Genomic DNA, 72,089 nt, shown 5'->3' on the forward strand with positions numbered 1-72,089 from the left:
GTGGCATGGACCACGGCTGGACACATCACCGCGACGTGGACAGCCAGGTCGGAGCACCATGATGCTGGACTTGGACAGCGCTTCGGAGAAAGAAAATTCCAGTCACGTCAGTTTTTCTTTTTGCGTATTTATGACGTATCTAACTTCATTTCACTTTACTGACATTTTAAAAAGTGCTCTGGCCCAGACCTGGTTATTGCGGGTATCTGAGGAATAAGCTATTGAATCTCTTCCTATTTTTCTGTCAGTCTGCCATACACGGCTGGGATGCACAGAACCCAGCGCCTGTTCCCTGTTCCGCAGTGGGGACTCTCTTGGTTCCGACCCAGCCACAGGACACCCTGGCCTTGTGGCTCTCCAGCACCAGAACAAACGACGGAGTGTAGGGGCGCCCCTGAAGGTTGCTTCCCCACATCCCTGAGGCGCCATCCCGCCCCGAACAGCGCCGTCGCGCCGTCGCGCCCCGTGGCGTCACACGTTCTCCCGGAAGTGTCGCTGCGGCGCGGCGGGGGCGTGTCTCCGGCTGTTTCACATGGCGTTCGCCAAGAGACGCGCGAAGTTGGAGTCGGGGCGGTGGTGATCGGCGCTGCGCCATGGAGGTGGTGGAGGCCGCCGCCGCCCAGCTGGAGACGCTCAACTTCAGCGGTGCCGGCGAGGGGCCGGGGGGACCCCCTCCGGACCCCCAGATGCCCAAGGAGGGCGAAGAGCGGGACCCCGGGGCCGGGCCGCCCGGGGAGCCCCTGGAGAAGCCGGACCCCGGGGAGTCGGTGCAGGCGCATCCCGCCGGGGAGCAGCCGGACCCCGGGGAGTCGGTGGAGGAGAAGCTGGACCCCGGGGAGTCGGTGCAGGCGCCTGCCCCCGGGGAGAAGCCGGACCCCGGCGCCGGCGAGCGCTCCGCGGAGCCCGGGCCGCCCGTGGGGACTTCGGATTCGGAGTCGGACTCGGACAGGTCGGGAGCATGGGGGAGCACGGCCGGGGTGCGGGCCCGGCAGGCCCCGGGGTGCGGAGCGGGGCGCCGGTGCACGTGTCCGGGGTTGGGGTTGCTGGCCTCCGCGCCCTGCGCTCACCTGGGACTCCCCCCCTCACTGCCTCCCCCAGCTGGGTAACCTGAAACGTGCTGTGTGTAATACGTGTCTACAGCATGTTTCAAGTGAGTCTGTGCCGGGGCAGGAGTGGGGATTGGGGATGGGGAGTGTCTGATAAATTGTTGCCCTAACTGCCCAATCGGTGGCTTTAACTTTTCGTGTTACACTTTTTAGATGTGAGGCTTATTTTTATGGTTTTTTTGTTTGTTTTCCGAAGTTGAGAGTATGGTCTTGTTTGTTGAACTTGGGTCAGTGGAGATTCGGGAAGCCGATTCTTCTGGAGTGTTTCAAAGTTGACAGCCAATAGAGTCCTCGTGGGGAGTGGGTGTTTATGCAGTGAGCTGAAGCTGGCTTTGCAGAGTAGTTCATGCTCTGCATACTTTTAACATCGCTATTCTGCAGCAAGTGGGAAGCCTCTTTGCCGGGAGAGGAAGTCATGTGGAAAGTTAGGAAGCAACACCTAGCGTGATATCAGCATGGGGGTGTGTCCGTAGGCTACTGAACAAGTGAACAAAATAGACACGGGGTAGGGGCTTTCTCCTTGGGGAGTGTGGAGGGAGAAAGGGTGAACTAGAGGGCAGAGGCTGGACGAGGTAGACTGGGAGGCAGCGGGAGGCCCATCAGAGTGGAGGCGCCAGGTCGGACTCCATAGGCTGAGCCACTCACACTAAGTGGGGAGTAACCTGGGGCCAGTTTAGACAGCCGAGGTGGGGTACTGGGTCCTGATAGGATAACTGAGGGTCTGGCCTCGACCCTGACCCCCTTATTAGGGCATGGTGGTTGCAAAAGTGAAAGGTGACAGCCTTCTGTGAAAGAGGCAGTGTTTTGGTTAGTCTTTGGTTTCTAGTTCCTGGTAATCCTGCTGGTTTGGCATGGTTGTCAGGGAATTCATGGTATAGTTCCGGACATTTACAGTTGTAAAAAAAAAAAAAAGCCCTGTGGGAACTTAACTGTTATCAGTACTTTAGGACTGTTGGTTTGGTGTGTTAGTAAGGAGTTCTAAAGATTTATACATCGTGATACTTGAATTCAGCATGCCTGGTTGAGAACACTGCCATAGACACAATGTTGTTCACACACACCAGGAATAGTAATTCTGTGGCTGTGTGTCCCACACTTGGGTGAACTGCACGGGGTTACAGGAGAAACGATGGTGAGTAGGTGAAGAGCAGTGGGCTGCAAGGGTGAGCATCGTGGCTGGAGCAGGTGGTATTTATGAGCATCGCTCATGTGGAGAAGCAGGTGAGACGGGAGGCCTGAAACAGCCGTATTGGCGGTGAAGACGGGCTGGGGAAGTGGGCCAAGATGCTGTTGACCCCTCTGAAGATGGGACTTTACCCCTGTGGACAGTGTACTTCATCCCATTTAACTTAGTGCAAGTGTGAAGTAGGTGTGGGGCCGTCAGTGGTGACCACAAGGCAGCCAGAGTGGAGAGGCGTCAGGCCTGGAGAGTTAGAAGTTGATCTGCATACAGGTAATTGTAGCAGTGGTTGGAGTTGCTGAGGTGATTCATGAAGCTAGTACAGAGGAGAGCAGCTGGTGCCTGAGGTGGAGCCATTAGAATCACCTGCTAAGGAGGCAGGCGGGGAGAGCCAGGAACAGAGCGCTGCCAAGGCGAGGGGTCCTGGTGGCAGCTTCTGTGACAGCCGGAAGGTCCAGACAGTGGCCGATGTAGTTGGTAACCGAGGTGTTCCCAAGTTGGAGGCTGAGAAGACAGAGTGCTGGCTCTGGTTGATCTGGAGGATGGGGACAGAGGTTAACTTGGCTAGAGCTCACTGTCAATGATTTGTCATTTGCTTGATTATTGAAATATGTGTGAAATTACTGAAACCGCATTTGGATCATAGCAGGGTTTTGAAAATTCTTGGTGAATTGAAGACTAATTACCCATGACTAGTCAGCTTCAGTATGCTGGTTTTGGATTAGTTCAGCAATTATAAACATGTACAGTAAGATAGCCTTGTTGAATAATGTTAATACCACAATATAATACTTAACTGAGTTTTCAACTTTTCTGTTTTACAGTGACTCGGATTCAGATAGTTCAAGCTCTTCTTCCTCGTCTTCATCTTCCTCCTCCTCTTCGTCTTCTGTGTCACTTCCTCTGGTGCTATCAGATGGAGAAGATGACTTACAAGCTGAGAAGGAGAGTAAGAATTTTCCTCTTAAAACAAAAGACGAGTTACTTCTTAATGTGAGTACTTAGATCTGTTAAGTTTTATTTGCGTGTTTGATACCATGTAGTTCAGTTATTTGTCTTACTTGGTCTCGACCTAAGTAGAAATAACATTCTTCAAAAGTAGATATTTCCTTGGGAATACTGTAGTGCTGCAGGGGAAGTGCATGCTGAAATAAAGCCTAACTGTATTCAGTGACATTGAGACAAAGGGAGGTTACTGGCGGGTAAGTGAGGAGAATTGCATAAGAGGCTTGATTAGAGTCATCCCTGGCTGCAAGGATTAGTGACAGCAGTGGCACCAATCTGAAGTTGCACAGTTTCTGGGCATGCGTCCTTGCAGAAGTATTCTTTGGCTGAGCCTAGGAGCTGCCGACCCAGTCTGGCCTCTGGGGGAGCCTCATTGCTCGAGGCGTCCGTGCTCAGGGTCTAAGTCTTCAGGGACTTGGAATCCAGAGCCGCAGGCGGGCACTCCCTGGCAAGGCAGGCTCATCTTACTGATGGGCTTCATGCCCGCCCGTTTCACTTTTGCTTCTGTTATGTTTCCTGCTGCATTGTCCATGCATTGGAAGCCTCTGGGTTTGTGTGCAGGGAGTCATGCTGCGTGCATGTTGAGAACTCGTAGTAGCCCTTTTACACAAAGCCTCCCAGCTCTGACAGTTGTCTGGATGTGTGGTAGGTGGGTGTGGTTTCTTGGCTGCGTCTTCATCACCTTGCTGTATGCACATTCCTCATTACCTACTTAAAAACCAACAAGTGAAAGGCCATGGCAATTTTGCAACTGTATGGACACCATATTGCTCTAACGAGATCTGGATAGCTTACTTGCGAATGCCTGGAGATGTAGTGTTCACGTCGTAGAAGCCATCTGTTCTGGTAACAAGGCCCAGATCAGCATCAGAAAATCCGAACGGCTCTGTGGCTGCAAAGAAGCCGTGAAGCATGTTGTCTGAGAACTGAGTTCGTTTCTGGTCTTGGCCCCTCGAGTCTGAGTTCTCAGTTGTGAGTGATCAACAGTTATAGAGTGCAGGGAATGGGCGTCCTTGTTCCTTTTAGACATTGTAGTACAGTTTCTCATTTGCCGGGTGCTGTGTGAAACATCAGTCTAGTTTTTCCACCACAGTGTGCAGCGGAGAGAGACTGACGTGTAATAAAGCAGAAAGAAACACTTGAAATAATTTGGTGCTATTGTATGACTACGTATTGCTCATATCAGAAACTTCCCTTTTCACTAGCAGTACGTTTTTAACTTCCAAAAACTTAGAACAATGGGTTGATCTGTTGTTTTTTATGCCAGTTCTTAGCAATCACTTAGGAGAATAGAAGAGGCAACTAGACCCTTTACATTTTAGGTTCTTGATTGGAATGGAAATTTATTGGAAGTTGCTAGTGATTTGGAACATTCTGCTAGTAGAGAGATGTTCAGAGTGATGTGTTCTTTGGTTTATGCCAAGTCTCTGACTTAGGGCTCTTAAAGAATGTATTAGGACTGCTTCAGGATTTCAGCTCTCAAGTTCCAAGGAAGAGAGTGGCTCAGTTCTGAAAACCAGGTTACGGCTCTACGTCCTCAGTATCTTCAGGATTCTGTTACTCATTCGGGCTGATGGTTTGGCTTCTTTGAGACTTAGTAGAGAGCTTGGAACAGATCACCAAGGCTGTGGAATGGGTACTCGCGTTGGTTGGTCCTAAGGCCGAGGCCATTGCTTTTTGTGTGGTGTGTAGGGGAGAGTGCAGGTGCCTTTGTGAAAGTGTGTGCTGAGCAGAGTACATGAGCGGCGGTAGGAAGGCTTCAGGAAGAGCCATTTGACAGAAGTGTGAATGTGTGTGTATTTTGAGGAAGGAGAGGGTTGGGTGTGTAATACCATCCTTGTGGAATGAGCCCTCTGTCACAGTACAAAAATGCTTCTAGGATTCCTGGAGGAGATGCTAGCCAGCAGTGGGAGTCATCTTCTAGAGGGAAAAAGGGAAACTGGAAGCGCTTATCATGGGTGGCCATTTTGGACCCGAACAGAGATGACACAACCTCACCAACACAAGGGTTTACTGTGGCCTCATTGGGTTGACGAGCACTGGTGCTCAGGCGGCTGGGGGCCGACCTTGCTGCGCCGTTAGGTGCTCTTGGACGTTCTGCTGCTTCTCTGAACGCCCTCTGCCTTTTTCTTTAAAGGCTGGCTTCTTCTATTTACCTTGTAAGAAAGAAAAAGTCTTTAAGCTTAGTCTGCACATGGATTTATGTGTCCTTGACTCAAAATCTGATGTCTTTTTTACTTTCATTTTCTAAATACACTGACTAGTGTTACATTTCTTTATTCACATTTGGGATTTAGCCTACATTTCTGTTTTGTTTTACTAGAAAAATGGCAAGCCGCTCTTCCTGGGAGGCAGCCCATCATTTGCATTGTTCTTTTAAAATTAAATCTCAGATGCAGTTCATTTTTTGAATTGGATTACAATTATCTTATCATCTGAAGATTTAGTTGCAATGTAATTCAAAAAAATGTGGAGGTTGTAAGGGAAAGACAAGTAGCGGAGGAACTGCTGACCTGTCGAGGCCATGGGGAGCCTTCGGCACTCTTCATTGCTGCGTGGCTTCGTAATGTAGAGTAAACTACTGCCAAGCAGAGTGAACTTGAATGCTAAGAACACTTATATATAACCTACGTGATGACTCTAAGGCAGCATGTGGCTTATAGCTTGGGAACTCCATCAGCTGTAGATTTATTCAGTGCTTCAGTGAATTGGAAAATTAGGTTCTTTCTGAGAAATGTTCTCATCAGTTTTCCCCCTAACTTTTCATTCAAATACATTAAATGTAATTACAAATTTAGAAGCATAAAAATGTTTGAGGTTGTGATATTCTAAAGTCTGACAGAAATGTATTTTATAAATTTAATACCAATTATTTTATCTTCTATGTGCTTCTAGCAAGGGAGGTTGACTTCTGGCCAACAAACTGTGTAAGGCTCCTGAAATCAGTTGGTCTGACCCCGCCAAGGCAACTGCAGCTGGGGTCTGAATTCAGTCTATAGCAACATGAATCTTAAGTATTCTGAAGTATTCTACAAATGCTACAAATGAATATTTAAATATCTCTTACCAAAAAAAAAAAGCTTCCCTACTTTGACTTTTAGGCATGAAAAGTAGGAAGTACTTCAACGGAGATAATAAAGTGTGTTTATGCGTCTGGCAGAGCGGTACCACGCCCGCAGACAGTTCTGGAAAACTCGCTCTCGGCATGGAGCCTGCCTCAGACGGGTAACAAGTCCACGGTGAAGTTAGATTGACTACATTGGATCCGTTCTGATATTTAGCAGTGTAGACACTTTTTAAAGATTTATCTATTTTTATTGGAAAGATAGATTTATAGAGAGAAAGATCTTCCATCTGTTGGTTCACTCCCCAAAAGGCTGCAGTGATCTGAGCTGAGCCAATCCAGAGCCAGGAGCCAGGAGCTTCTTCGTGGTCTCCCATGTCTGTGCACGGTCTCAAGACTTTGGGTGGTCCTCCACTGCTCTCCCAGGCCATGTGGGGAGCTGGATGGGAAGAGGAATTGTGGTATCGATCCCAGATAGTACCGGGTCTGACTCCCCACACCCTCCCGCTCCATTTGTTTCTGCATGAAATCAGAGATTCTTCCCATTTGTAGCATCGGTGTCATTCTTGTATGTAGACTGGTAGCTGGAATTAAGGAAATCTGCCAGATTTGTTTTATTTATTTACTTGATTTATTTGAAAGAGAAAGACAAAGATCAATTACTTTTTTTTCCTTGTTCACTCTCCGAATACCCACAGCGTTTGGGCCTGGGCCGGGCCCCAGGCAGGAGTGCAGGACTCGAGCCCAGGCTCCCTGTAGGTGGTGGGCCCTAGCTGCTGCAGCCATGCCCTGCGCCCACGGTGCATGCTGGCAGGAGCTCGCGTGCAGCGCTGTTTGCACCTGAAGCAGTGCGAGCTCTGGGCGCCCGGAGTGTTGCTTGCTGCCCGTGTTCCTGCCTCTGCACAGATGCTCCGACCCTGCCTTTCCTTCGCTTCCTCATGCCCGGTAGGCCAGAGCTCCTTGGCACAGAACGGAGGCCTGTGTCACTGAACAGAAAATTTCATTGTAACCATCTCAAAATGTTTCATCTTCTAGGAAGCCTCCACTGCAATTCAAGCATTCTGAATGAACTTTTTAATCTCTTTATTTTTCAAGCAGGAATATTGTTCCTGGGTCTGTCTCTTTAATCCTCTTATTGGAAAGTTATATCAGTGATCTAATTGATAAATAGTCGTTCCTGATTATTAAGACTTTGTTACAGGGATAGATGGATGCATTTTAAATGTATTTAAAAGAAATTTTGGAATGTTAGTATTACAAGTGGATGTTAGTATTACAAGCGGGACTGCAACTACCACTCAAAATGTGACTCAGATTTCAAAAGCAAAAGCAGCAGGTGGTGATTGATAACTGTCTAGATGAAGATCCGAAAGCCGAAGTCCTGCAGGCTGACCTGGTGGAGAGGCAGGTTGCTGACTGTCTCCCACGCGAGTTCATTGAGGCTCTTAGGATGGCTCTTGCACAGAATTCTTGATCAAAAATGGCATGTGTGAGAAGCAAAGTATGTTTTAGATGTCTGCTTCTCCATTTTGGTGCAATTATTGCGTGTGTGCTTGCTGGGCCATTTGCAGAGTGTCCTGGCAAATGAAAAAAATGTTTCCTTCTTAGTAATGTGTGTGTCACTGTCTTTCCAATAAAAAAGTCGGAAAGCTGTGTTTAAATTTCCATGGCAGATACGATTAGTGTAATGCAGTCGTCTCACTCCTGACCCACAGAGCGGGGGCTTGGCACTCTCGAGCCTTCCCCAGGAAAAACTTCCTTTGGAGTTAATGCCACTGGGCAAGGGTCAACAGCAGAGAGTTTTATTTAATTTGAATAAAGTCAGTTTTATTCTTAGATTCTTTTCCAACTTTGTTTCTGCTTCCATGCCCGGTTTCCATAGCAACCGAAACAGAGATTGTAGCTGGGTCAGAAAAATGTTTGGGCGTGAAGACCCTTTCTCCTGGAGGGATCAGGCAGTGCCTTCCCAGCTGCTGTAGTCTGGGCCTGCGTTTGATGCCTCACTGGGAGGTGTCGTGGCCTTCGTGTCCTGGAGAGATGAGGGATGTCACCTCCTCTTCACGCAGCCCCCAGGACAGCGGCCTCTGTTCTGTTTAGTCACCAGCTCAGTCGTTACTGAATTACTTTAGAGTTACATTGCTTTCCAATAGAATGTCCCTGCATCCCTTCCTAATTCCTCCCTACCCTCTTTTTTCTGGTCTCTTGCTCAAATACAATTGGAAAAACATGAATTAGACTAAATTCTTAGTCAAATTGTATTTCCGGTCTACAGTGTAGCTGCCCTGAGTCACTGGAGAGGTGGGGAAGTGCTGAGGGAAGTCCATGGAGCCTGTCAAGGATGCCATGCGCTCTAGATGCTTTGATAAGCACCTGAGGAGCTTCTGGACACGCCCAGGGGTGTGCGCACCTTAGATGGAGAGTAAGCCTTGTCGAAGCTGGGTAAGATTAATGCTTTCTCTCTGTTAAAGGAACTACCCTCTGTTGAAGAGCTCACTGTGATTCTGCCTGAAGATATTGAGTTAAAGCCTCTTGGAATGGTTTCAAGCATTATTGAACAATTAGGTATGTAAATAACTTTACTAATAAATATCAATAAAATGGTTTTTATCACACCTGTACTAATAATCTAATAAAGGACTTCAAGGACAGTCAATTTCTTTGAAATATGTGAAGACACTTCATTTTGTAGTCAGGTTTAAAGGGATAAAAGTATTTTTTTAGTCTGTTTTATTTATTTTTAGTCTGTTTTTACTGATACCCAGAGAGGCTCTGGGCTTCTGGCTTTGGATCGGCGCAGCTCCAGCCATGGCGGCCACTTGGGGAGTGAATCAGTGGACGGAAGATCTTCTTTTCTGTCTATTCTCTGTATATCTGACTTTCCAAGAAAAGTAAATAAATCTTAAAAAAAGGGGGGGGAGAAACAGCTTAAATTTACTCTTTAATTGATGATTCCTATTGTGAGACTTTGAATTTTAATTTTTCTCATAGAATTACAACTTTTTGTAAAAAATGTAAATAGCCTGTCTGTCATGTTATTGATGCATCCAGGCCTTGTTATGGGAGGGGGACAGTTGCTGAGGCATATTATCCCAATTTGGATATTATTTATTTTGGTGCTCTTCTGAAATGGCCTGCAGTGCTGGAGGCTGGGGCAGGTGCAGAGCCGGGAGTGGGCGCGGGCGCAGTCACCTGCGACCCTGCAGCATTGGCAGGCAGCTGCTCCCTGAGGCTGGGGCAGGCGGGTGCAGAGCCGGGAGTGGGCGCAGGCGCGGTCACCTGCAACCCTGCAGCATCGGCAGGCAGCTGCTCCCTGAGGCTGCATTCATGCAGAGTGCATGTGGCCATTTGAACGGCTCTGCCTAATGCTTGCCTTTCCAGTGGTGGTTTAAGTTGTGTGGGAATTATGTTCTAAATTCTCATGAGAATTCTACGGTTATCTTCTGATTAAATGTTGACGCTGTCTTGTTTTTCAGTAATAATTGAATCTATGAGTAGCTTACCTCCTGTTAATGAAGAGACTGTAGTTTTTAGAAGCGATCGGCAAGCAGCAGGCAAGGTTGGTGAAGCACGATTCACATCCTACGGTTTCGCTGACTTTCCTTATTTTTCCTCCTACTGGGACGACTCTGCGGGTCCTTCCTCGGTAGGGAACACTGTCGCTGTCAGAGAGAGGGTGACAGGCAGTGAGAGAGGACACGCGTCCTCCGAGGTCGGACATGGACACTGGGTCCTCATGTCCCGGAGCGAGGCAGTTCAGTCACGCAGTCACATGCTCCCTGAAGAGCTCCGCACAGTTGTTTGTCGATTCTATGTGCTAAGTAACTGCTTATTGACTGGAAAACAAGCAAAACCGCCTCCCATCCAGCTCCCTGCTTGCAGACTGGAGAAGCAGCAGAGGACAGCTTAGGTCTTTGGGCTCCTGGCTGGCTTCTGGCTCCTGACTTTGGGTCGGCTCAGCTCCAGCCATTGCAACCATTTGGATCTTTCAAATAGAAATAAATAGTTAAAAAAAGGGGAGGGCATTATATAAAACTACAATGTAATCTTGAGAACATCACTAACATAAGAAGTGGAAACGTCTATACTGGCATTGCTCAGGGGCCATCTAGTCCCACACTGCGTGCACTTACTATCAGACATGTGTTTCTGGGCTCGGCTCATGGCCTAGCGGCTAAAGTCCTGGCTTTGAATGCACCGGGATCCCTGCTTCCCATCCAGCTCCCTGCTTGTGGCCTGGGAAAGCAGTCGAGGACGGCCCAAAGCCTTGGGACCCTGCATCTGCGTGGGAGATCCAGAAGAAGCTCCTGGCTCCTGGGTATAGGGTTGGCTCAGCTCCAGCCATTACAGTCACCTGGGGAGTGAATCATAGGATGAAAGATTTTCCTCTCTGTCTCTCCTCCTCTCTGTATGTCTGACTTTGCAAAAAACTAAAATAAATCTTAAAAAAAATAAAGAAATGTATTTGTTAAAATTAAGTAGTTAAACATTACAGCATTTTCAGTTCTTTCAGAAATACGTAACGTCACATTCAGATTTACTGCTTATTAAATTAGAAAGTTGCTTAATTTTGCAGAAATATTAATGGTGTGAAAGTTACACTTGTTGAAAGAGAGCAGCTTGGTAAGTATTTATTTATTTCGAAGTCAGAGTAGCAGAGTATGAAATAGAGGCCTCTCCGCTTCCCGCCTCGCTGCCCAGGGCCACGCGCCACGCCTGGACCTGGCTGAAGCCTGGACCGGGATCTCAGGCTGACTGCACGTCACGGGAGAGGCAGGGAAGCAGGTGCACCGGCCAGCTAGCTGCCTGACCAGTTCCATCATCAGGAGTGTTGGAGGGAGGGCGACTGGGGCCGGCATTCCTGTGGGCTGCAGCCTTCCGGAGCACTTAGGCCCACCCTCAGCTCAGTCACGTCCTTTCCTGTTTCCACACACGGCATCTTGCTTCTTAAGAGTTACTAGGACAGTTGTTTATGCTTTATAACCTTCCGAATGAACAATGACTTGCGGTTCCTGAAGGTGGAAGATTGGCCTATTGAACTACAGTGCCTGCCCAGGTTTTTTTTTGTTTGTTTTGTTTTGTTTTATCTGTTTGTTTTTTCCTTTAAAGAAAATGTTGCTAACTCTGAATTAAATTGTTTTACACACTAAAGAAAAACCTTAATGTTTCTTCCTTAGATATTTGAGATATTTGGACCTGTTGCACATCCGTTTTACGTGCTAAGATTTAATTCTTCAGATCACATTGAGAGTAAAGGGATTAAAACAAAGGAGACTATGTATTTCGCTCCGTCAATGAAAGACTTCACCCAGTATATATTCACAGAAAAGCTGAAACAGTAAGTATTTTTTTTTACATTGCATTCTTTGCTGATGTTAGGGTAGTTTTTTTCTTTTTTAAGCTTGTCTTCCAAAGCATTACAGCACCTCTGAAAGTTCTGTTTGTTCTGTGACTCTGTAGAAAAGAAGTATATCTAATTGTGGCCTAAAATGTCAGAATTATCTAATTGTGGCCTAAAATGTCAGAATTATCCAATTGTGGCCTAAAATGTCAGAGTGAGCTGGCGGGAGCACGCTCGCGTCAGGTGCATTTTCTGAATTCCGATTCAGAATACTTTGTGTTTTTAATCTGTTACTCTAGTATTAGTATTACTTAAGCCTTATTTTCGGTTTTATGTTGTCTTTGAATTATATTAATGGAGGCCACAATCCAGTAACACTATTTCTCAGTTAAAAATAAATGTAGATGATGCATTGTGTAAATACAGTTTCTCAGGAACTGTAAAGCAGAATCCTCAGAACGGGGCCCGGCTGGGTGGCACAGGGAGCTTCCATGCTAAGTCTCTGAATCTCATTTATTTGAGATGAAAATTTTGATTTGAAATAAGATAAAGGGTCCATAAATGGCCTTATTAAAATGTGTTTTTATTTGAGAGGTAGAATGAGTCTCCCATCTGCCGGCTCACTGGCCGGAACCGTGCTGGACTGTGGCCAGACAGCGGGAACTGGTTCTAGGTCTCCTGTCTGGAAACATGGGGCTAATGACTTGAACTCCCTGGGTCTGAGTTGGCAGGAAGTTGAATCTGAGTCTGGAACCAGGCGTCCTAACTGGAGACTCTGTTGGGAAGGGCTGCAATTTAGCCACTAGGCTCAATGCCTGTCCCTGCTGTTGTACTTATTCTTTGTTATTTCTGTAGGCACTGCAAATTGAAAAGTTGAGTTTGTTTATTTGTAAGCTTGCTCAAATGTACTTCTAGCCTGCATTGCAAAACCGTTGCAGACGCTGGCCGGCACGCTCGCAAGCTGCCGCGTCCTGCTTTTGCAAGGGTTCTCCCATGTTCGTTATTATACCATTGTGTCATACGTGCCAACGTACTCCATGCACCTTCTTTTCCAGGGACAGGGGATCGGATGCCTCCTGGAAGAACGATCAGGAGCCCCCTCCGGATGTGAGTAGAAGGCTGTTAGCCGTGGTTTGCCTTCGAGCGGCGTTCCTACTGCTAGTGGGACAGCTGCCCCTGCCAGCCCCTGCCAGCCCCTGCCTGCCCCTGCCTGCCCCTGCCTGCCCCTGCCTGCCCCTGCCTGGCCCTGCCTGCCGTTTCCTGCCCCTGCCAGCCCCTGCCAGCCTCTGCCAGCCCCTGCCTGCCCCTGCCTGCCCCTGCCTGCCCCTGCCAGCCCCTGCCAGCCCCTGCCTGCCCCTGCCTGCCCCTGCCTGCCGTTTCCTGCCCCTGCCTGCCGTTTTCTGCCCCTGCCAGCCCCTGCCTGCCCCTGCCTGCCCCTGCCTGCCCCTGCCAGCCTCTGCCTGCCCCTGCCAGCCCCTGCCTGCCGTTTCCAGCCCCTGCCAGCCCCTGCCAGCCCCTGCCTGCCCCTGCCTGCCCCTGCCTGGCCCTGCCAGCCCCTGCCTGCCCCTGCCTGCCCCTGCCTGGCCCTGCCAGCCCCTGCCTGCCGTTTCCAGCCCCTGCCAGCCCCTGCCAGCCCCTGCCTCCCCCTGCCTGGCCCTGCCTGCCGTTTCCTGCCCCTGCCAGCCTCTGCCAGCCCCTGCCAGCCCCTGCCTGCCCCTGCCAGCCTCTGCCATTCTACTCTAAATGACTGCTCATACCTTCAATACACGTTGATCATTTTAGGGAAAAATACTTCCAGTAACTTTTTGAAAACAGGTGATGTACTTGAAAGAGCTGCAGAGTCAGGGATAGAGGCGGAGAGAAGAGCTCCTGTGCACCGGGTCCCTCCCGGAGTGGCCAGGCCCAGGCTGACCAAGCCGAAACCAAGAGCCAGGAGTTTCTTTGGAGTTGCTTGTGTGGGTGCAGGGACCCAGGGCCTGGGCCACCCTCTGCTTTCCCACGTACGTTAGTCCCATGTAATATTTTAATAATTACTTTAAATATCAGCTTATTTTCTTTGTAATTTTACTGTTGTAGAATGTCATTATCTTTAAAAATCTTACTCTTTAGTGAATTTACCATAAAGGATGTCGAGATGTTTATTATGGTGTTTTAGTTTAAAAAAAGCTGTTGTATTTTGGAGATACAAATCATAGAATCTGCTAGCCTTTATTATACATTATATTTATGTTCCTTGAAAGTGATCGCTTAATTTTCATGCATCCATGTCAACAAGACGATAGTTCTGTGTTCTCAGGTAACTTGAAAATTATTTGTATTCTAGAGATTTGAAATAAATTCACAAATTCATGAATAATATGAATGCACTTGACGTGTAAATAGGAAATTTTTTTACTTTGGATGAGTTTTCTGTGGAAATTTTGAGCAGGTTTTGTTTTGTTGCTTGCTTGTTTGTTGGTTTGGTTGGGTTTGGTTTTTGCCCCCACCTGCTTCAAAGTTAGTGCAATTAAAAAGTTCCATTAATAAAGTGTAGTCCTATTTTGAGAAGTGTCATTTCATATGGTGTAAAGGAAGACTATTATGCACGAGGTTGTGAGTGGACTGAGCACTCTTCACCTTGCCTTTGGTCAGCAATGATAAAGATGCTGTAAGTTAAATTCTGAGTTACTGTTGCATGAGACAGGCATGAGGCAGGTTGGAGGATTTACACGGCTGTGAGTCGTTTGATCGGTGAGGCATCCTGAGGGTCCACAGTGAAATGAGATAAGGCTTTCCAGTTCTGTCCTGTGCACATATAATTCTTACTAAGAAAGGGATCACTCATTGAGCATTCTAAGTTATCAGAAGTACTGCTGAAATTGCATGTTGTTTTTAAAGTCCTGGACGATTCACAAGGGCCTTGAAGTATCTTGTGAAAGCTGAACATGACATTACAGCGCTGCTGTTTCCGACGTAAGCAGTGGACTTCCTGATTATGGTCATGTTAATTGCTCCATCATCTTAGCTTACCTGCAAAACAGGGTTGGGAGTCCGGGTTCTGTGCAGACAGCTGGTGGAATCAGGATGCCAGTGGCTGTAGTGCTTTTCCAGTGTTTAACTGTTCAGTATTACTGGAAGATGCTAAGGATCAAAGGGGCCACCATTTTATTCAGGTAGTGGCACATTCAGGGTTAGTCTGAGTCCCCAACTGTTGAGTTGGTCAATAAATTGACATAATGTATGTATTTTTCTTTGCAAGGCCTTAGATTTCAGTGATGATGAAAAAGAAAAAGAAGCCAAACAGAGAAAAAAATTACAACTACAAGGCCGGAAAAGACCCAAATCTGATTTTACTGAGCGAGGTAAGTGTGTCTTCATTTACTTTACACAGGCAGAGCACTGATAGAAGTACAGGAAGTGCCGGGGTTCTCTCGGCCTGGCCCCTGGCACCCAGCAGGCGTCTTCCAGTGCACTGCGCATTGCACGGGAGGAAGAAAGTAACAAAAACTAGTTAGTTCTCTGAGGTATTCAGGAGTACAGCTACCGGGCTGTGTGCTAGTTAATAGCTCATGCTTCATTTCTTAAAAAATCGCCAGGCTATTTTGTAGTGTGGCTGTATTGTTTTATATTCACATGCAGAGACTAAGTTTCGCTGTATTTTTGCAGGCATTTGGTGACATACTGTGTTTTATTTTACTGTGCTAATTGCACATAGTTGTGGCATTAATGTTCATTAACTTGCACGGTTTTCTGACTGCAGTAAGATATACTGGTAATGAAAGAAAAGGAATCCTTGAGATTTTTACCATGTTTTCTAATATGTTGAACTTCATTTTATTTTTGTGCCTGTTTCCTTTACTCAAAGGTGAAGATTTTGCTGAAATACATCAGAACTGGCCGGCCTACAGCTCCGCCGCAGAACCTGGGAAAGGACTCCGCGGCCGGGAATTTCCCCGCGGCTCTGCGAGGGCTCACTGTCCGCCAGCTTGGCGCGGGGGGCCCCCGCCTCAGCGGTTCTACAGCCCAGAGCACGCAGTGTGCCCGGAGATGGCAGGGTATGCCACCCCAGCACGAGAGAACCCCGTCATGCCGCACTACCCATTCCCCCCTCCAGTGTACGACATGCAGAACTTCCCACTCCCCCCACCGCCCCCGCCGCCCCTGCCGCCGCCCCCAGCCGTGAACGTGGGCTGGGCTGCCCCAATGCTTAACCTGCCCTACTCCCTGCCCCCGCCCCCACCTCCACCCCCGCCCCCGCCCGCCTCTGGGGATGGGCATTCTCATTTTGGGTCTTACTATTAGATGATAGTATGCATTTCCAAAATAACAAGGACTTTTCATAGTATTTAACAGGATATTTTATTTTTCAAGAGAAGAAAGTAATTATGGAGCTAGATTTTTGGAAAAACTAAAATACTAAATGACTCTGTTTTAGTCTGATATATATCTGTATCTATAAACAGCATAGATAGTACGGGTCGGTGACCTCGATGAGAGAGGCCAGAGTGCTCTCCTGTTGGACACTTCCCAGGGTTGGCAGGAAACCCTGCCCTCAAGCGTCGGATCATGGTCAAGATGCTAGACACATAGGCAATATTAAAGCCTGGATATCCCACATGTATAAAATGTATATTAAACTTAAATGAATTTTGTGTTGACACTTCCAGCCCCTCTGCAAGGTAGCTCATTAGCCAACTGAAAAACTTCCGAATGAAAAAGGCTTCTGGTCCCAAGCATTTCCGGTTAGAGCTACTCAACCAGTAATAAATGTGAGATATGCTAAACACACTGTCTTCTTGTTATAATCTGAAATTGGAAAGCTGAAAGCCTATTGAAAATCTCTAAAATAAACTATTTTTGTGGAACTTGGCACTTGATTTTAATTATACATACACCTTACGAGTGAATTTTAATGATTTTTAAAGCAAATACAAAGTGTTTTGTCTGTACACAGGCCAGCGTCTGTCACTCCTACCACTTCAGTACTCTTCAGAAGCTTTTACTACTTCAGTTTCAGAATAAAGCAGAGAGAGAGATTTGTCCTCCATGAGGTTGCCCGGTGTCTCACAGCACAACTCAGGTGCTTACTTCATATCGACCAACAATTTACAGCTTTTAATGAGATGAACACAAGGGGGTCAGTCCTACTGATTCCAGCTGATGGAGTCAGTCGATAACTGGGCAAGAGCCCAAAGTGAGCTCTTCCAGGGCCAGCCCAGATCCAGTGTCCACTTCAGGAGAAGTAGGGGAAGCAGCCTGATGCCCTGGGGGCCAGCCCTGAGCTCTGTTTCGGTGTGTGAAGCTTCACCGAGTAGGAATTAGAAAAAGATTTTTTCCTCCTAGTCAGTTTGCCTTACTGATTTTCTCAGGTGTGGAAACCTACAAAACTCTAAGCTCTCCTAGACCCTCTAGCTTTCCAAGCTTCATCTCATTTGTTTCCAGGGAATGCAACCTCTGGCCCCTGGAAGACTATCATATCCACCCACCAGCCTGCTTTGATCCTAGTGTCCTTCAACTATCTGCTTTAGAAATGATTTTACTTAGAGCCATTTGCTTCTCTCTTGCACGATATTTGCACACTGGAAGACACATTTCTGTTAATACTCTTTTCTCCTCACCATCACTATTGTTATTGGAAAATTAGTACCATTTGTTTCATGCTATGCTTTTTTTTTTTTTTTTTTTTTGACACAGAATTCACGTTTTGATCCACTTCACCAGATTCTACATTGCTTTTTGGCTCTCTTGGGCAGAATAGCAAAAACTATTTGAAGTTGTGTCTCCTACTTTGCAATGTACCACACCACTGACAACACCAGCCGCAGGGGCAAGTGTTGTTTGAGGTCAAGGCTCTGCAGAGCTCGGCAGGGTAATACCCCGTTCTACAGACTTCGTTTCCCTTTCTCCAGCATAGGTCTTCCACATGGGAGGAAAGACGGTGACGTAATTCCACAATCTCCGTGGAACACAGCCTCTGTTGCCCACATCTTGGTCAACGTGCTGCTCTGTATGAGTTCTTCCCTTACCACCCTATTGTCAGAACTCACCCTTGACGTTTCTGGATTAAACAATGGAGAAGTCTCCTAGGATCTGTTTCATTTCTCACAGGAATCTTGTTGGCCCACGTGTAAAGCAGGAATCCAGAACTCCAGCTGGGTGTCCCTCTTGGGTGGCAGGAACCCAGCTATGTGGGGCCATCACTGTGCCCCCCAGGGCCTGCCTTAACAGGAGGCGGAAATGGAGAGTAGAACCGGGGTCAAGCCCAGGCATACAGATATGGACTGCCAGTGTCCAAAGCAATGTGATAGCTTACACTACGTACCTGTTCCTGGTTTTGGTTTCACTAAGGAACCCCAGTCCAGGGAATAGTCACTGAATCCCATTGTTAAAGTAATCTGGGCAGAGAGGCCTGACAAACAGGAACCAGGAACAAGCTCATTAGGGTATTTGCATCCTTTTGTAACATAACATGCATGTCATATATTAGACTTCACAATGAATGAATACCTAATAAACTAGACAACGCATATCTGCCTGTGCTGTTTTAGTTAAATACATCTTTAGGATAATACTCATGTTCTCTAACATTCCCCCCAATTTTTTTTTATTATATGTGTAAAGCATCATACAGGGAAATATCAATGAAACAATGTCCATGAGATTTGAGATTTCTTGAGTTATCAACTAATACAAAGGAGAAAGACTTCCAATGAAAATATCAGATGAGTGTATTTGGAACAATTAGTTCCTTGGAGTCTGACTTTCATAAGAAATTATGTATAATTTGTGTAATGCAAGGAAAAATAGTCTCCTAACATCTTACATGTTCAACAAGCCTAAGCTTTGAGATGTATGTATGACGGGACACTGCAGCATATTAAAACATCTGGAACATAGCATAGATTTCTGATATTTTGATTTCCATATGTCAAGCATCATCAGATGGAGCAACATTGCTTCCAAAGAGATGAAACGTGATTTTCTAGAGGTGGAAAATACTTCATTCTTTTTATGAATAAAGCATACACATACACATAGTAACTATTTATACAGTACATCTGGAGTTTTAAAGCCTCACAGTAGGGAATAGGAAAAAATGTAAAAAGGCTCCTTGGGAAGAACAATAATAATGAAACTGCTTAGAAGCATTATTTTACATTGTGCTTTTAGTTGATTAAAGATTTTTTTTAAATCCTCTCTGAAGTCCTGGTTAATGGAACAGATGACAGAGAAATAACAGATCTATGGGAGCCAATATATGTAGTTTCTAAAAGGGTTGAACCATCTCAGGACTCACATAAAAACTTGATTGCAAAATGTGCTTACATCTGAGACTGAGAGAGATCACTCATTTGAATTGAAGGTGAGTGAGTCCTACAGGACAAATCGAAACCTGAAACAGAATAGAAATCTCTGCCCTGGAGAGAAAATTGTGCAGTGAGAACACAGTGTGCTTGTACTTACTGAATGAGGGAGTGGGCAAAAGGGCCCGGGAGGCCTGGGCACAAGCTGGTCTGAGTGGGTGGACGCAGAGGTCTCTGCTTCGAGTAGTCAGTTTTCCTAAGAAAAATAAATGTGAAGAAATAGCTCTAAAGTTCATCTTTCCTTGCAAATATGAAGAAAGGATATAACATTCTCCCTAATGGGAAGTAATGAAAATTGAAATAAATGTTGGTTACCAGTTTTGCCTGACTCACCATTGATGAATCAGTCATTAGTTTAGAATCACATTTGTAATTACATCCTCCTGTAATGCTTGGGTATTCAAATTATCTTTTTCCATATTCTTACCTAAATTTCTTAGTGAATGAACAAGACCTTTAAATTGCTTTTCTAACTTAATTTTTTAAATTATTTATTTGCTTTCTTTACTTGGAGGAGTTAGAGAGGGAGAGATTGTCTAATCACAATGGCCAGAGACTTGCTGATCCAAAGCCAGGAGCCAGGAGCCTCCTCAAGGTCTCCCACAATCCTTGGGTCCTCCTCCACTGTTTTCCCAAGCAGTTAGCAGGGAACTGGGTTGGAAGTGGAGCAGCCAGGACATGAACCAGTGCCCAAATGGGATGCTGGTGCTGCAGGGGAAGGTTGGCTTAGGAGGCAACCCTGCTGGCCCCCTAAATTACTCCTTAACTACATTTAATTATTTGTTTATTTCTAACTGAAATTATATTGGTTGCTATTATATTGAGAAGAAAAACAAATGAGCAGAAGGCAGAGAAAAAAATAATTAAACCCCAACAAAAAGGAGAAACACATGAATGATTTTACCATGTGCTTGTCTCTGTCATGACAGCAAATGGAGAGATGGGAAGAAGGTGCAATGGTTAGGGTGCGTCTTGCGACACCAGCATCTCCCATCACAGCTTTTGGTCTAGCTCTGATTCCACTGCTTGCTGATACAGGCTGCTGTTAACAGGAGTCATGTTGATAGTATGACACACAGCTGATCACGTTGATACATATTTCGATGACCTTTAGAGCAAAATGTGAAGACATAAGCATTGCAAAACTGTTTTCTCATTATAGTTTCCACAGTTGAAGTCACTGCTTGAGCTGATTTTCAACAGTAACCAAGTCAGAACTTGAATTTAATGACAAAACTGAACAGCTAATATTTCAGCCCTGAAAAATAAACATGTTACCCATATCTACTAACAGCTTTAGATGGGCAAAAGCCAGGCAGGCACATGAGTGTGTGTGTGTATATATGTATATATAGTTTATAAAATGAAATCTGTTTGACCAACAAGGAGTATATTTTAATTTACCAGGAAAGAGTTAAATTACTTTACTCTTGGGAAAATTTTGATACATTATTTTCTAGGGATGAATTTTTTAAAAAATTACATGAAAATGCAATCCAATGTATATTAATCTTAAATTATTATTCCAAACATAATTTTACAATCACAAAAGATTATCTTCCAAATTTTAAAGATATGAAAGAATATTCATATTCAGTGGTTTAATCCTAAACAACTGCCTTTTTCTAGCTAAGAGTCATAAATGGCCAATTTGCTTAAAAGTGAGAGAGCTGCACAGCAGGCATTGTGTGAAGCTCTATCTAGCTGGATTTTATTCCATGGAATGTTTGTAACAATCCCATTCTATCCGTGTGACTGTAATCTGGATTCCAGATCACAGAGATTATTTTAGCAAATCTGCTGCAGCCCCCAAGCTGCAGATGGGCATTGGCACTGGGCTCGGCTTCAGTCCACAGCATATGGCTCCAATCTTAACCTCTGTCCCACCTGCCTCTGCCAATCTGGAACAGCCCATGCCAGGAACAACATCTAACAGGACTCTGAAAGCTGGTGGCTAAAAGCAAGAGAAGCTGATGAGTTTATGTGACACTGTGAGGATACAGCTTTCAATAGCAAGGACGCAGAAAGGTTCATCTGGAGTATAATAATGCAGTTTCAACCACTGAAACTGCTGAATTCTTTTACTTGTATTTCCTCTCTAGATGTGTAATTTTCCAGTGCGTGAAGAGCTCTGAGCAAATTACCAAGTTGTGGATATAATAATTTACCTGGATTACCTTACACACAACTGGCTTTTGTAGTGATTTCTCCCAAATCAACAAAGAATTTTACAAGAAATTCGGATCAGTACTAAAATTGGGAAGACCACTCTTCCAGCATTCTTACGGAACCACTTGCTCTGACATTCTGCTAAAAGAGATATATATAATTTTTACTGCGTTGTAAATTGCTTTTGTTTGAAAAGGATCTATTTGGAAGGCTGACTTACATTTTAAAAAAATAAATAAAAAGACAGAGATATTATAGCTGTTGAATCACTCCCCAGATGGACTCCCCTGCTGGGATGTGGTCAGGGTGAGGTTGAAGCAATTGGGTCATCTTTCATTGCTTCCCAGGCACTTTCACAAGGACCCAGATGGACATTGCCAGCCCATGAACCGGCATTCGTATGAGTTGCCAGCATCGTAGGTAGCAACTTAACACTGTGTCACAATGCCAGCTCCTAAACTGTTTCTTAGTGATCATTCGTGGTGACACTAGCTAATAAACCAGTGATTCTGAGTCTAGGATGAGCAGGTCCTTTGGAATATAAATGTCTATCCTTGCTACCTTGATATAACAAAGTTGTGTCAGACATACAAACAACAACACCTTTGTCCATTTTTGTTACATTCAGTGAAGCTCGGACTGAATTGCTGTCAAGGAGAGACATTACGCCATCGCTTCAATGCCTGCATCCCCTGTTGGAGTGGCTGAGTTTGAGTTCCAGCTGCTCCACTTTTGATGCAGCTTCCTCCAAGTATACGCTGGGAGGCAGCAGAGATTGTGCAAGAACTTGGGTGCCTGCCATCGCCATGGGAGAGCTGGGCAAGGTTCCCAGCGCCCAGGTCTTCGCAGGCATTTGGGAAGTAACCTATTAGATGGAAATCTATCTATCTATCTTTCTTTCTCTCTCTCTCTCTTTCTTTCTTTCTTTCTCCTTCTTTCTTTCTTTCTTTCTCTCTCTCTCTCTCTCTCACACGCACACACACACACTTGCTCTCTCTCTGTCTCGCTGGTTCTCTTTCAAATAAACAAAAGTAAACAAAAATTAAAACAAAACTGAAATCACATATTTAAAGATTAACAGAAAATACTTCAATGCTAACAGCACTTTTGTGAAGATCTTTACAACATTATCTTCCTTTTTTCTCCCATGGAGTATGCTTGTTTATTTTTAAAATTTTTTTTAAAAAATTTTATTTGTTTGAAAGAGAGTTAGAAGAAAGGAGATAGATAGATAGATAGATAGATAGATAGATAGATAGATAGATAGATAGATGACAGAGATACAGAGAGAACGCTTCATCTGCTGATTCACTCTCCAGATGGCCGCAAAGGTCAGGGCTGAGTCAGCAGCTTCATCCGGGTCTCCTTACATAGGCGTAAGAGGTCCAGCACTTGGGCTATCCTCCTCCATGTTCCCTGTTGCACTAACAGAGAGCTGGACTAGAACTGGAGCATCCAGTACTAGAATTAGTGCCCATATGGGATGCCAGCACTGCTGGTGGCTACACACTGTGACACATCACTAGAACTCAGTAGTCAGTTTTAGTGAAAAATCCACGTTTGGGCACTGGTTCATGTCTTGGCTGCACCATTTCTGATCCAGCTTTTTTCTCGTAGCCTGGGGAAAAAGCTCCCGGTTCCTGGCTTTGAATTGGCTCTGCTCTGGTCACTGCAGCCATTTGGGGAGGAAACCAGTGGATGGAAGATCTTTGTCTCTCCTTCTCTCTGTAAATCTGCCTTCCCAATAAACATAAATAAATCTTAAAAAAAAAAAAAACATAGCTATTAAAAGCATTGAATTTGCTGTCTGTTAATAAAGCTTAAAAATAAAAGCATGTTGTTTCATTTCTACATATTTTGAGATTTTCCAGACATCCTTTTGTTTTCGATTTCTAGTTTAATTTTATTGTGGTCTGAGAGCACACATTTTATAATTTCTTTAATATTTAGTGGATGTTTTATGTCCTAGCAGGTTGTCTTAGTGAATTTCCTCTTTCTTTGCAATCCTTTTTATAAACTGGCCTCATAAACAAGCCCTGAGCTGTAGCAGCTTGTTGAGCTCTGATCATGCCCTTGCCTTACTCCACCCATCGCTAAGCCATGGAGAGTACATCCTTGCAGGCAGGTCTCATTCCCCTGGCTTTCTGCCTGCCTCTGTAGCCAGAGTAGTTTCGTTGACCCCTGCACCTGCCACCCACCCCATCTGAGTAGTGCTGACTCATTACTGGAGACTACAGTGTCGCCGGCTCCTCCAGGCAACCTTACCCCCACCTGCCATTACTCTGCATCTTAGTGTCTCTGTTGTCCCAGTTTGTGTATGTGGGCCTCCTAACTCTCGTTGCAGTGAGCTCTTTGGGCTTTGTTTCATTCAATGTTCAATGCAATGTCTGACTCATAATGGTATTGCAGTAAATGATTTTTAAAAACACTACAAGAATACAAGGAACATCTTTTTCATCTGTTTTTCTTTCTTTGTCATGCTCAAAACATGAAAGGAAGGGTAACTGCGGCAGAAATTAATGAAAACAATAATTGCTTCAAAAGTTATGCTAAATTTCATCTTGCTGATGACACAGGTCTCTCATTCTAGATTAATTTCTGTCATTGGCTTCTTTTCTGTCATAAGCAGCAGAATATGTGATTTTTCAAATGCAAGATATTATCAACTATTATCAATCATGTAGAAAGATAGGAGAAATAAGAGAATAATTTTACTTTTGTTACAGATGAGGAAAAATACACTCTAATTGGAGACCATCAGAATTACACATTCCGAGTTTCAAGAATGCAGTTACATGTCAGTCATTTGATTATTTACTGGATTAGTCCTACTTAGGCACTTATTACTTGCACAAAACTGCCATGAGGACTTGGCACTGATGAGCTTAGGATAAATTTTTTATTTTTTATCTATTTCACAGATTTCAAAATATCAGTCCCTTCTTTTTTATAATTTGCATGGAACCACCGAAGAAAATAAGCATGCCTCGTGTGATTAAACTGTCAAAACAACTTCAAAGATGGAACCAATTTTTTTTTTCCTGTGGACAAGGCCTTTCTGAGGCATGAAGTGGTTTTTGAATAGAAAGAGTAAAATTATATTATTTTTGTCAAGAGGACTTATCGAAATAATTTCAGAAAAAAATTTCACATGGAGGTTCGCAATTTCATTGTTGAGAAGTCAACTGCATGGTTTGCCATCCCTCCTTCCAACACCCACAGTTTATGGAAAAAGAAATAAAAATCACTCGTAACTTGTCTTCAAACAATAGTGAAGTGTAATATTGTATGAGTGCTCACTGGGATTAAAAACAAAATCTTCTTCCAGGTAATACGTTTTTCCTTCCCTTGGTGAATTGTCGAATTTCCTCTTCCAGCACTCTGGAATTGATTTGTAAAATCAGAAGTGACAATGTAACTAGATCTTAGTTCTGTTTACTGTTTCTGTACTAAGAAGCCACCATAGTTACAGGTGAGGTTCCCTGGGGAGCTAACTACAGATAGTGCATGGCATGCATGCAGGAATTCATTATTGAAGGCTCTTAGGATCAGGAAGCATTTAGAAGAAAGAAAGCAGGATAGCGCAGAGGGAACAGTAGTAGCCTTAGAAAAACCTGCCTGGAACCCTGGAGATGGGAGAATTTTCCAATGTTATCCTGAGTCTGAGCAGGAGCGCTGGATCTGTGTCTATTCCAGCCCTTGTTCCCACTGACTAATCATGGATTCAGGGTTGCACCAGGAAAGGAGTCTAACCTTGGATAGAGCAGTCGCCTTAGCCTGAGGGTAGCATGTAACTGCTAGCAACACCTTGTAGCCTGATAACTGGAGGGAGAAAGTGTTAGCAAAGAGGGAAGTGGAGGTGAAGGGGCGGGACTGCAGATTCACTGCACTGGCTGAAGAAACAATACCAGGTGAATGGGGACTGATGCAACCTTGGTTTGCACAGAAAATAGATTCAGCCTTGCGGTTAGAAAGGGGGAACCCAAACAGCTGTGTCCTCAGATGATTTAATAAACAAACTAGAGAGACACTGTTGTGTGTGCAGCTCTCATGTTGTGCAACCTGGTGTGTTTCCTCATTCTGTCATTCCTCGAGCTATGCCATGACACCTGCTGATAAGAGATTTGGGAATATTCTGAATAAGGAAGCCTTACGGGTTTACGTTTCGGGATGATTTTAGAGATAATCTAACATAAGATCTTCGATTATACATGGTTAACTTGCCAATAAGCTGATGGGGGTGATTGCTGAACAAAATGATAGGATTTAGGCTTTAAGAAGACTGTGACGTGAAATTCTTTGGATTGCTGAAGAGAGTAAGAGAATTCTGTGTTCTGAATGTTAAGCGTGGACAGTCTCTTCTCCCTGCTTTGTGTCAAGGAGATTAAAAACCTATGGGGCACTCTGAGTCAGGGAAGCCAGAGCCCTGCCTGCCACATTCCTGGGTGAGAACTGACAGAGGCGAAGCAAAAGCTCTCAACACAGGTTTGGATTATGACTTGCAAATGAGCAATCCTCCAACACAATACCAGTGTTATCCACATAGAGAAGCAAGACGTGTGAGAATGAATATCTGTTAACAACCGATGAGAGCCGCAATTTTACCTGAGTGCTTTTCTTGGCATAGTTTCAAGTATGACACTGCTTTGTTATGTAACTGGTGTGAACAGCTCCACTGCCGTGGGGGGACTGATGCTCTTGCCGTGTGTTGTCTCAGTCCTCTGGTTGTCCTCCCGATGCCCTCCTGTCCATGGTCAGCAGTCCTCCTCCCCACATCCATCTCGAGTTGATGAGTGGCTCTGTGGTGCTGTGGGCTGCCTTTATTTCTGCTCCCATCAGCTGCTGCATCCGCTGTGAGGAACAATGCACAAAATGTGACGGATGTTTGCTGATTGTGATGGTGATAAGTTTGCTCATCTAAATGCTTGCCCAAAGTTATGAATTTTCAGATTTTTTTTTTTTTAGTTTGCATCCTCAGGCAGAGAAATTGTTGAAGTTTTGATTGAATTTTGATGTACCATGCATAACCTCTGCTGGAGTCTTCTCTCCCTAGGAATAACCACACCCAACCATGGACCTGAATTCCTTTTAATTCCTTCTTGACAACAGATCATCTTTATGTTGTTGTTTCCATTTCAGAGAGTTAGAGAGAACATGCCCATCCATGATTCACCCCTTGTTTGTCTGCATAAGCTGAAGGGGTCAAGCTGAAGTTGCCCCCTGGGAACTCAGTCAGGGGCCTCCGTGTGTGTGGCAGAGACCCGGCCTCAGGACCGTCACGTGCTGCCTTAGCAGGGTCACCTTAGCAGGACTGAAGACTCAACCCTGGACACTGTGATGGAGCGTGTGTTCTAAGTGGTCTTACCCATCCCACCTGCCCCAGCTGATAAGCTTAAAGTATTAGTTTCTAATGCTGTTGCCCCTGAAAGGTAAGAGCGTGGGAACCCTGAGCCAGTTCTATCAGGGATTCCTTGGTTCTTCATGACAATTCCTCACAACACTTGATCAAGGGAGAAGCTGCTTTTTTTCTCACTGCTGAGTGAACTGTTCTGCCGTCTGCTGTGAACTACTTTGGCAGTAGACTTTTATTCATCAAAGACTTAGAGAGAAATGAATGCTTGCAGGTGACTTGCTTTCAAGAAAAAAAGTACCTTCTGGGGGAGAAAAGGAGTATCTCCCTAGTGACTTTGAAATAGTTGCTTAATAATTAAACTAGTTGTTTGAACAGATGTTGTTTATTTTATCATCTCAACTATATTCTTATGCCTAACAGTGAAAAGCAGAATTTCAAGAGGGAAAGAGCAGCCTTGGAAACCTTTGAATATTGTAGTCATGACAGACACCATCACATTTAAGATATAAACTGCTACTTTTCTTGAAGAATGCATTATTTGAATCTGCAAGTACGTATTCATCTTGTACTGCTGGTCATCCCATTGCTGTAAATTCTGTGGCATAACACCACACTCAACCATTGCTTTATTGCCCGGTTGATCAAATTCCTGGTGAGCTTGCCTGATTCTCTGCTTGTACTGTCTTGCACAGCACCCCACTCAAACATGGGCTTTGTGTGTGTGTGTGTGTTTCCATCTCTCTCTCTCTAGCTCTGACTTCCAAATAAATAACTTAAAAAACAGAACTAAAATGCACAAACCTTTCCTATTTGTAGATTCTTCCTGCTTATATTCAATATACTGTGGAAAGACAACACCATCAAGAGGAGATGCTTGGCACATTCCTTGACACTTGGGAGACTCTCATTCCCATGTTAGAATCCGTAGGTTCAAGTCCTGGCTCCACTTCAATTCCAGACTCCTGCTAAGGTGTACCCTGAGAGGCAGCAGGTGGTGGCTCAAGGAAACAAATCCTTGCTGTGCATGTGGCAAATCCAGATTGAGTTTTCACTTCCCGACTTCAGACTGGCCCAGCTCTAGCTGCTCCAGGCATTCGGCGAGTGAACTAGTGGGTGATGGAATCTCTCTCTTTTTGAGTGTGTGTGTGTCTGTGACTTTAAACTAAAACGAAAAGATTTTTTTAAAAAGCTGCTTCTTTACTTGTCATTCCCTGAATACAGTGTGACAACTATTTATACGCCATTTACGTTCTATTAAATATTTTATTATATTACTGATATCTAATACTTAAATCATATTGGAATTTTATTTCTTGTGATTGCTAAAGAGCTCATACTTCTCTTTGCATATTTATTGGCTATTTAAAATCCTCTTTGGATATGAGGCTGTTCAAATCCCTTGCTAAAGGAAGAGAAGTGTATTGTCAGTTTCTTATAGTTTCTGATAGCTCATAATACATTCTGGAAATGATTCCTTTTGGTTCCATGTATTACAAATTGTTCCCACTTTGTGACTTGCATTCATATGTGCTTAATAATGCGGCTGATAAGCTGAAAATACTGATTTTGCTATAGCCATTTGTCCCTTTTTTTCTTGGTGATTAGTAATTTTCAGGTTTAAGCCAGTATCCAGTTAGCTCGTGGAAGTCTGTCTAACTTTCTCCAATGTATCTTCACCCTGGACAACGGCCAGAGGTTACTTTAGGGAAGGCTGGCAGGAAAATTCACCCTATCAGCTTTCAGTTGAGAAGAAGATTCTTTCTCAAGGAAAAACTGACTCCAGCCCCTCCTCTCCAATCGGGAGGGATGGGAGGGTCATATCTGGCTAACGCCCTGGTTTGTTTGAGGAGCTTCGTCTCTATACGAAGGCAAATTAGGTCAGATGATCCACTCTCAGGCCATCAAAATAGACTTTCCTTTCTATGCGAGTGAAGTGACATTTCCCTCTTTATATTTCATTAAAAATATTAAAAAATCTTATAAAGAACAATTGAGTTTCCAATAAACATCCACGTCTTTTACTTTTAAAAAGGTCTCTAGGCCAAAGACTACTTCAGATTTGAGACGACAGCAGATTTGTCTCATGTCCGGCCCAGAAATAAAACACTTTTTAAATGTAATAAATTTATAGATATTAGTAGATTCTTTGAAATCTAGTTGAATATCTAAGGTTAACAGCAAACCAAAGCTTCATGGATAGTAAAAGATTAGTTTATGCATGATTACAAAAGTCACAGAAAAGGAAGTTCCTAAATGACTTTTTGTGGTGATCTGTCTAGATAAGGTTACATCACAGTCATAAATGGATACTTACAGTCTTGCCAATAATAAACCAACAGAAGTTAAAGTTGGTAATCACTTAAGTCCCTCTAGGCTGATGACTCTTTGTTGCAACTCTTTCCATCTTAATAATTTTAGGATGATCCTCTAATTAACTTTCCTACCTCACAATATTCAAGAGGCAAAGAGATTTTCTTATAATGGAAGAGCATTGTTAATACCCTTTACCTAGCAGGGGTTCAGCACTTTTTAAAAAATCTGGTTACATTTGTATATGTGAAGAGACTGAAAAATAGACAAGGTAGCTGAGTTCCTCAAGCTGACTTTCTAGCTAGCAATACATTAAGGACTGTAAATGTCTCCATTGACTTAAGTCATCATTCTCCATGGTAGGTGATAGTCCATGGTATTTTTTGTGACTATCTGAAACCTACCTTATAGATAGGAACTTGGGAAACATTTCCGTAGAAATTTCAAGGTCTCTGAGTTTTCTTTAGTAATTTAAACTATTATAAAAGAGGGAAATGCCCATAACAAGCTTTGACTGGTAAGCACACCTTTGACCAAATTCAGTTGTGGATCTGTGGACGCATCCATTTTCCACGTTATCTATAATAAACATTCAGAAATTCATCGAACTGTCTGACGAGAAGCTGTTGTTTCCTCCCTCACCTGCTCCCGGGACTCTTTTTTAAAATGGTTGGCTTTGGGATTTTAAAATATCTAAGTAAAATATTGTAAAGTTCCTTCATAATATGTTTCTTGTCATTTTCATGCAATTCACAAATACTCAAATAAATCTAGCACACTATACCATTATACTCTGCCCCGTGTGAAGTAAGACTGCATGAAGAATCTGGATAACACTTAACATTTTTTCTTTGTTTTATTATCATTTTTGAAATTGTCTTCAAAAGAGAAGAAATTCAAGAACTCTGGACTTTCCTGTTCTGGGAAAAGTTCTTATATAAAAGCAAATAATATCATTTTTTTCTATATTTTTTTGCTCTTTAAAAGAATTCATGTTTTTCTAGTCCATGAAAATTTATTGTATGTGAGAAAATAAAATTGTTTCCCCACACAATGAAATGTTTTCTTTCCTAACATCATTAATGTACATTGGTTGGTCCTACCCTCCAATTTTGTTGTGTTTCTTCTTTTGTTTTCTTCTTTAAAACTTTCCTTGTTGTGAGCATGAAGGGAATTTGCCATTAATGAAAGACATAAGGGAAACAGCTGATCCCACTTATCATTTTTGTTGTGCTGTCAGGACAAAATATCACTTGTTACTGTGAGAAGAATATGTAACTCTTTGTATTGACAGGGCTCTCGTGGCTGATGGTGGGTGCTCCGTGAGCGGCTTTCTCATCAGAGAACACTTCTGGTTACACAAAGGTGCAGATGCTCAGCCTACATCTGTGTACTTCAAACACACTGAAAGCATAAAGTCAGGCTAAGAGCTCTCGTTGCTGAATGAAAGATGCTAGTGCAGATGAGCCGGCTTTAAATGTGGCAGAAGTTCTGGAAAACATTCGGATCCAAATGGCAATGATAACAGTTTCTCACAGAATGTGCAGCACCGGGAAGGCGAAGAATTTCAATATATGCTGTATCATCTCAACAGTCATCAGAAAAGTATCCTCTGGAACTAAGAAAGCCCTTGACGTCAAAGAATGGGACCAAGTGTCACCGTGGCTTTAATTTCTTTTGACTGAATTATGCGATTTGCCTTGCCTATGAGCAACCATTTCTAGACAAAATCTTAGTGACATTGTTTCCTTTGCCTCAACAGTCTCTTTTTGCCTTCACTGGCAAGGGTGCCTCAAAACCGTCACAGAAACGTGGAATTAAGTGATGTACACTGAGGTACAGAAAAATTGAAATCCTTGTGTAGTTTTTCACAACACAGCTTTTCCATAAAGATATCTCTTCTTCATGATCGTAGACTTTTTTTTTACCTAAATAAGGTTATATTTGAAGCCAATATTTGATTAATTTTTGAAGCATTCTTGTATATAAGTTGAGAATAAACTGAAATCCACTGTTCAGTATTTCACTCCCAGAGGAAGGGTAAGCTTTTTTTGTTCCATGAGAGTCAAACAACCTTCAATACATTTTAAAACGGTGGTTTGTGTTGACACACCCAGTTAAGCCACCGCCCGGGACATTAGCATCCCCATTTTGGAGTGCCAGTTCAGGGGCTGCTGTGGTTAAAAACCCAGCTTCCTACAAGCGATGCTGGGGAGGAAGCTGACGATGCCTGAAGTTCTTGGGCCTCCGCCTACCGTGGTGGACACCTGGACCGACTTCTTTGCTTTTGGAAGACCGTTCCGTTTCTGTCTCTCTGTCACCCTGCCTTTCAAAGAAAGAAACAAATAAATAATACACAAGAACTGTTATGAGGGCTCAAAAGATTGGCTTATTCTTTCTCTGGGGCTGTTTTGTGCACTGTAGTTTGTTCAGCAGTGTCTCATTCTGTGACTACAGAGGTCAACAGTGTTCTGACCTGATTCAGACAGATAACACATCTCCAAACACTGCGAGAGTCCTCTGAAGGGAACAATTCCTGTTTGAAACTGTGGCTCTAAATTCTGATTCTGCGAATGCCTTCTGTAGGATAGTGTGGTCTGAACTCATTGCAGAACCAAGAAATGTTATTGTAGGAAGAATACAGGTTTCACTCCTTCCAACTGCTCCAAGTTTTGAAAAGTTGAGAAAGACAAGATTGTTGTAAAGATCACAATTCACAACTTTATTAACAATAAGAATGAGGAAGATGAATTACTTAATTTTAGGAATTAATTTTGAGGCATTTCATGGTCAGTACAAATAACAGCTACAACCTGCAGTTTATATATACTTCAGATTTTGTTGGAACGGAACATACTTTGGTATCACATTAAATGTCATTTCTAGGACATGACAAATCCTACTTTTAGCAGGGCTTTTTTTCTTCTTGGGAAAGCAGCACAGACAATTACCTTGTAGCAGATCCTTTTGCATGTTTATGGATTTGGGACTTGTTGGCATAAGACTGTAATACATACCTGCCCGTCCTTTCTGCCCCTGCCTTTCCCTTCCCGCCCCTTCCCTTCCTAGCCCAAGAGCTGTTTCTGAGAGTGCACTGTGAGTTGTAGGGCACTGTGTGAACCATACTTTGTGCCTCAGAGGTTGCTTCCGGGGAGCTGATCTGTGACACAGATACTGCTTCCCCACTCTCCTGCTCACCTTTGTTACAACCTGCATGAAATTTCACAACATCCCTTTCATTTCTCTCTCTCTCATCTCCCGTTTTGAGCTTTAAAAATAGACCATATGTCAGGTGAGCTCATGCTCCTGTCACATTACATTCCTCCAAGCTGACTTTCACACAGTCCCCTGGAAAGTTCACATTTACACATTAACTGTGAGGTAGGGTCATGGCGTCCGCAGCAGTAGGTCTTCTACTTTTGGAATCTCAAGACTTGCTCCAATGCTAACTTTCCACTAATGCTTTATCACAAGTTGTTTTCAATAACTGATGGAATGCAAATGTCAATAATTCCAGCTTTTTTTCCCCTTTCCTCTCTCTTATTTATTATGTCATTGTTTCTCAACGGCTGAGCTAGGATCATATTCTTCCCCACGCAATGCACCCATTGGCTCACCTGTATAGGTTTGGCTGTTTTTCTTTTTGATGTATGTTTCCCACCTCTGAATTTCAGAGTAGCTGTGTTTGCAGATAACAGTATAATAGAAAATGTTATATTTAGCATGCCTAGTGTGTGAATTCACTGTGGATTGCTGAACTATGCAAGGAGAAAGCAATACATTAAAAGTATTAAAGATAAGGAGAATTTTCATTATCATAGATATGTTTTCATAGATACACATTAGCCAATAAAAACCAATCAAAATGTAATTTCTTCATTGTACTACATTAAAAACCCATTGTCTCAAAAAAATTGTCATTTCAATAGACTTGTATTAGGTTTAGTTTTCTGTTTTGGATTATTCTTAGAACATTCTCCCAAATCTCCATTTGGACTTTCTATTTAAATATATTTATAAACATGCTGAAGCTAATATTTTCCTTTTATAAAGTAGATAAGTAATCAAGACAAATTGTCTGTGGTCAGTAAAGCAAGAAACAGATTTCCAATTGTTCAGCAGTTTTATACAATTTGAAGACAGTGAGAGAAGGTAGGGCATCTTGTAAATACGATCAAATTTATTTATTAAGATGCCAATATGCAAAATTGAAAGTCTATAAATGAAGAAACAGGGAGAAGCTCAGAATTTTGGAAGCATCATCAAAAAACCTAAGACATATAATTTAAAGTTATTGTGGATGGGTTTTGGCTAGGAGAGGTGATGCTTTCTTTGAAGTATTTTGCGTTTTAAATTATTTGTTTCAATGGCATTGATTTTAAAAATGAAATCATGTCTCATCGGCAAACTTCACAAAAGCATTTGATATGTATAGATCAAAGACAGTTTAGCTGCTTCTGGAAATCTGAAAACACCTGCGGGTGATGTCTGTGCGTGCGTCGTCTCCCTCTGTGACCAGCAATTCTCTTTGCTTTGTACCTAACCTACCTCGCAGAAGTGAGAATGGCACAGGCAACTATTTCTTCCATTGTGTCTTAGGTTTGAGTTTTTTAAAAAAGATTTATTTTATTTTTATTGGAAAGTCAGATATACAGAGAGGAGGAGAGACAGAGAGGAAGATTTCTGTCTGACGATTCACTCCCTAAGTAGCCACAACGGCTGGAGCTGAGCCAATCTTAACCCAGGAACCTGCAGCTTCTTCCAGGTCTCCCACACAGGTGTAGGATCCCAAGGCTTTGGGCCATCCTTCACTGCTTTTCCAGGCCACAGGCAGGGAGCTGGATGGGAAGTGGAGCTGCTGGGATAAGAACCAGTGCCCATATGGGATCCTGGCACATGCAAGACAAGGACTTCAACCACTAGGCTACTGCACTGGACTCTGAGTTGAGTTTTTGTGGGAATCAAAATACCTCTGGTCTTGGGTGTACTTCTTTCTTGATGGCTTTTATTCTGTAGCTTGTCACTTGGGGAAATGAGGACTTAGAATCCACAGGTTTAAAAAGAAATAATAGGTTTGGGACTGTAGAACTGACCACTGGACAATGGTGTTCCAATTTGGTAAATAGAGTCCATGTGATATGGAATAGAACGGGTACACCTAGTGGCTACCATGACCATATTATAAGACACACCATTAATAGAGTTCAGCGCTGTGGTTCGGCCTTTCAGGGCAGGGATGTGACTGGGAATGGGAGAGCAATTCTTCTGGGCTGAGTGGCCCAGCACAGGAATGTGAGAAGTCGTGAGGTCAGGCTTTGCTGAGTGAGCAGCTTCGTCATGTGGTCTGATTTGACAGGAAGTAGCATTTACATATCAAAAGTGCTGGTAATCCTGTGAGTTAAGATCATGTACAATATTACATATGATAGCAAGGAATATGGAATTCTTTGGTTCACTAGGAAGTCAGGAATTTGAAGAACTTTCCTAAGCAGAGGAGTCATCTATTACAGCCTTGGGAGACCTGACAGTACTATAAAAGTGGATGAGCTGGCACTGCTGAGATAACTACGTCAGCTGCTGCTTGGTCTTCATTGCTCTTCATTCAGAACTACCTTAGCTGTTATGCTGCCCTCACAGCTCTTCAAGCAGCCTACGTGTTTGCTCGAATCCACTTCTATCTCCTTAAAATTCCGCTTTTCCTTTGCTCTTAACATTAGCCAGTGTATGTTTAAAAACTTCCGTCAGTCTTGACTCAGTTCCTCTTCCCATATTTCACGTAAATAAACATGGGGCTCATGTGCTTTTAACAGAATGCTCTCTAGTAAATTTTACACCAGTGGTGAAGAGTGGTTCGATAGAAATCAACATCTCACTATAATATTGATAACACTTTCGCAGCACTGGAAATTTTTTTTTTAATATTCTGATAAATTTTACAATCTATTTTTTAAAAATTTTATCCCCCAACCTACAATCTATTTTTAAAATGAATTGTATTAGGAGTACTTACAAAGAAGAGAAAGCACACATGCACACACATCAGTTGGCTGGCTCTTCAAATGGCCACAACGGCCAGGGCTGAACCAATCCAAAGTCAGGAGCCAGGAGCTTCTTTTGGGTCTTCCACATGGGTTCAGGAGTGCAAAAACTTGAATCATACTCTGCTGTTTCCCAGGCTACAAGCAGAGAGCTGGACAGGAAATGGAGCAGCCAGGACTTGAATCAGCATCCGTAGGATTAGCCTATGAGCCACTGTGCCAGCACCTTTCTTAAAAGTGTTCAGTTACTGTTATTAGAATCCTCCAAATACTGCAGGAGAATGGTAACATCAATTGGCCGACTCACATGTGGAAAACATGTTTGATTGTCATACTTATTTATCAGTCAATAGTTTTATACTCCATGTAATTTAATCTCTGGTGTATTGCGTCACCTCCATGTGGCAATGTGAAAAATCAGTGAAATGTGGAGCACTAAGCTGGGATCCAGTTTTAGAGTTGACAGTATGTGGTTTTTAGGTGTCTAACTTAAGATCATGGCCCCAGGTTTAGCTGGTTTCCATAAATATAAGCCGACTGGCTTGAAGTGCTTAGTGTTGGCTGGTTTGAAATAATGATGGCTCTAAGGTACATCTCAGTTCTGTGGAATCAGAGACTCGTATTTGTAATCTTATTTTATTTTGACTTGATACTTCCGCTCTCATTCTTTGTGTTAACACAGCTGTCTGCAGGTGGCAAGTGTGACCTTGGGAGTGAACGCATCACCCAGCTCAGCTCCAAGTAACAAGTTCCTCAACTCTTGATTCCACGGCAATTTAATTCTTTCTCTATCCACAGATGTTCCCGACCAACAGGAAAAACTTTACACTGAAAACATAGACTGGTACTCTTGTTCTGGTGAATTCGTTTTTTTCCATTTCTTGCAGCCAACAGTGACATTTGGTGACCGATTTTCAGAAAATGGTGTAATTTACTTGTCTCTCATACTTCAGGTGAAAACTTACATAGCTACCAACTTGCTGAAAGTGTTTTTTTTTATAGTTTTGTATTTTCCAATATAGATTCTATCTGAACTGTATCTTCCTATCTATGTTATAGATTCATGGAAGTGGCTCCTCTGATAACCTCTGTTAAAGGAGATGAATTTCCTTTTAAGGTTTGTTTAATGCAAGCCCCTAGCATTCCGTTTGCCTCCACAAAAAAGGTAAAGTCATTCTTGTTCTTTTTTTAAGAAAAAAAATTGAAATATCTATGTCACATCTGAATTCCAGGCAGTAACTAGTATGCTACTATTTATGGCTAAAATGGCCATGGAAGTGGATATGGGACTTAATTCCAAAGAAAATGTCTTTTCTTAGAAACGCAAGAAATGACTTGTACAAGAGAAGAAAAAAAATAGGAAAACAGTTCACAATGTATGACAGTTTGAGAGGAAAACCATAGTACCATATGTTCTATAGGGAACCAAAAGACCCTAATGGAACAGCTCTGAGGGCAAAAATGAAAGAGTTCCACCTTCCTTTAGGCTAGGGATAGCAGCACAGAAGCTAGTTAGCCATTAAGGATCTGACTAATACTGAAAGACCAGAGCAGAAACACAATTGCAGTGCAGCAAGTTAAGCCACCACTTGGGATGTTCTCATGTAATTTTGAAATTCCTGTTTGAGTCCCGCCTATGCTGCTTCGAATACTTATTCCAGATGTCGCATCTGGGGAGGCAGTGGGTGATGACCCAAGTTGTCCTGGCTGTAGTTCCAGCATTTTGACTTCAGTATGGTTTACACTGGCCCTAGAGGGCACTGGGAGGTAAACAGCAAACATTCTGCTCTTTCTCCCATAACTCTGCTTTCTAACCAGATAAACATAAATACACATTAACAAAGCAAGCAAAGTTGGTAACCGGTACATGAGACAACATAAAATTCTTCAGAAGAGTAGGGGTAAATATCACAAGGAATCTCTACGTTCTGAGGTGTTAACTGACTTAAAACAAGGAGCACCTCACAGCCCAGCTGCGCGTTTCTCTAAAACAGCCATTCTTGTACGCCTGTAACTACTATTTATCTGATTTTCTTCCTCTCTGTCCTCCCCCGCCCCCACTTGGCATTTAGTAAGTATTAAAGGAATATTTGCCGAATGCATGACTAATTGAGTAAAGTGTGAAGAAAAAAAATATGAAAATTCATTGGCAAAAGTTTAGCTTTTCAATTTCACTGAGATCTAGAGAAATGTTAATTTCTTGCTTAGTAAGAAATTCTGCAGGTTTCACATGGCAGCTGAGTACTGAAAAACTAGGTTACTGCCCAGAGGCATTGAACTCTGGGGAAACGTCTACCAGGATTGGCACAGTAGGAACCACTGGATACCTCTTTCCCCACTCCTTGAATCTGTACATTGCTTTCAGATGACTGGAGATGCAGACCTCGCTGAAATGGAGAGAGGCCAGGGGAACAAAGCCGTCACCCTCAAGTCCTCCGCAGCATGTAGAGCCCAGGGCAATTTTAGACATAGCGTCTTCTACAGTTTTGCGGCAGAACCAAGGTCAGTACTGCCCAAAGCATTCCTGATCCAAGTGGGGGCCATGCTAGAGAAAAAGAGGAGATGTCACCAGATGTGCAGCACCGAGCTTGGGGATCAAAGGGCAGGGGCCCAAGGAAGACCGGAAGGACGGACACATCTCCAAGAAAAAGTCCGCAAGAATTATATTTCGTACTATCCTTGGATTATGGAATTGTGCCGATAGGAAATAAAAGGCCATTGCTGAACGGCAAAACTTGTTTCTTCATCAGTTTGGCTAAAGAACTAATGCAATAAAATGAAAATTTCTCTACTGGATCCCAGCACGTTCAGGCAGCTTTCTTAGGAGTGGTGAGCTGGGGTGTGTTTCATAGGTTTTACATTTAGATCTTACTCTCCCAGATGTTACAGGAATCAAAGATTTCAGTGTCTGAAATGGCTTGTTTTCCCATTATCCTCATAGAATTATTCATTTCATTTCAGTTTTCCAAGTTAAACCTGACATAAAAATCAATCCTTCAGAGTATAACAGGTTAACAGTCAGCAGCTCTGACTTTTAATCTCATGAATGAAGATGAGTTTAACCTTTACAAGCCATTAAGTGAGAAAAAGATGAGAAGTGTAACGATCTATATTTTTCTAAACTTAATTTAGCTTCTCAGTCTCGCTCCCATTCCAGCTGTTGGCAAATTCTGGGAAAGCAACAGTATTTCAGCATGAAACCTGTTCCAAGAGGGTGCGTCCCTCGGGCTTCGGAGCAGAGGATCTGAGTCCTGGGAACAGGGTGCCAAGGGGCCTCTGCTGAAATGCAAACACGCCTGGATCTCTGGCACAGGCACAGTCCTCCTCGCTGGTAGTTCAGGCAATCTTCTGGTGATGTGAGCCATGCTGAGTTCCAACTGCCAGGCCTTCCTTGGGTCCTGGAAACTGACATCCTCTGGGTCCTGCTTCTGTTTTCCTTCTCATTGAAGTCTTGTGCCCTCTGGAAAATTCAGCCCCTTTTCCACCAGGCCAGGCAAAGATGGCAAGGTTCTTCATTCCTGGATTTCCACACGCTAACATACACACACATATAAACAGAGTACAGATGGGCTCTGCTTTAGGAACCCAGGAACCAAATGCAAGCTAGCTTCTCTTATAGCTTTTGTGTTTTGCTTTAAATGCTCTGAGGCTATGGAGCATTTCTTAGGGTTGTTGCTAACTTAGAGCGTTTTGCTTTGATTTCCCTGCTATTCTCCTTTTCCTTTTTCTTACCCAGGAGATTTCATGATTTTTGGCATCCAGGGCAAGTTAAATGTTATCATTTGTTTGCCCGAGCTGTTCTGCTGATCTGGGACTGCTTTGTGGATAAGGTAGGTTGATTGCTGTGGTTGCTCCAAATACAGACATTGCAAGTTTATTCCTGAGTCTGGTATGACCCAGTACTGCCAGCTACCAGGCAAGAGTTTCACAGGAGAACTGCTCTCAGAACAGAAGTGTTGTTGACTTGAGAAGTGCTGTTGAAGACCAGATGTGGAACCTGTTATTTACGTAATATGTCAACGAACTCAGCTTTGAAAATATGTCACATGAGGGAAGAAATTAATGGTAAATGCTACCCAAATAACGTACTGCATGTTGCTGTTATGAAGGGTGGATAAATGTTCTCTAGTGTCTTGTCCACTCAGGGTGTCTGATTTTAGTAACGACTTGGTTACTCAGGATACCTCAGTCAAAAATTAGGTCACCTTAGAAGAACCTATTTTAGATCATCTAAGCAGAAAATGCATTTTTAAAAATACAAAATCAGGAAAAATTTCTACAAACACATAGCACTAAGTATTTGGATGTAGATGCAGTCCGGCCCCTTAACCTCCCTGTTACTTTCTGTTTTTCACTGGACCTATACATTTGTGGGAGTCTTCAAGGGGAAGAATTCATGATGGGGTAGTGGCTTAGCTACTTCACGGTAGCTCCCAGCACCTGCGGGCCCTGTCCCGTCATTTCACTTCTGCTTGCGTTGATCCTCTTGCTCATTGGCAATCCACTGAAACAATACTGATTTCCATTCTTCATTAGAACATAGAGTGCTACACATTTTGATATCCATGTCATTCCATTTTTTTTAAACGAAAGCAACAAATTCATTCCAAAGCTATGTTTCTGGATATGATATTGACAGTTTTATTTCATAAAAAAAAAACTGGTACAGTATTTGGTTTTGCAATTGTCAGTCCTTATCGTTTTCTCTTAAAGTGTGTTTGTAATACATTTTCACAATGAAAGCGATATTGCATGATACACTGTCAACTATATCTTTTTTAAATTTAAAGGATGGTATTTATGTTGCCACAAATTATGTTTTTACATGAAGAAACACACCCCACATGAAGGAGTAATTAAATACTATGCAAGATATTGTTACAAAATAAAATACTCATTGATGCCTTTAAATTCCATTGCTTTTTAGAAACAGTGAATTTATAAATTTGAAGATATTTATCCTTTCCTCACAAAGTATAGAAGAATGGATGAATTACTAACCTAAGATTTAATGATGTAGCCTCATGAAGCACCTGCCCCATTGTCGATTACATCTGCTCTGCAGAGGTTCAGCATGATGTGCTTACTAAGATTGTCTAGATTTGAATTTCTAGTGTGAGGTAAGGCGGTTTCTCTTCTCTGCAAGTTTCCTGATGTTGTGCCCAAATCAAGTACTGTTTGGGAGGACTTAATGAGACAGCGTGCAGACATACAGGATAACTGGACCACAGAGATACCATTGTGCACACAGGAACACCCATCCAATGAAAGGGCTCAATTGTTTTTTGTTTGTTTGTTTGTTTGTTTTGTTTTCATGTTGTTAGAGTGTTCTTTCTTGTAAGAAGTTGGAAATCATCTCTCTGTTTTTTGGCCTTCACCTCTTTAAGAGCCTATGTCATGGATATCAGGGACACCCCAAGGATTATTTCCTTCTTGTCTCCTATTCAAATTTATGTCTCTTAGCAATGTCATATTTGCTTTCATGATTAGAATTTACTTTTCTGGGATATGACCTTATCTCTGATGGTTGGCAAATGTACTTGACACATTGGGTTCATTGATCATGCCGTTAAGATTCCAGTATAGTTTATTTGTGGTCTCTACCAGTAAGAGGTCCCCTGACAACTTCAAAAAAGAATAGCTCCTTTAGTTGTAAAAAGCAGCTTTCCTTTGAACTCGATGAATTCCCTAATGTTTTGTGTTTGGCTGAGGCTCAAATTTTTCTGCAACACTGGACTTTTGATTTTCACAGCATTTAGGATGGGAAAGAGTTGGTCTACACAGTTCATTATGCTGTTCATTCTTTTCCATTTAGGACAATGGTCTTAAACCCATTCGCCACAAGAATGTGCAGCACCACTCAATGGGCAATTCCTTTCCCACATTATTGCCAAAGCCGACAGTTGAGAAGCAGTGCGGTGGGGGGGCAGGGAATTATTTGGAATCATAAGGACAAATGATTTTGTTTTACATTTGTAGACCATTCACATTTAGTCTGTATTCACCATGTTTTGCTATCTGACTAAATAGTCAAGGAAGGAAGAGGAGGAAGTTTATATAGCGCTCAGTTTTGGAGGCTGAAAGTCAAAACACTATGGCACAAGTTCTGTGAGTGGACTCTTGGCTGTATCTACAAGTGTTGACAGTGAGAGAACACACGGTTGAGCAGGAAACCCAACACGATTTGCTGAGGGCACTCTCCCCATGGACCCAAGAATTCCTCCAGCCTGTAGCATTTACAGATTCTATCTCCCAACATCAACCTATTGAAGAACCAACTTCTGAGACCCGTGCATCTTTGGGAGACACACATCAATCTCATCCTATCCATAGCCACTCTTTCTTTAATCCGTGATAACTCCTCTTTCTCCTGAAATCTCTACCGGAAGGATAGTATTTGGGCAAAAAGTAAGCACTGCACACAGGCAGAAAGAATGTGAAAGAGTTTTATGGACACAGTCTCTTGAGAATGTTTTTCAGAGGATATTCCAGGAAAGCTTATTTAGAGAAGGGACCAGAATCCTACAAATAATGGTGAAAGTGCTAAAAATTCAGTTTGAATCAGACTTTTGAGTACTCAGTGTATGAAGATGCTCATTACAAGCAAAAATAATCCTCTCCTTCCAATTTTTCTGCGTCCTGGTTACTCCCCTACACATTGCTCTAAAAGCCCTAGTACACTTCTTCTTGGAGAGCCTATTTTTTTTTTCTGAACTCTGCTTTTCCACTCTCTCCTTTACTTGTCACAAGTAAATAAAACATTTCTCTGAGCAGCTCTCACTTGGGGCTGATTATTTGCCAACACCCCCAGGGAGTGACTCATTGTATCTGTCAAGCCCTGTAGGAGCCCATCTCTCTACTCACAGGGGGCACCAGCTGGAGCTGTGGAAACGGTTATGTCTTCTACTTACATTTTAAAAGATTGATCCTGTGTGGAGTTGATTCTGTGTTGTCCGTGTCCATCATTTTTCACCAGCTCAATGTAAAAATCATATTTCCAGTTTGTCCAGGTTTCTCACCTTGTTATCTTTTTATATGCTAATTAGAAGCAGAAGAGCTTCTTATTTGTAGGGAAAAGAAGCTTTATCCCAGGAATGGCATTCTTTTTCTCCTTTTAGTCCATTTCCTGTTGAGGGGAAAAAATTAGTAAATTAGCTGAATTTACTTATTGTGGGGAAAAAGTTACCCATCTCTTGTGTTGTAAGTGCTCGTCCCTGTGTAAAATAAGAATTCAAAGCAGAGACATAGGGCAAGTGAGAAAAAGAAGCAGGATTTATTTAAAGAGAAGAAGTGAGTTCACATAGCAGTGTGGAAGCTGGCAGCATCATGAGGACAGACGCATACACTATGAGGGGATTTAGCCTATGAGCAGAGAATACGAGAGAGGCGTGAGAACTGGCCATGAGCAAAAGGGAACGAGTGAGCCGTGGGTCTGGGCGACACTGCGATTGAATGCACAAATGGAGTGGAGTTTGGCTGGGTTGAGCATGTGAGACATGGAAGATATCCATGGCCTGTCGAGGTCTATAAGTGCTTGTCAAGACATCTTCATACTAGAGGTGATTAGAGGCATTGTGGGAGACTGGCATTCAGTGGCAGAGTTGGGCTGCAGGAGCCTCTCATGCCCATTGTTCCCTGTCTAACTCCCCATCCATGGCACAACACATTAGCAGAATATCATAGTTCAGCAAAGCAGTGAAAGTCCACTTTCCTCCCCATGCCCCCAGGTCCCCCTCCTCTCCTCACCCCACCTCTCTTCTCCTCTTCTAGATTGAATTCTTTTTATTGAAAAGGCAGATTTACACAGAGGAGAGACAAAGATCTTCCATTTGCAAGTCCACTCTTGAAATAGTCACAGTGGCTGGAGCTTAGCCGATCTGAAACCAGGAGCCAGGAACTTTCATGTCTCTGACGCACGCAGTGCCACGTCCCAGAGCTTTGGGCCATCCTCCGCTACTTTCATGGGCCACAAGAAGGGATTGCTCCATTTCTGATCCAGCTCCATTTTTTTTTTATTGATTACATTGCATTATGTGACACAGTTTTACAGGCACTGGGATTACCCCCACCCCTCCACAAACCCTCCCCACATGGTGGATTCCTCCACCTTGTTGCATTACCACAGTTCAAATTTAGTTGAGATTCTTTCATTGCAAGCATTTACCAAGCATAAAATCCAGCATCTTATTGTCCAGATAAGTTCAACGGTTTCTTGGGGAGACCATCTCTGGCCTGAAGATAGAGCCGGCAGAGTATCATCCCGATCAATTAAAAGCCCCGACATAACATCAGTAACAATTTATAACGTTATGGAATTAGTTGACATGGTACTCCCTTCTAATGGTCCAGGAAAAGGTGGAATATGCCTCAGACGCTTGAAGGCCTAGCATACACATGGGAGATGTTGAAGAAGCCATTGGAATCTTTCTTTCTGTCCCTCTTTCTCTCTTATTTCCATTGTGCCTCACTGTAACTCTAACTTTCAGGTAAACAAATATGTCTTTTAAAAAACTTCAGTGAAATCATACACTTCCTTATTTAAACCAAGCGGCAGCAGTGACTTTACAAACCCGTTGCTCTCTCTTAAAATGTCAAAACTAAAAATAGGAAAAGATGTCATGATTTTAAGCATGTGAGGTCTCAATGATGCTTTGCTTTCAGCGAGAAGGCTACAAGGTGAATATGTTCACATCATGATTGGGCAGTGCAAAATCTGTGCCTGCTCTTGGAGTGTCCTGCCCTAACTTTCATTGGTGCTTGGTTAGTTTGGCAGCGGAAATGCTGGTTGAGACATTTTCTTGTGATGACTTGTTTAGTAACCTCTTGTTTATGTTAGGGCAGCTCCTAGGAGAAGTTTGCTAGTTATGGATTAATCCAGATTGAATACTTCAGAAAACTTTCTACTTCGTTATTTTGGCAGACAATTCTGAAGCAAGAGAAAGAGAGACATGAAAAACTCAAACTCCAGAGGGACTTTGCAGTCAGGTTGTCATTGAAATTCTTTAAAGTCAAAGTGGAAATTCTGGAGTGGTTTAAACACTAGGGACAGTTTGGAAAATCTGACCATGAATATTTATCCAATGAAAATCTCCTGGCTCTACAATCTGAAGACTGCAAGTGATTACAAATGTAGATTTTTTTTTCTGAGCCTTATTTTCCTTTTCTGGAATTTGTCAGGTGACCTCATGTAGTATGCTAAACATGTTGTAGTTTTTTAAGAAAAACTTTCATTTTTACTTTATTTGAAGCGAGAAGAGAAAGACTGCACTTTCCATTTCATGTCCTGGATGTCTATGATAGCTAGGATTGTGTTGAGCTGAAACCAGGCGCTTGCAGCTCAGTTTCTCAGATGGGTGGTAGGAGCCCTAGTAGTGTAGTGGTCATTGCTGCCATTCAGGGTGTCCACTGGAAGGACCTGTGTCAGAAGTAGAGCAGCTGGGTCTGGAAGCATGCATTACAATACGGGATGAACACATCCAATGTGGTGTCTTAATCATGGCTCAAAATGTCCAGTCCAATACATTTTGTAAGTTTGAACATGCTAGGGTAATATCATTACTACAGCTCTTTCTCAATCTTGCTTTTCTGTGAATTGTTCTTCTGATTTCTTAAACAGCTTTGCAGTATGCCCCTAAGACCAGTATTCGGAAAATTTACAGTATCTTCCTATAGCAAGATTACATTTCTTTACCTTTTAAAATAAGATAACTGGCATGGGAATCAAATTCTTTGTCAACTCTAGATTAACAGTGCAACTGCATTGTCTTTTTAAGAGTACCTTTTCAATGGAATTGCTCTTATTTTTATTTAGTTTTGTTTTATTAGTATTATTATTTTAAGATTTTAAAATTTATTTTGAAAGGCATTGAGAGAGAGCCAGCCAGACAGACATTTGCTCCTGAGGCTTCCTTATCTGTCCCAAGGAGCAAAAGAACCCTCAGAATGAGACTGTGACATTGAATGGGGACCCGTACAACTTCTCTGGAAAACAGGACTTAACAAGTTCAATGTTCTGGTAGTTTGATTAATGTTGATCACATTTTGCCTTTTACAGTTGCTAACTCACTCAAGAAAGATACTATTTACAGCCCCCAAACTAAACTTACTAACCTAGATGATTCATGGTATGTTTCATTTCCTATTTCCAGCTGCTTAGAAAATACTGCTCTTGTCAGATCTTAGCCTGTGAAAAATCACTCTGTGAGAACCGGCAAGGTGTTTCTGGGCATAGGATGGATAGCGTGTGTTCTCCCTTAGCCGGCCATGTTTAGTTCTCAAATTCTCTGGGAAACTGCGGTAGCCAAGTTTCATGTCACAGATGAAAAGATTCCCAAATTAGCCTCAAGTCTCCAGAGAGCACACAACAGATTTATTACTAATTGTATACGGCTCTTATCAAGACACCATGTAACATTTAGCGTTGCACAGTCTGAAGGCCAATGGAAAAGATTATTTTCTTTTTAGAAAAGATAAATGCTAACATTAACCCTTACGCCGCCAAAAAGAGAGCGAAAGAAGGAAAAGACAAAATATCTATGAGAGGGTCATGAAGAGTAAAGAGTTTGTTGGCGAAAGTGATTTTTGTTGAGAGTTTGAATGAAGCCATAGAGGATAAAATAAGGATATCCAAAAAAACTAGGCTGAATATTTTGTTTATTTTTTTTGAGGGCAAGACAGACAGGGACAGATGGATAGACATAACTTTCTTCAACAGATTCACTTTCCAAATGCCCACAGTCACTAGGGTTAGACAGGAGTTGGAGCTAGAAGCAGGGAACTCAGTCTAGTCTTCTGTTTTAAGGTAGACATCCTACCGCTTCCAGCTCCTGCATTAGCAGGAAGGTGGACTTGGCAGCCAGAACCGGGTCTTGACAACTCAGGAACTATAATACACTATGTTGGCATCTCAGCGGTTCTCTTAATGAACAGCTAAAACAGGCCGTAACGGCACACTTCCCTGGCACCTTCCCAGAGGGCGTGGCACTCCGGATCACTTGCCTTTAAACTTCTAACCTCCAGAAACACGAGACTGCCAAGTTTTGCTGCCATTAGCTATGTAGTTCTGGGTCTGTAGTTCCGGCAGCCCTAGAAAATGAATCATTGCTGTAGCTCTTGGGAGTCGCTGTGCGCCTGTGACAATGGCTGTCTCCCATTGTATCAGAAATCACATAGTATCAAGAAAGTACCGAAAGCATACAGTCTCACTCTACTGGGATTGCGCATGCAGAAGCCTTCCTAAGAGGAAAGAGCTTTCCAGACGGAAGCTCTGGACACAGAGCTAAGGGTGCACATATACAAAGTCTTGATTCTGCTGAAGGCACACTTGCTAGTTTAAATTTTGTATGCCTTGAGACAAATGCTATTCTATGTTTTCTGGAGAACAAATCACAGTCAAAGATTGTGCTTCTTGCAGGACTTGGGGGTGAATTATAAGGCACGTAGCATATCTGGGTACAGCTAGATTGTCTGAAAGGAGCCTGGGGAAAGGAAGTGAATGCTTTCCTTTAGATCATTTTCTAAATTGAAGAGTAGGAAAAAAAAATCACAGAAAATTGGGTTAGTTGTTCCCACATTTATTCCCTTGACTTAAAGTTATGGCTGAACGTCGCAGAAAATGCTTTTGAGTAGAGTCTTGTTTTTATCTATGCTAATGACACAAATATCCATTCATTAAGGAGATAGGATGTAAGTGCTATCTGTGAAAACATTACAGCTGTGGAATGCCTAAGTCACAGACACACTCTAGCGGTAGGAGAAACCACTGCTAATTGAGAAAGACAGATTCCAGCTGGGGGCTGTGCCAGGCTGAGCTGGAGCCCTTAACCATCATCGGGGAGAGCTGCTCCTTTAAGCAGGAAGCAAAACTGTGCCTCAAATGGGGTCATGTCTTTAGAATTGGGAGTGGGGCTTGGAATGGAATACGGAACGATACAGAAGAGCCACGCTGAAGGCCAAAGAGGAGAATTGAAACCGCCCCATCTGCTTTTTTTCCCCTTCTAAATAGAAAGGGGGTTCATACGAGGATAATTCAAAACACGCTGGAAGATAAAATTTTAAAAAAGCAAGAGTGTTTTGGGGACAAGAACATTTTAAATATGTCTATACAGGACATCTTCAAAAAGTCCATGAGAGTGTATAATACATATTTAAATAACTATTTGCTAGCATGTGAAGGATACAGAAAGGATGAGAAAAAACGAAATTTCCTCAGCTGAGTTTATTCTAGGAAAGGACTTTTAATCAGCTTGCCTTTGACCCCTTTTTTCATCCCCCAAATCTGTTCATATTTACAAGATTTTTGGAAAGCTGGAGAAACTGTGGCCCAAGGATTGAAATGACTTTGCACATTTTCATTCTTAGGGACATAAATCACCACAGGCAGGCATTTAGGAGCCAGAGTTTCCAACATTTAGGAAATTCTGTCCCATAGAAAAGACATTTTCAAATACCGCTCCCAGCACTTTTTCCCTTTTTATGGTGTTTTTTTCCATCGTATAGATTTTTTATAAAAGGCAGTAAAACTACAGAAGTGTTTCCAGCATATTAACAGTATTCAAAAGGCAGTCCTGCAAGGATGGGTGAATTTTCAGAGTTGGTTGGAATTTAGAGTATATTCACTCAACCCTCAAGTCATCTCTTTTAAGCAGAAATAAGATCTACTAAATACCATGTCATTTTGTACCTGTTGTCTTCAGACTATAAAAATCATTGCCATTAAAGATATAGATCACTTGTATAGGTCTAGTCGACATGGACACTGTGGACACATACTTTGAGAAACAAACATATTTTAGAGAATGCTTGCCTTATTTTTTTTAAAAAAGATTTTTTTTTAATTCAAAAAACAGATCTAAAGAGAGAAGGAGAGACAGAGAGAGAGGATCTTCCACCCACTCACTGGTTTACTTCCCAAATGGCCACAATGGCCAGAGCTGAGACGATCCCATGCCAGGAGCCTGGAGCCTCCTTCATGTCTCTCACATAGGTGCCCGAATCATTATTCGCTGCTTTTCCAGGCCACAAGCAGGGAACTGAGTAGGAAGTGGAGCAGCCAGGACTAGAACCGTCACCCACATAGGATGCTGGCATTGCAATGCAGAGAATTAGCCAGTGTAGTCACTGCACTGGTCCCATATTTGCTCCTTTGAAAAATCATGTCCGTGAGGAGGATGTTGTAATATGAATTATGTAAGTACTAACAGGAGACTCAACCACAGGAGTTCACTCAACCAGGAGTTCAACCACACAAACAGGGCTGGTGGCTTCAGGAGGTGCAATGGTGTAGTTCTGTGGTAGCCCTGGTACTCACAAGTAGGCTCATCTTAGGTAACCAATACCACATCACTCTCTTAGCTCAGGCTCCAGTAAGACACTGAGGCTTGGGGTTGCATTCTATCTTGGTGCTCTCATTTTAAACACAGTTGCTTACTGACTTTTGACACTTCCTTCAACAGAGTAAATAATTTGGACATGAGTAGCATTTTACAAGTATTCCGATATTGTTCAAACTGACTCGTATGTCGAAGTGAATTGTATCATTGATGAGAGAGGCCTGGGCTGGCCCAAATGTCAGGGAGAATTTTGTCTTCAGAAACCTCCTTCTCCTTGCAAAGGGCTTGCAGAGCTTTAAAGCTGAGGCTGTCTTCCGGGTGTCAACAGTCTTTCATGCACACACAGTCATGCACACACGTACACACCTTGTGCTCAGGTGCGTGGGGCAGCATGGGAGCTTCCCACTCCGAAGAGGGCATAGGGCTTGACTAGTGTAGATCAGCCAGAACAACACCAGACAGAACAGAAGGTTAGAGATGGGACATAAATGGCTTATCAATTTTGTAAGAAGAGGGAGGATTTAAAATTCATTAAAATTGATTTAAAGTTATCAAAAGTGTTTATGAACACTTGAGATAGTGGTAAACTCACAACTAATCCATATCAGTTGTAACAAAATATAGAATTGATGACTGAAATGCCAATACGGGAAAGACTTTCTATTATTTTACATTACGTGAGTGATAATGAAGCAAGTTATTTACAGCAATCATGATGTATTAATTATAGGGACTAAAATTTATTTGAGGGCCCGGCGGCGTGGTCTAATGGCTAAAGTCCTCGCCTTGAAAGCCCCGGGATCCCATATGGGTGCCGGTTCTAATCCCGGCAGCTCCACTTCCCATCCACCTCCCTGCTTGTGGCCTGGGAAAGCAGTTGAGGACGGCCCAATGCATTGGGACACTGCACCCACGTGGGAGACCCGGAAGAGGTTCTAGGCTTCCGGCTTCGGATCGGCGCGCACCGGCCCGTTGCGGCTCACTTGGGGAGTGAATCATCGGACGGAAGATCTTCCTCTCTGTCTCTCCTCCTCTGTGTATATCTGGCTGTAATAAAATGAATAAATCTTTAAAAAAAAAATTTATTTGAATGTAATTATTGATATTTACCTGACTACAATTTTGTTTTATTACTCAATTTTACATTCTGATATTTAACTCAAAAGTAGATGATTGTAAAAATGACCAATAAAATAATTACATGAAATTATGGTTTTCAGAATGTTGGATTTTTTCAATAACCATGTCACATGTATTTAAAAAGGTATCCAATTTGATAATCATCAGAATACAAAGGAAAAAAAAAGGCAAAGTATGGTGAAAATTGATGAAAGATGAAAGATGAAATACTGGAGGTAACTATTTTAACAAATTTGCCATTTATCATATGATATCCTTGAATTTTGTCTTCACATTTACCCCAATGAGACTAGGCGGAAAACAGTTATAATTTGAGTAGTTGGAGCTCCCAAGCCTTCTGGCTTGCCTTTCCTCTCCAGTGTACAAAAAGAAAGGGCTATTTAAAATGTATTTGTTTACTATTTATTGAAAGGCAAAGAGAGGGACAGATAGATAGATACATACATACATACATACATACATATATTCATACCAAGATTTTTCTGTTCACTATTCATTCCATAAATGGCAACAGTGGGGGTTAGGCCAAGTGGAAAACAGAAGCCAGAAACTCAACACAGGTCTCCCAAGAGCGTAACAGTGACAGAACTACTGGAATCATCTACTGTAGCCTCCCAGAATTCACATGAGCAAGAAACTGGATTTAGAGCAGAGTTGCGGCGCACACTCAGGCATTCTGATTTGCGGCTCCGGTGTCCTGCGCAACATTTTACCAGCAGCTTAAAACTCCTCCCTCTTCTCCTGCTTCCATAGAACCTGAATGCACTTAGTAACCTGTCCCATCCAAGGTCAACACTTCCAGGGAACTTCCTGATTTTCTCTGGTACCTTCCCTGATTCTGTTCAGCAAATAGAAATAACTCGATAGTTGAAATAGAAAGGAATTTAATTTAAAATCAGGATCTTATAAAGTCATTAGAAGGGAGGGACATCAGAGAACCATCACTGGAACCCTGACTTTGGGTCACGCCAAGTAAAAATCGGGAAACTGTTGTTGCCGTTACCTCTGGGTCTGCTGCCATGGCCTCTCCACAGCCGCAGGGTGGACTTCAGTCTGTGCACACGTGCTGGCCTTGCTGATGTCTGCCAGTTGGTGGCCAGCGTGCAATCAAAAGAACTCTTCCTTCCTCAATCATCAATGTTTTATTCAGAGTCATCTCACTGGTGGAGCTCAGCCATGCAGAGTGATAGAGCTGAAGGGAATTCTGGGAACAAATAAGGGCATATCAGGAAGTTAGTAGGGCCCTTAGCTGAAAAGTTTATTTTGATGCAAAAATGTTCAAATGCACGTATTGATGAATATTCAAAGGTTCATGGAAATTTGACATGGAAATATCCCGAGTGTGTATTTTTTTGTGGCTACATACACTTATCTTTTAATTTGGTCCGTCTGTGAACTTTTCAACTACCTCCATATCCTTTATCCCCGCTGTAGTAAACCAAGAGGGAACAGAGGTGGAAGAGCGTGCTTGTACTGTGTCTGCAGGGTGCATTCGTTTCATGAGCCCTGTCGTATCCTGTTCTTTCCTCTGCTTTATTCCCCCCCCAAAGCACTTATCACCATCTAAACTATTTATGTGACTTCTTGTCAGGTTGTGTCTTTCCTAATAGATTCTGAAGTCTATGACAGGGACAAAGAAAGATGCCTGTTGGCTGAAAATATAGCATAAGAAACACGGGTTGACTGCATGCAGGAATCAAGGATTCTTTAGTATGCCATGTATCTGTTTGAAACGGGTGGACATATTTAAAATGTGAAAAGAAATAACCTATTACATGTTGTATAGGAAATATTAGCAAAGAATGATTTCATTGACTAGGAAAAGGGAAGCCATTAAGAGAAACTCAATTTTAGGTCAGGAAAATTATGTGGGAATAAAAGTAATCAATTAATTGTACTCTGGCAATTATAACTGGGAATTACATTTCCATCTCTTGGAGAAGGAAAACAAACAGATGTCTGACACAGGGAAGGAGCAGTAACTTTCCACTCTTTTTTCTCTCTCTTGCTACTCTCCACGGGAGACTGATCTGGTTGATGAGATCGTAGAGCCTGTGTGCCGGCTCAGTCTTTCCTCTCTTGCTCTCGGCACCTGACTGCTGGCAGGCCAAATGCTGGAAGCCAACTGGGCCAAATTTGCCCCAGTAGGAATAGTCTGCAATTATCCAGCTGTTCTGCCCATGACTCAGCAGTTCAGATTGTGCGCAATGAAATAGTCTAACTTTGATCTCCCGAGTGTAAGCATAGTCTTCAATAATAAATTGACTTAAAAAAATACTTTTTAGTTGTGTTCTGGGTCTATCAAAGTAGTTGTCAAACTTAGACATTCATTGGAATCACCTGAGAGCTTTCAGTTGCCTTGTGGCTTAGGCTCCACCTCCAGAAATACTAAGTTCATTGTTCTGTGTGGGAGAGTGTACTAATCAGCCAAGATTACATGCCACATGTCAGTGCTGGTTAGTAACTTCAAAAATCAATGCAACTAACTGAATGTGTACTTACGCATTGCTCACCCTACCTCATGACATGAATTATGCGCCCTAAAACGATGTGCTGAAATGTTCATCCCCGGAACCTACAGATGGGAACTGACATGGAAACCATCTTTCTGGGTTGTAGGAATGAATTCAAAATGAGATCAACGGGGAAGGTAATCTAATATAACTGGAGAATTGTGAGAGGAGATTATAGACAGATGCGCACGCATCCTCTGGGACTGTCAGAGAACATAGCTTTATTGTCTAAGCCACCATCTCGAGGCACTTTTTTGTGGTAGTCATTAAAAGTAACACACATAACTTGAACGAACTTTGTAAAAGTGCACTTCAGTGAGTAAAACTTGCTTTGAGATTTCACAGTACAGACACAACCCGGAAACAAGTTGTTGGGGGTGCTGCCAAATCCTTCATTAGCCACATTCCTCTTGGGGGTTACTCAGACACTTTGCAATAATCTATTGGACACTCATGGAAGGAATGTATCTTACTGCATCTTGTCACAGAAAGAATGGATTCAACACGGACTTGCAGAGGATCCCACACAGAATACACACACACGCATATCAGTAGGCTTCCTAGGTCATTATTCAACAGTTTACCAGAGCTTTTAAATTCCTAAGCTAATGCTGTGTGTCTCAGTAGTTATTTTATACTGGAGCAGATGAAAAACACTGCTTTGGGGAAAAAACCGCTCTCCTAACATTCTATTAGCTAAGGCAACCATTCTGTATGAGCTGCATTCCTACTAGGTGATTAGATCAGGGACGTTTTTATGATCCAATGGCAAGCTGGTCCTAGATTAACCATTGAAGTATGTAGTATAAAAAAACCCATAAAAAACTGATGTAAATTGCTGAGTTACTTCCTTAGATAATTTGAACTAAATGATTTAAAGGAATTGAATCAGACAGGGATAGGGACAGATGCTGAAAATATTCATTAAATATTTATTAAAAAGTCATTTGTGGGGCTTGTAACAATGGCTCAATGGCTAATCCTCACCTTGCACACTGGCTCATGTCCCTTGCTCCAGTCCCCATCCAGCTCCCTGCAGGTGTGCCTGGGAGAGCAGTGGAGGACACCCTAAAGCCTTGGGACTCTGCACCCATGTGTAAGACCCGGAAAAAGATCCTGGATTCTGGCTTCAGATCAGCTCAGTTCAGGCTGTTACAGCCATTCAGGTGGTGAACCAGTGGATGGAGGATATTTCTGTGTCTCCTCCTCTATACTTATCTGCCTTTCCAATAGAAATAAATAAATCTTAAAAGAAGACTTAAAAGTCACTTGTGTATAGTCCCAGTTCTGAGAAACCACAGCGTGAGTAAGGCACACAGACAGAAATGACACAGGCACACAGAGCAAAGGCATGGAGCAATAGTGCTGTGTGTGAGAAGGGACGTTGGAGAGAGACGCAGAGAGATAGAGAGCAGAAAGAGAGACAGAAACAAACACCGCTGTTTCTAAAACCATCCTTCTTAGTTCTAGTTCCAGTGTGTGCAACTTTTTATGGACCATTTTAAACACAGCATGTGTATTTTAATCCTACAATCCAAATAAAGCAATATTTCACGAATGACAAGCAATTTACTTTAAATCGTATCTATTATTCAAGTCTATATTATATAACATCAATATATAATACTGGGCCATGGGTGGGTGTTGGTGGTGCTGTGATTGGTCCAGTCTGTGTTGTAGACTTGAAGATTATGCAGAAAGACAGACTGGGTTTCTGTTGGACAACAGCCGAGTCGAGTTGAGTACAGGTTACGCACTTTGAATGCAGCTTGTATGTTCCTCTTTAGACAACCACAGTTATACTACCAAGTATCAAGTACTTCTTGTGGTTTCATTGTTTTTCTTCTAGTTCAGGAATGTGTGTGTGTGTTTGTGCGTGTGTGTGTGTCCTTGTGCGGATGGCAGTGATGTGAAAGTTTCTGAAACAAAAGGGAGATGGAATTTTTCATTACTACAGATCATTGGTAGACACCTAATTTAAAAGCAGAGTGTGTCTTACCCAAAAAAAAAGTAATTTAAGAAAGTATTATATTACCTATCTGGTCTGGAAATGTCCTTGATATAGTAAGTTCAGGATGAAACAAAAAGCCAATCTTTTTCCTACAGAACAAAATATCGCAAGGGGAATAGTAAAAAGGTAATGGAATATTTAAACTTCCTTTCTTTGAATTTGCCAGGTCACTCGAGACTGCTAATCATAACTTCTTTCTCTTTTAAAAAATATAATACCAAAAGTGGGAGACCAGGAAGAAGCTCCTGGCTCCTGGATCGGTGCAGCACTGGCCGTTGCAGAGGCTTGGGGAGTGAACCATCGGATGGAAGATCTTCCTCTCCGCCTCTTCTTCTCTATAAAAATCTGCCTATCTAATAAAAAAATGATACTTTTCTCTCTGGCAGATGGACACCCAAGTGGGTTATTCATGGTTTCTTCTACTTGCGGATTGCATCCCGGGTGGTTTTTGTAGCTACTTGGCTGCAGTCACAGAGTGACAGAGAGGGAGATGTACTCCAGCTCTGTGGCTGATAGGAGACCCTGGACTAATCGCCTGTTGACCAGAAGAAAACGTATGTGGAACTGTTTTATTTACAACCAAAGCAGAGAAAAGCCTGAACAGAGCATATCACTTGGCAGAAAGGAGAGGGAAAAGCTGGTTTATAATTAAAAATATTTATGTAGGGCTTTTTTAAGGTGTACAGTACATTTTAAAGCTCATTTGTTTCTACATTTTCATGAATAACATTGTTAGTATTCCCATTTTACAAATGACAGAACTGACCCTGATTAAAGTGACAGAGATACAACAAACTTACATCCGTTGGCACTAAATATCTTCCATTTCCAAGGATTAGAATGATCCGTATAGAACAGGGTGTGGAGAAGAGTGAGGTGACTCTGTAGGCATGAGGAAAGGGTAGGAGAAAGTTATTTTCCTACCTGCAGAGAAAGGCAATTTTTCTCACTGCAAGGAAGGAAAGTCAAAGGAAATCTTCAAAAGTTTGACATTCATGTTTCTATCCATTCATTTAGGAGACTTGCATTGAGAGTCTATTGTGCCCAGCACAATTGTAGCAGCTGGAGATGAAGCAGGGAGCAAAATATGCATTTCCTCATGGAGTGTGTATGTGGGGGAAACAGGTACCAAACAGAAGATGAAGTATGTCGATCAACGATAAAAATCCAAAGAGGAAAACAGAAGCAGAGAAAACAAAACTTCAAAGTATCAGGTTGGAATTGAAGAAAGACTCATTAGGAAAGGCCTTATGGAGATAGCAACTAGAAATTTTTTTTTTTTACCAGTTAGTAATGCTATTATTAAAAAAGTAGCAATTTATTGGAGAGAGGAGAGAGAGAGAGAGAGAGAGAGAGAGAGAGAGAGAGAAATCTCAACCATCCATTTACCCCTCAAATGCGCACAACATCTCGGCAAAGCCAATCAAACTGGGACCCAGGAACTCAGCCCACGTCTCCCACGCAGGTGGCAGTGAACCGATTACTGCAGCCATCACCCTGTGCCCTAGCACCTGTGTTAGCAGGAAGGCCGCACAAGGCCAGAGCCGAGAATCCAACCCAAGTGCCCGCCTACGGAGGGCAGCATCTTAACCACCAAGCTAAGTACCTAGTCTCTGGTAATGTTTGACCTACCAATGTAGCAATTCAGCACACCTTTTCTGTTTTCTATTTGCGGATATCTAATATTCATTCTACTAAAAAATAAATCAAGTAATTCATTATTGGGTGTTTCCAGTTAATCATGCTTACTCATTAATCAATTGAATGATTCTGCAATACATTATTCTGCAAGTGACAAAGTTGACAAATGGTGTTTTATCAATGTCCCCAGCACATAGAATGTGCTTTTATGACTTTCTGCTTTAAGGCCTGTATGTAAAAAACTAGAACGGTCAGAGAGTTCACTTCAATACAATGGATCACTAGATTGTTCTGTGCAGTGTTCCAAGTGATGCTAAAAATCCAACTGTAGCCTTCTACTGTAAGGGAAAATGAGACAGAATACACCTGACACTTTTCTCATTTTCCACAAATCAGTAGGCAATCATGTTTACTCTCTGAGACATTCAGATAGTTTTTAGGTAAAAAAAAAAATCAGTTTTCATCTTACAGGGCTGTTGAAGCAATTTTCAAAAAGCAACAACCGTTGTTGACACTTACAGGCCTTAAATAAGTACGTTTCTTTTCCCTGGCGCCTAAATTTAATAGTAAAAGAGAGAAGTATTTATGTATGGAAGGAAGACCAAAAACCAAGGAAGGAATATATCCACATGGAACTAGAAAACAAAGTCCCGGCCTGAGTGTTGCGTTCTGTCGTCTCCCCCGGTGAAGCGGAGATTTTGCGGAAGACTGCTGCCAAAAGGAGGCCCAAGGACTATTCTTGTAGAGTTCCTTCCCCATGGAAACATCAGTATATAGAAGATTAGAGTTCTACCATAAAGGTTTCATTTGATCGAATGTTTTTTTTTCTTCATATTGCCATTGGTGGGTGGAGGGACAGAAAAAGACATTATTTATACCCGCAATTAGTGTAATGCTAATTTTAACCTTATTCAATTAAAAAAGAAAGGCAATTTGTAAAAATATTTGGAAAAGTGTTGTTGCATGAAAATTGCCCTTAACAAGCATTAACTATATATAAAAAAAAGTTACCGGCACTGTGAGTGTGCCAACTTCTAGGAATATCATAAAAGACATAATCAGTACCTTCACAAAATATGTGATTAGACGATAATAGCAAACACAAAACAGTTAATGCAGTGAGGAATAATAATAACTGCTTACCATGACAAAGTACTTAATGTCATGTGGTTAGAGGACAACGCATTGTCTCATCAGAAGCAAGAAACTCGAGTTCTTGTTTTGCTAAAATCTGAGACATTCCAAGCAAATATTAATCTGTCTGTGTTTCAATTTCCTATTTCTAAAATGAGAGTTTAACTAGAATTTGGCCTAAACTAAAATTTTAATTTTTTAAATATAATATGAACTAAAATAACCTTTGCAATTTTTCGGCTAAGGTGAACTGAGTCCCACTTCTTTGGTTCAGTGTATCGGCGATTGCAAGAGAACAACAAACATAAAATGCAAACGGGCAGCAAAGGCGTAAAGAAATGTGCAAGTTAAGAATCACAAAGGAATGGAAAAGCAAATTTAACTGTAACAATTATAAAGATCCAAGTCATGTTTTAAAGAGGATTTGAAGGAAGAGTCTTGGCGCTTCTGGATCTCTGCTTCGGAAGGGAATTCTACAGATGGCTCTGCATGAAGCCAAGGAGAGAGAATGCATAACACATGCAGGCATGTCAGCCGTCAAGCTGCTGCTCCAAACCAACTGAGTGTCACCCTGAGTACCCCAACAGCGAGTGTCACCCTGAGTACCCCAACAGCGAGTGTCACCTTTACCCCACGTACGCCAACAAGATGATGGAGAGTCTGCTCCTTTCCTCTGTTGTCTCTGGCACTGACATTTACTTTGGAGATTATTTTTGGAGGAACGTAAGATTATTCCACTGCTAAAGGAGAAGAGAGGTTGTGTCTCAGTGAACCAGAGAATCATTTAGAAAGGGCTGGCTGTTCTTAAAATTGCTCACACAGATAGAGGGGATTGTGCAATCCCCTACTGATTTTAGAAGGCGCTCCTTACAGATTTCAAATAATCTGTTGTTGGAATCCCTGATATTGGCCTCAAAGGGAGAAAAGCATAGGTGGAAACAGAAGCATTTGAGGAAACTCTGGAAAAAGCAGGCAGAAGTCAGTCCAGGTCATTTTATTATAACTTCACCCCAGAATACGTAAGAGACATATTTCTGTTCACATACACTGTTATGAAAAAATTACCACGATTTCCATGTTCTGAGCACAAGGAGGCACGTCTTGCACAGCTTCCTTTATATTTTCAGACTGTGCAAGAGGGTTTGGCTGTCTATGGGTCGGAAAAACAAAACAAAAGCAAATCTGATTTCAAATTTTTTGCCAGAGTTATAAGTGGGGTCACAGGCAATATGTGTTTTGCTTAGGGAAACGTCTTAGTACCCTTTATGATATGAAAGACAAGGCAATTGGCTTGCTCTTCATCACTTAATAAAATCACGGCGATTTTGGCTTCGAGTTGATGGAGTTAAGGACTCACTGCCCCGTGATATGGTACCTGAGTGCTTGGGCTAACATAATGAGTAGGGCCAGGTTCTCTCTTTTTTACACCTTGTCTCCGACTGGGTCATAAAACCTAGTAATGTTACTTTGTGACCTCCTGTCCCTTTCCCCCTCAAACAGGTTCTAAAAACCTGACTGCATAGATGCTCCCAAACTAGCAGGAAGGAGCCAAGGAAAAGGGGACACGCAGGATGACATTCAAAAAATAAGAACAAACACTACTTCGCTAATTTTCTCCTGGTTTATTATATTATATCCTATAATCAGATTTCTTTACCACGGTCTACTCTCCATCAAACTTAAGCAAAAAACAAATACATGTTATGCTGGCAGAGATGTAGATAAAGGGGAACATTTTTATCTTATTGGTAGTAATGTGAATTTGTACAGCTGTTGTGGAAAACTAGAATGGCATAATAGGACTCAGGGAGCTGGATGGGAAGCGGGGCTGCCAGGATTAGAACCGGTGCCCATATGGGATTCCTGCACTTTCAAGGCGAGGACTTTAGCCACAAGGCCACTGCACCGGGCCCAATTTTTAATTTTTTTTTTTACTGGGTTACATGAGTATAATGAGCTTTCCTCAAAGGTAGTGTTCTTTGAGGAACACTTGGTGGAGTGTTTGATGACAATATTCACAGCAAATGGTGGTTTATGCTTCTTACTGCTGAGCCATCTCAGACGGTTTTGTTCCAGACAATGCCAGTAAGTGAGGTGCTATCAGAACAACATAAAATGTATCAGATTGGATTTATTTTAATTTATCCTTGTCTAACAAAAACAGTTTTTATCAAAATTTTAATATTGCAACTCTGAATATAATGTTCTAATTTAACTTGTGTAAAAATGTCATAAGATCTCTTATTTTCAGACCTAATTATGCATTTAGCTTTTGCAACTTGCTTGAAGTAACACTGAGTACTTTAGTTATAATGTACTATTAAGATTTAATCTATCTCATTCCAATACAAAATTGCACGGCCATTAACATGAATAAAAAGTTGCCACGGGTCCAGCCTGGTAGACTAGTGGCTAAAGTCTTTGCCTTGCACGCACTGGGATCCCATATGGATGCCAGTTCTAATCCCTGTAGCCACATTTCCTAGCCAGCATCTTGCTTGTGGCTTGGGAAAGCAGTTGAGGACGGCCCAAAGCCTAGCGACCCTGCACCCATGTGGGAGACCCGGAAGAGGCCCGGGGCTCTTAGATCAGCTCAGCTCCGGCCATTGCAGCCACTTGTGGAGTGACTCCTTGGTAGATCTTCCTTTCTGTCTCTCCTCCTCTCTGTATACATGACTGTCCAATAAAAATAAATCTTTAAAAAATGTGGCACATGATTTGTTTTTTCTTGAAAACATCTGTACATAAATTTTATTTCCTCATTTTCTCCAAGTTTGATTTGCAAGCAAAATGGCACAGTGAAAGCAACACGGGCGTCGAGGTTTTCAAATCTGAGCTAAAGATTTAGCTTTGTATTATAATATGCAGATCACCTAAAACAATGATCAATCCTTTTGAGTCTTCGTTTGTTTATCTGGAACACAAAGCATATGCTATTCGAATTACACATGTGTCTTCAGGATTAGTTAAAATTAGGAAAATAGCAGCACCGAATAGCCACTTGGTTCATAGCTGCTGCTGCTGCTGGGGCGACTTGCTGTTGATGCTTCTGCTGTTTGAAAACCTCATGTGCATGCCAAGATGGTTGTGCAGCTGTGCAAACTGCCATCCATCTCCAGTCCCCACCAGATTTCATTTGGCAGTGCAGGGAATTGGGGATTTCTTGCTTACCTCTGAAATTTGCACTTGGCACATGATCTATGATGCATAATTAGTAAAAAAAAAAAACAACCCACTATTTGTATATTGAACAAATACATTTTTCATGTTTACCTCCACTAGTCAAAGTTTCTGTATCTCTTCACTGGAGTCCTGAATCATGCAGACGTTAAATATTTACAAGTGGGGATAGTTCAATGCTTAATCATCAAACATGAAATTGGCTGAGCAAGGTTCATCATTGCAGCCTGCTAAATTGGTGAAGCTGCTGTTTATACTGGTTGGAGCTTTTCAGAGATGTGCTAGGAAAATGTCAGGATATTGAATGAGGTTGGGTACTCTTGCTCCCGGAAATATTTTTAAGAAGACAAAATTTCCTCCAAATTCTGAGTGGTTCCATTCAAGAGGACCAGGGAACACCAAATGTTTCAGCGAGGACAGATGTGAGTGGCGACTCTTGCTTCGGTCTGTACCTGGCGGTATGAGAGTGCACCTAGCAATGCCAGCTCCCTCGGGGATTTCACTCTTTGCTGAGTTTCAGTTAACAACTGTGCGTCAATACCTGTCTACTGGAGCTTTATCCATTCTCTGTGCTCTAGATCTACAAGGGTGATAACCTAGTAACAAACTTGACTTTCCAAAGATATTCAAAACCGAACATGTTCAGTACTGAACTCAGGATTCTTACCTATCGCTTGCTGTTCCTCAAACCTGTCTCTTCTAGGTTTCGTATCAAAAAACAAATAAACAGAAAAAGACCATACAAACAAAACTAAACAAAAAACAAATACCATTTTCCACTCAAATCCAAAACAAAGCAAGCCAAGACTGCACTGTTCCCTTCTCTGGGTGTTTCACTGTCTGTGTTAGCTTTCCACTGCTGCCAGGACACACATCATCGCAAACCCGGGGACTAAAAACAACACTCTTTTATTATCTTGCAATTCTGTATAGTCGTAGAAGCTGGTATTTATAATGTGGTTACACTGTAGAAATAGATGTTTTTCATACCAGACTGATCAGACCTATACATTATGAGATCATATTATACTAGGCATGACAGCATTAAACTTTATTAACATATTTAATTCCTTTTAATGGAAGAGCAGTTACTGAGAAAGAGATTAAGAGACAGATTAAGAGCTGGTCCACTCCTCAAATGGCTCCAACAGCTGGAGCAGAGCTGATTCAAAGCCAGGAGGTTCTTCTGCGTCTCAGGGGACCAAATACTTGGGTCATCTTCAAGGACTTTTACAGGCATATTAACATGTGGCTTGATTGGAAGAAACCCAACTATTGCTCATATAGGATGCTGATGTTGTAAGCAGTGGCTTAACCTGAAGTGATACCAGCTTAAACTTATTTATTCTGGAGTTTTTCACTTAAAATATTCAGGTCCCTAGTGAGTGACTATAGCTGTGCCTAAAGAGGTAAGTTCTGTATTGGGAGATGACATTTTAAAATTTTAATGTGTGATTAGACAGTAATTATTGTAATATCCAAAAATATGTAATATTAAAACCATGAAAAGAACATTTTTGGCCATGAGACTGAATTATTGTCAGACTGTTATTTCAATGTACATTTTTAAAACCACTGTAGAGTTCTTAAAATAACTTCAAATTTCATGATGAAGTGTAATGTCAGATTACTAAGGGTCTTTATTCCGAAAGACATGTGGATTTAGAAATAGCTTTGATGTGCTAAAATCTCTTAACTCTTTGATCTTCCTGAATCATCTTTCAGATATTTATTTTCACTGACCTTGATATAAAAACTAATTAAGTAGGACTCATTTTAAATTGCAGTGGTTTACACAGAAAAGGAAATATTTATGCCCAGCAGAAAGGCAACAAAAATAATCAACCCAACATAGATTTCTGTGTGGGCCAGGCAGCATGCGTCACCCAGATCATCTTACATAATCTCCACAATTCTTTGAGGTAGGAGTTCTTACCTCTGCTTGCTGGTGAGACAATCAAATCTTGAGAGTGAAGGGCCTGAAGTTACTCTCCGAGGATTTAGAACTGGGTCTCTTCTATTCTGGGGATTACATAAAATTATTCACATACTCCTGCAGAGATGAAAACAACAACTGAGTGTAGGCTCTCAAGAGTTTTCTTTTGTAATAACCACAGCAAACTTTTCTCATCTGAAGTTGGACGGTTTTTAACTTTTTTTATTTGGTTAGGATGCAATTTCAATTTCTAAAGTTGGACATTTCAAAAGAGGGATGTACAGCCCACTGAGATGAAGGTGCGGCTTAGATTTAGCTTCAAATCTCTTCGAGTTTTTTTCCCTTTTCCTCTGATCCTAATTGCATCTGTCAGAGACAAGCGAATTTAGTGGCTTGACAACAGTCATCTCTTAGAACTATGGAATGAATCAAATTCTTGGAATGTGGAAGTCTTAGGCTTAACTTTTGGCTCTTTTACTTGCTGGAAAACGTAATACTTAATGTTTTAAATCATTGAATGAGATACAAGTACATGACTTGACACTCCCTAAAGCTTTGTGAGACCACTCCTTGCAAATTCACTAGCAATACCACCAACTTGTTCATTCCCTCCTAGTGCCCCAACTCCGTTCTGTTTGTCTTACTATTCAAATATTTTGTTAATATTCCTGTCGTTAAAATTAAGTTCTCTCCAACTGTTTTGTGTATTTCTACCTCTAGTCTTGCAGTCTCACAATAAACCTATTCATCAGTATTGCTTAAATATGATTTCTGGGGCCTGAGTTGTGGCATAGCAGGTGAGGTCATCACTGGGTTTCTAGCATCCCATATGGATGTCTGCTCCAAACCCATCCAGTTTCCTGCTAAGGGCCTGGGAAAAGCAGTAGAAGATGGCTCGAGTGCTTGAGGCTCTGCCACCCTCATTTAGAAGAGCAAGAGGAAATTTCTGGTTCCTGGCTTCAGCCCTACTCGGCTCTGATCGGGAGTGAACCAGCAGATGGAAAATACACCCCTCCCCTCTTTCTTCCTCCCTGTCTCTCTAGCTTTTTTTCTGCAATTTATTCAAAATAAATAAATGAATCTTTTTTAAAAGCACTAAAAACACCACGATTTTCTCTTCCTTCTTCCCTTTCTCTTGGATGCCTTACTCAGATTTTTGTAATAAAATGTCTGCTGAAATTCTGATTTCCACCTTGACCAAAACAATGGGAGCTTCCAGTCCCATTTTTACTACGAATATTTGATAGTTTCCTCTCCCAACAGAAACGCATTATTTGCTTGGTTTTCTTCCTCCCTCGCCTGAAACCACCTTTCAGTCGCTTTTCTGAACATTACAACTCTAAAGACTGGGTCCTCTTCTGCCAGCTCTTCTCATATTAACTAATTTTCTCTTTTTCTTCCCCTCTATCCTCCCTTCTCTTTCTGTGTGTCTCAAATACATACATACATACATATATATATATATAATATACACACATATATATGGTAGTCTATATACAGATACACCATAAGCTCTCTACATGTATACACACATATACATACATATAGTTTCTCTCTTACCAAGGAATATTCAACCAGCACATGTCGTTCATACACTGAATGTAAATTCAGAATTCGTTTACTTTTCACCAATTCAGGTGCTATTGCTTGAAAGGTAGCCACTGTTATCTCTTGCAGGACTCTTGGAATAGCTCTGTCTGCTTTTTCCAGTGATCTAGATGATGAACAATAGAAGGTATCACTGTTATGTTTTCATATAATCAACATACAATCCTAGACCTTGAACTAATTGCCCCTGGAATGTGGAAGACTGTATCTAGGTGTATTAAGGTATATTGAGGCATATTAGAAACGACTAGGGAAGTGTCATTCATTTAAGTAACATGCTTTTATCAAGTTCTTAATATTCAGCAGGATATGTACAAGGGAATGGAAAACGACATTTCTACATACATTATCCTTTGTGGATTTTCCTCTAGTTGATGGTCTTGATTGAGGACCCCCAAAACCATGCAACAAGAATGCTTAGTTTTCTGGGGGAATGTAAGCCTGGTGTATTGTGATGACCATGACTATGAATCCTAGAAATTATTAACTCCTGCTTCAGGTGTTCAGTGAGGCGCCCTATGTGAAGATAAAGTAGTTGGCAGCACCACAGAAACAAACACTCCAGAAACAAAAACATATTTAGTAACCTGGCCATTTGTTACACCATAGTCTTAGGGCTTAAAATCAGGTCTGGACGCTAAACTGGAAGCTTTGGACGTAGCTCCATCATGTGTGGCCAATGTTGGTGCTCAGCTGGAGGGAAACTGCTATTTAAACATCTGGCCCCTGAGGCAAATTGATACCGACAGTAAGTAATGTTATGGGAGGCAGCAATTTCAAACTCTGCAGGCAATACTCTGTTTCTTTTTAAATGTTATTTATTTTCTGGAACATAATTCAGAGAAAATCATTGTGCCATTTCAAATACCACAGCTCTGGCATTTTAAGTTTGTAAGCATGTCTTTTGTTTTAATTATTAGATGAAACTCTCTCAGGTTTTTGGTCTGCTCTCTGTGACATTCTGATATGTTATTTGTTGATGGCTGTTTCTATGTTTGCCCAATAATCAGGATCATAAACAGGAGGAGTGTCAGAGCTTTGGAAGAGTTAAACTTGGTGTCTTGAGAAAATGGCATTTATTTGAGTGCAAGAAATTCCATACTTAGAAGGCTTTATTGGCACAGTTCTAATTAGTCTATATATTCTGAATGCAATCCATTTTAATCTCCTCACTGCAATATGATATACTTCGCCATGTTCCAAATTTCATATTTGAAAGCTGTTAGCTTGACATGTGTTAGTCACAAGGTAATAGCATGTTCCGTCATATGGCAACTTAATTGTTCGAATTTCTGGGAACAGTGGACACCTTTTAATTATTTTCTGCTTAGATTCCTTCTTCCTTCTGGGATATATCATGATAGCTACTGTAATTGTGTGGTTCTGGGATCGGCTTCCATGGATATAGTCGCTGATTTAGGATGACCCTGTTATCATATCCCATGACTCAATAATATCCGTCTGTCCAAAGATGAACACTTTATCCAATTTGGACCAATTATAATACCTGCTGAGAATGTTTAGAATTTAACTTTAGGCAAAAAGAATTGCAGCTCTTCTTTGGAAGTGGGTATCAGCAATATCAGTAAGATATTTAGGGATTTTGCTTCTAAACCAATGCAATAATTTGACTGGGCCCTCAGAATCAAGGGCAAGAAATGTGGTTGTTAATTCTGGCAAATCTTTTGATCAGTTAAACTGTGGCCTTGTTGTACCCCAGATGTTCACAAAATTGGGTTAGCTATGCCCCAAAAATGCTTTGAAAATGAATGAGCTCCATGAATTCCTGTAATTGCAAATAAAAGATGTCTGACAAGTTTAGCAAACATATTTTTTTCCCTATTTGTGTTTCTCCTTGTTCTCCCTGACTCCAGGCCCCACAGTATTTCATACATTAGTACCACATATTTCATTCTCTCAACATGGAAAACATAATGAGTAGTATTAATTTTGAGATGACATTTCAATATATATATATATTTAACTTAAACATGTAAACTAGGGGGAGAATGCAAGTGAGCTCTGAATTTACTGCTCTGGTATATTCCGTAACATCTGCAGTAGCTAGGATGGGCTGCAGCTAAGACCTGGAAATGCAAGCACGCCTTCTAGAAGGATGCAGGACCCGGTTACCTCCAGCACCACAGCTGCCTCCTGGGGTCGGTCTCGCCAGGAACCTCGGTCAGGCCATGGAGCTGGGCGTGATGACTTCAGGGACGGAGACTTCACCAGTGAGCTGCATTCCTGCTCTCTAGGGTCTCATTTCAAAGTAAGTTTTATTTACTGTAAATATCTTCCTGGAAATCATAGCAACACAATCTTTGTGCCATTACAGTTTCTAAATAACAGGTTTTAAATACTGGTCCATTTATTATGTGGTTGGTAAGCAAAGTCAAATAACTCCGGCAAAAAAATTCTTTTTCTTTCTTTTTTTTTTTTTAAGCATTGGAACATTTCACAAAATCCATTTGGGTAAAGAGGAAAACAAATCTAAATGCTCAGGGTTACAGATAACTGAGCTTGAAAGTCATGAATACAAGTTCAGTTCATCAAGACCAAAAAGCAGCTTAATAGAAGGCCAATTTTAAGGAGCACATCTCTGCTAAATTATTATGCAGCTGCCATCTGGGCTGCTTGTTTTTCTCGTAGACAGGTAGCCCTAAAGGGGGATTCTGGGTAAGCCTGAACATCAGTGCTTCCTCGCTTCATCCCGTTGGGCCAGTGTCTGTGAATTCCTTTGAAAGTGTTATTTAAGTGTTCAGGGTGGCCATTTCCATTTGACGATAGAATGAAATCCACATCCCTTTCTCTGCTTTCCTGCCTTCCAGCTTCTCATGTGGCAACTGTGTTCTTGTACATGTCATGGACGTGTCAGGATATACTTGATGTTTTCTTCATAATAGAATCTTTAGGAAGAATCCATGTTAAAATTTCTATGTATTGGGAAACAGGCACAGCACATGTGCTCAGTCAACAAACAATGTCATAGGCACCTACATAATAAAAATAGCAAATAATTCCAATCAAACTTAATCGGACAAGCAGATGGGAGAGCAGTGACTAGACAAAACCTGCTTGAAACCGAAGCTACCAATGTCGGATTCACCCACCACCAGGGAAAGAGAAGTACCGGCTGACTATTGTGACAGGGCCTTTATTGGGGTGTACAGGGAGTCCATTTTGGGGCCTTTCCTCTGCGCAATGGAGAGGCAGAGGGGAAGAGCAGAGCTATGGAAATGAAAAAGCGCGCATGCAGGAGGTTTTTATATCCCTCCCTGACGCGGAAGCTGGAGCGGGTCCTGCTCCGGAGCGGGTCCTGCTCCGGCCTGTATTAGGTACGAAGTGCTGACCTGAGTTTGAGCAGTTGGAGCTCCACGCTCCTTCAGGATCCGACCTGAGGTCTGAGTGACATGAGGTCTGATGCAAACTCCGCCCTTCTCCATAACCACGGCAACCATCACGCAAGAGTAGGGTTCAGCAATGATAGAATGAAAAGTATTTTATTTTCATTCTATTTGAGGGAGAGAGAGAGACCAATCTTCCTTCCACTGGTTCACTCCCACAATTACCAAACGCAGGATCATGAAACTCAACCCCTGTTTCCAATAAGGGCAGTCTGAACCCAGCAACGGATCCATCACTGTTGCTCAACAGGGTGCACATGGCAGGAAACTAGATTAGAAGCAGTGGAGTTAGGACATGAATCAAGTGCACTTTTTTTTTAACTTCCTGCTTTCTTGTTCAAATAATAAGTAGCTAATCTGCACCAAGCATGCACAACAATGTGCAGGAGAACTGTGGTTGACAACAGTCCCTGCGTGAGTCCTGTACACGTTGACTGTGTACTGGGTACATGATCTGAGACTCTTTATTTCAAAATTTACCTCCCCTATCTTCAACTAGGATTTGAGATGGAGAACTGATGGTGTATGCTTCTTTGAGCAGCAGAAATATCAGAGAAGATTAATTACGTTCTGCTGACATTTTATTTTAATTCCCATTTCTTGTGCTCTAACAGAGACTCTGCAGGCTGAGAGCAGATTGTACAATCCGTAGAATTAGAATTAGTCTTCCGAAACGCCTCCTCTGGTGCCCGTTTTTGCCCTCATTGAGGGAGCCAGTTCGCAGAGTCAGTCAAGTCAAAATTATTTTGCTTTTTAATACCGTGGAAAGTGCCTTTCAAATATGCTTTAGTAACTCCCTGAGGGTGGCTAATACTTTCCCATGGTAACTCTGGGTGTGAGTGGAGCTTACAGCCCAGGGGAAGCTGATTGTTTAATAAGCTAGGACTGTGTTAATGGTATTTCCCAGTTTTACTGTAAACACCTTGGTGCCTTAGTTAAATAATAGAGAGCTAATCTGTTTTCAATGAGCAGAAAATGGAAAGAAAATACTGTATTTCCTTTTCTTTTAAAATATGTATGTAATTCATTTGAAAGGCAGAGTGACGCACAGAGAAACAGAAAGAAAAAACTATCATGGGCTGATTCACCCTCGAGATGGTGGCAACGGCAGGGCACGCCCAGAGCAGGAGCCACGAACTGTAGCTTGGACCCTCCACCGGAAGACCACACGTCCACGTTCATGGGACACTTTCTGCTGCTTTTCTGAGAGCAGGATTCAAGCCAGAACACCCAGCACTCAGATTGGCAGACTGTTACAAAATGCTGACATCACAGGTGGGGACTTAACGCTTGAGCCAACAATGTCAACCCCAAGACTACATTTTTTTTCTAGAAAAATGATTAGAGAGTCAGAGTTCATCTTACATTGTGTGTATGTGTGTATATATGTATATATATGTATATGTATATACATATATATATATATGGCCCAACTCTTCTAAAAGTGGAGCTCCCATGAAACTGTGTTCCTTACAATGCACGTGTGGAATTTTGTACAAATTAAAGTTCAAGAAACACTAAAGTGACATGATCACAGCACACGTTGACCCTAACTTCAATGCAGCCATAAGTTCTGATAACCTACAACAAAAAAAGTGGAGAACAATCCAAAGTGTGAGTTATGTTTGTGAGAGTAAAAAGTTGAAGGGAAATGTGATGTTTCCTCTAACTTGCCAATTTCCAAATAACTAGTAGATTTTCATAGTCTTGTAGAAACTATTTATGTATGAAAAAACTCTTTTTAAAACAGCCCATACATTGAGACTAAACTTCCCACCTACATCTGTTTACTAGCGTACGCTCTGCTAGCTGTTCCTGATACAGCTGTGAGAAAAACGGTTTTATGTAGTGTTAAATTTTACAGACAACAGGGGATGCTTGGACTGCAAAACTTACGATTGCACCAGCAAGGCTGCTTCTGGAACGGCTGTGGACTTCGGTTCTTCCAAAAAACAATGCAAAGAAAAAGCCTCACATCAACCTTTCGTAATTTTAAATGTAAAGATCGTCTATGAGACATTTGAACACTTTCATGAGACAGAAGATACTGTGCTGTTTCAACATGGAGCTTTTTTCGTTGCCGTTCCTTCTCTGGCTCTGTGATGTGAGAGCTTTTAAAAAGCCAGCAGGTTTGCAGCCAAAGGTGGGGACTGATCTCTCAGAGTTCTGTCCAAATCTCCATCCTCATGAGCAGTCACTATGTTGTTTATAATAGCAGTCCCTTGGAAAATCTCTGTTCCCAGTGTGTTGTGGCTATTGGATTTGACACACAGCTCAGCACACACATCCCTAGAGGACAGCAGACTGAAATAATAGCAGTCCTCTGGCAACATCAACGTTGCTGGAGCCTTTGGATTTTAGTTGCAGAAACAAGCATCTGCCCAAAATTTGAAAAGAAGCCACAGAGAATTGGGTGACGGCAGGGCACTTGGAGAGTGTCCAATGTGCTTGTATTCAGCTGCCATGGACAGCGAGAAGGTCCAGTCTCTGTCTATTATTGCTCTCGGAAGTTCGGAGTGACCTCGATAGAGCAAGCTCAGGGCAAAAGCACAAAATTAACAAAGAAATAAATGTTACTTTAAGGAACCCCAAATAGCTGATCTTCAACCACAAATTATGAGAAGAGAAACCACAAATTACGTAGAATACAGAAAACTCAGTGACCCTGAGGAAGAGAAATGTAATACTTCTCCGACAAATACGTTCAAAGAACAGAAGTGGGCCCTGACAAAAGAATTAAAGGAAGGTACAAAAATTCATACATGTAAAATAAATGCATGTAAATAGAAAATTAATAAATATAACATTTCTATTCGCCAGAGGAGATGCAGAACAGGTTCATGTTGGCAACAGAAACAAATGACTTAAGTTGTATCAACAGAAACTTTCTATTCTGTGGCTCACGAAAGAGAAACACAAACAGATAGGGCTTTAGAAACTTTCGGGACACTGAGCATACCTATATAGACATAAGATATAGCTCTGAATGAGAAAAAAATTAGGGAAAATATTTGAAGACATAATAGTCAAACAGTTTCCAAAATTAATTTAAAACATGAAGATACACATCTAAAAAGTCAGTGAACTCTAAGATGCAAATAAACTCAGAGAGATCCACATCTGGATACCTTGTTGCTGGTGTCAGCACAGTGGTGGGGTAAAGTAAGCTCCCACCTATGGTGCTGGCATTCCAGATGGGTACTGCTTTGGTCCCAGCTGCTTCACCTCCAGCCCAGCTCTCTGATTATGGATTGGGAAAGCAGTGCAGGATGGCCCAAGCACTTGGTGCCTGTGCCCATGTGGAAGGTCTGAAAGAAGCTCCTGAATCCTGACTTTAGACCAGCCCATTTCTGGCTGATTTGGCCATTGGGGAAGTGAACCAGCAGATGGAAGATCTGTAACTATGTCTTTCAAATAAAAAAATCAAGCTTTCTGTAAGGACATCTATTTGTTCTTCCCACAAAAGCATTTTGTCTTGGGGCTGGTGCAATGGCTCAGAGGCTGGTATGCATGCCAGCATCCCATATCAGCAGCTCTTCCAGACCCGCATGCTCCACTTTCAATAGAACTCCCTGGTCATATGCCTGGGAAAGCAGCAAAGGTGAACCAAGTGCCTGTCCCTACAACGACATGAGAGACACGGATGAAACTCGTGGCTCCTGGCTCTGGCTGGCCCATCCCTGACCACTGCAACCATGTGGGGAATGGACTAGAGGATGAAAGATCTCTCTCTTTCTCTCTCATCCTTTCTCTCTCTCTCTCTCTCTCTCTCTCTCTCTCTCTCTGACTGTGCCTTTCAACCTGACTATTTTTAGGAAGATGTTTTGCCTTCCTTGTTTCCCTATTAAGTTAGGTATGATTGTGCAAGCCCTTAAGCACTAACCATGTACTGGGTTCCCTACCTCTGTGAGCTTCATGGATGCACAGATACTTTGGTTCTTGCTCCGTTAGTCATATGCCTTCATAAATAAACATAACATGGGAGAGAAGAAGGTTTCCTCTCCAGTGATAAGGAGGTTGGAGTGCTCTCCATTTCCTTTGCAATTGCTCATTTCAGCCCTCTGTTTCCAGTCTGACGCTCTCCTGTTCGCCTGTGCCTGAGGACCTCCACTTCTGAATTCTTTAGTTATATCCTTTCTATCTTTTCTTCTTCTAGGATGGAATGATTGCTTCAAATATGCAGAGCAAAAAAACTACTTAAGGGTCAAAATGCTTCTAAGTTACCAACCAGTTGTCCAGCTATACCTTTTCAGAGGTGCCGGTTGAGAGTTTCATGTTAGTGGACAAAGCCTCATCTGCTGGCTTAACTCCCCAGTTCCCACAACGGCTACAGCTATGCTAGGGCAGCCAGGAACTCAGACTGGGGTCTCAGATGTGACTTCCAGAGACCTCGTTACTACAGCTCTCACTACTACCTTGCAGCATCGACATTAACAGTAAGCTGGAGTCAAGAACTAACCCCAGGAATCAAATCCAGGCAATAATGGTGTGCCATTATCAGTTTGGGTCATAGTCCTTGGAAGATCTTGTATGTGTTAAATTATTGTCTTTGGAGTATATTATTATTGATATGTGCATACTAGTTTGAATTTCTTAAAAATCATTAATTGACTAGAGAACAGGTGAGAGAGGGGTTAATGCTCGTTTCTATTGGCCAACTGTTTAGGTAAAGTGTGAAATAGCGAAATTCTGGCCAAAGCTAGCCAGGAATGAAACCAGGACCCGGGAACTCAGGCCTGAGCTCACACACGACTGGGAATGAGCTTAATTACCTGAGTCGTGATTGTTGCCTCCAGGTCTATGTTAGCAGGAAGTAGGAATTAGGAGTTGGAGTTAGGTATGAAACCCAGGTAATCTGACATGGGCCATACATGAATTAACTGGCATCTTAACCACGAAGCTAAATGCCCACCCACCCTATGATTTTACTATATTTACGTACTTTGACGTTTTCTATTGGATGTGAGAAAAATTCTGTATCTTGAAGATTCAACAAGTTTGTAGGATGTCTCATTCTTTACTACCTAGATATTTTCCCTTTGAGACAGATAGTTATTGAAAAAACGAGATTAAGGAAAAGAGCGGAACACTTAGCTCTCTATAAATACATCTAAAAACCTAGAGGAAACCAATATTAATATATAATCCAATACAATTTGCCCAAAATGACTTTCACAATGATGTACAACATTGATATTCATATTTTTGTATCTGGAGTTTGATTGTTCTAAGAGGAATACTCCAGGACAATGGCTTCTGGCTAACATGACTTTGCGACATATCGC

At 42.1% G+C, this 72,089-nt stretch overlaps 1 protein-coding gene across 1 annotated transcript; it reads left to right on the plus strand.

Annotated features, from left to right (window-relative positions):
- Positions 1–506: 506 nt before the first annotated feature.
- On the plus strand, positions 507–16,140 carry NAF1 (nuclear assembly factor 1 ribonucleoprotein). Its single transcript, XM_058657434.1, has 8 exons — positions 507–949; positions 3,111–3,279; positions 8,824–8,917; positions 9,829–9,911; positions 11,530–11,690; positions 12,749–12,800; positions 14,932–15,034; positions 15,538–16,140. The coding sequence occupies exons 1-8, from the start codon at positions 594–596 to the stop codon at positions 15,972–15,974; spliced, it is 1,455 nt and encodes a 484-aa protein (XP_058513417.1). The 5' UTR covers positions 507–593; the 3' UTR covers positions 15,975–16,140.
- The last annotated feature ends 55,949 nt before the right edge of the window (positions 16,141–72,089 follow it).

The sequence above is a fragment of the Ochotona princeps genome, chromosome 32 (genome assembly GCF_030435755.1).
Source record: "Ochotona princeps isolate mOchPri1 chromosome 32, mOchPri1.hap1, whole genome shotgun sequence".
NCBI lineage: Eukaryota > Metazoa > Chordata > Mammalia > Lagomorpha > Ochotonidae > Ochotona > Ochotona princeps.

Coding starts and splice junctions, on each gene's coding strand:
- NAF1 (XM_058657434.1), top strand. CDS start 594: ATGGAGGTGGTGGAGGCCGCCGCCGCCCAGCTGGAGACGCTCAACTTC. Junction 9,912..11,529: donor ATCGGCAAGCAGCAGGCAAG/GTTGGTGAAGCA, acceptor TTTCTTCCTTAG/ATATTTGAGATATTTGGACC. Junction 11,691..12,748: donor TTCACAGAAAAGCTGAAACA/GTAAGTATTTTT, acceptor CTTCTTTTCCAG/GGACAGGGGATCGGATGCCT.